Consider the following 61886-nt stretch of genomic DNA (forward strand, 5'->3'; position numbering starts at 1 on the left):
TACACACAGGGAGGAGGGAGTTAACATCTAGAGACACACAGGGAGGAGGGAGTTAACATCTAGATACACACAGGGAGGAGGGAGTTAACATCTAGAGACACACAGGGAGGAGGGAGTTAACATCTAGATACACACAGGGAGGAGGGGGTTAACATCTAGATACACACAGGGAGGAGGGAGTTAACATCTAGATACACAGGGAGGAGGGAGTTAACATCTAGATACACACAGGGAGGAGGAGGAGGAGGGGGTTAACATCTAGATACACAGGGAGGAGGGAGTTAACATCTAGAGACACACAGGGAGGAGGGGGTTAACATCTAGATACACAGGGAGGAGGGAGTTAACATCTAGAGACACACAGGGAGGAGGAGGAGGAGGGGGTTAACATCTAGATACACAGGGAGGAGGGAGTTAACATCTAGAGACACACAGGGAGGAGGGAGTTAACATCTAGATACACACAGGGAGGAGGGAGTTAACATCTAGATACACAGGGAGGAGGGAGTTAACATCTAGATACACACAGGGAGGAGGAGGAGGAGGGGGTTAACATCTAGATACACAGGGAGGAGGGAGTTAACATCTAGAGACACACAGGGAGGAGGAGGAGGAGGGGGTTAACATCTAGATACACAGGGAGGAGGGGGTTAACATCTAGATACACAGGGAGGAGGGGGTTAACATCTAGATACACAGGGAGGAGGGGGTTAACATCTAGATACACACAGGGAGGAGGGGGTTAACATCTAGATACACAGGGAGGAGGGGGTTAACATCTAGATACACACAGGGAGGAGGGGGTTAACATCTAGATACACACAGGGAGGGGGGGGGTTAACATCTAGATACACACAGGGAGGATGGGGTTAACATCTAGAGACACACAGGGAGGAGGGAGTTAACATCTAGATACACACAGGGAGGAGGGAGTTAACATCTAGATACACACAGGGAGGAGGGGGTTAACATCTAGATACACACAGGGAGGAGGGGGTTAACATCTAGATACACACAGGGAGGAGGGGGTTAACATCTAGATACACAGGGAGGAGGGGGTTAACATCTAGATACACACAGGGAGGAGGGGGTTAACATCTAGATACACACAGGGAGGAGGAGGAGGAGGAGGTGGAGGGGGGAGGAGGAGGAGGAGGAGGGAGTTAACATCTAGATACACACAGGGAGGGGGGGGGGGGGGTTAACATCTAGATACACACAGGGAGGAGGGGGTTAACATCTAGATACACACAGGGAGGGGGGGGTTAACATCTAGATACACACAGGGAGGAGGGGGTTAACATCTAGATACACACAGGGAGGAGGGGGTTAACATCTAGATACACACAGGGAGGAGGGGGTTAACATCTAGAGACACACAGGGAGGAGGGAGTTAACATCTAGATACACACAGGGAGGAGGGGGTTAACATCTAGATACACACAGGGAGGAGGGGGTTAACATCTAGATACACACAGGGAGGAGGAGGAGGAGGAGGAGGAGGTGGAGGAGGAGGAAGATACACACATCACCAAGTAAAGAACTCCAGAAATAGCAGCTTCAGGGAGAAAAATGCTACTATTGTATTTACTAACTAGCGAACTAAGTCATTCAATGGAATTGATCAAAACAGGAGAATTCTGGATAAATATCAATAAGGAGGCCATCTTAACCGATAAAAATGTATTCCTCTGTGGCACAGACATTCCCCCCTCAGAGTCACCCTACTTCAATGAAGAGAGTTTCTCCATTCTAGAGGGGGAGATTAGTCACTTTCAGGCCCAAGGCAACGTGCTGGTCTGTGGAGACCTGAATGCTAGAACAGCAGTAGAACTAGACACTATTAACAGTCATGGGGACAAACACCTACCGGGAAGCAACAACCTTTCCCTCCCCACATCCTCCCCTAGAAACAACTATGACAAAGTGAAAAACAAAAATGGAGACCATCTCCTGAACCTCTATTGAACACTGGGTCTGTACATAGTCAATGGTAGCTTAAGAGGGGACTCTTTTGGTAGGTACACCTACAGCTCATCCCTTGGCAGCAGTACTGTAGACTGCTTCATCACCGACCTGAACCCAGAGTCTCTCAGAGCCTTCACAGTCAGCCCACTAACACCTCTCTCTGACCACAGTAAAATCACAGTGTATCTGAGAAGAGCAGAACCCAACCATGAAGCATCATGGCCCAATAAATGACATGATACTAAAACAGGCCTATAGATGGAGTGCAAACAGTACAGAAATCTACCAAAAAACAATTAGTAGCCAAAAAAATCCAATCTCTTTTGGTAAAATAGCCCTTACAAAGCCTGGAGGTGTGTTGGGTCATTGTCCTGTTGAAAAATAAATGATAATCCCACTAAGCCCAAACCAGATGGGACGGCGTATCACTGCAGAATGATGTGGTAGCCATGCTGGTTAAGTGTGCCTTGAATTCTAAATAAATCACAGTCAGTGTCACCAGCAAAGCACCCCCACACCATAACACCTCCTCCTCCATGCTTTACGGTGGGAAATACAGATGCAGAGTTCTTCCGTTCACCCACACCGCGTCTCACAAAGACACGGTTGGAACCACCGGTCCAATGTACATTGCTCGTGTTTCTTGGCCCAAGCAAGTCTCTTCTTCTTATTAGTGTCCTTTAGTAGTGGTTTCTTTGCAGCAATTCAACCATGAAGGCCTGATTCACACAGTCTCCTCTGAATAGTTGATGTTGAGATGTGTCTGTTACTTGAACTCTGTGAAGAATGTATTTGGGCTGCAATTTCTGAAGCTGGTAACTCTAATGAACTTATCCTCTGCAGCAAAGGTAACTCTGGGTCTTCCATTCCTGTGGCGGTCCTCATGAGAGCCAGTTTCATCATAGCGCTTGATGGTTTTTGCGACTGCACTTGAAGAAACTTTCAAAGTTCTTGAAATGTTCCATATTGACTGACCTTCATGTCTTAAAGTAATGATGGACTTGGTCTTTTACCAAATAGGGCTATCTTCTGTATACCACCCCTACCTTGTCACAACACAACTGATTGGCTCAAACGCATTAAGGAAAGAAATTCCACAAATTAACTTTTAAGAAGGCACACCTGTTAATTGAAATGCATTCCAGGTGACTACCTCATGAAGCTGGTTGAGAGAATGCCAAGAGTGTGCAAAGCTGTCATCAAGGCAATGGGTGGCTATTTGAGGAATCTCAAATATATGTCACGCCCTGGCTCTGGGGACAATGTTATGTTGAGCCAGGGTGTGTATTCTATGTTTGATTTTCTATGTTGGGCTGAGTGACTCCCAATCAGAGGCAACGAGTGACAGCTGGTTGTCTCTGATTGGGAGCCATATTTAACTATCGGTCTTTTCACTTTGTGTTGTGGTTTCTTGTTCCGTGTTGGTTTGTTTTTGTAACCAAGGACGTCACGTTTCGTTGTTTTGATCGTGTGATCTTGATAAAATAAATATGTTTGCTTTCAACGCTGCGCCTTGGTCCTCTCCCTCCTTAGACGATCGTGACAGAAGAAACCACCATAACAGGACCAAGCAGCGTGAAGAAGAGAGAGGATGGACTTGGGAGCAGTTGAGTAGGAGTCTCGACTGGGCCAAGCCAAGAGAAGAGGAGAGAGGTTGGACTTTGGAGCAGTGGGGTGAGAGTCTGGCGAGAACGATGGAGGCCTGGCCCACGGGGAGGAGAGACCCCCAGAATTTTTTTAGGGGGGGCTCACGACGTCGGACCAGCAGGAGGCCGCGATAGAGCGGCCCAGCGGGTTGCCAGAGGAGGCCGCCAGGTTACGGGGGCCACTGGTCGAAGAGGGGATGGAGGATGTAGAGGCACGGCGAGAGGTACTGGGGTGTATTACCAGTCCGGTCCGGCCCGTTCCAGATCCCGAGGTAGAGCCAGTGGTGTGTGTCCCCAGTACGGTCCGGCCTGTCCCTGCTCCACGCACCAAGCCTACGGGGTGCGTCGCCAGCCCAGTCCAGCCCATCCAAGCTCCCCGCACCAAGCCAGTGGTGTGCGTCATCAGTCTGGCACGGCCCGTGCCTGCCCCCCGCACCAAGTCTGTGGTGCGTTTCGTCAGCCCTGTCCGGCCCGTTCCTGCTCTCCGCACCAAGCCTACGGTGTGCGTCGCCAGCCCAGCCCGGCCAGTCCCTGCTCCACGCACCAAGCCTACGGGGTGCGTCGCCAGCCCAGTCCGGCCCATCCAAGCTCCCCGCACCAAGCCAGTGGTGTGCGTCATCAGTCCGGCACGGCCCGTGCCTGCTCTCCGCACCAAGTCTGTGGTGCGTTTCGTCAGCCCTGTCCGGCCCGTTCCTGCTCTCCGCACCAAGTCTGTGGTGCGCGTCGCCAGCCCAGTCCGGTCCATTCCTGCTCCACGCACCAAGCCAGGGGTGCGTATCGTCAGTCCGGCTCCGGCCAGTGGGGCCAGACCGGACCAGGGGTACTTTGGGGGGTTGGAGAGGGAGTGGGGATCAGGCCCGGAGCCGGATCCGCCGCCAAGGCGGAGTGCCCACCCGGTCCCTCCCCTGTGGGATTTAGTTGGCGCGGTCGGAGTCCGCGCCTTTAGGGGGGGGTACTGTCACGCCCTGGCTCTGGGGACAATGTTATGTTGAGCCAGGGTGTGTATTCTATGTTTGATTTTCTATGTTGGGCTGAGTGACTCCCAATCAGAGGCAACGAGTGACAGCTGGTTGTCTCTGATTGGGAGCCATATTTAACTATCGGTCTTTTCACTTTGTGTTGTGGTTTCTTGTTCCGTGTTGGTTTGTTTTTGTAACCAAGGACGTCACGTTTCGTTGTTTTGATCGTGTGATCTTGATAAAATAAATATGTTTGCTTTCAACGCTGCACCTTGGTCCTCTCCCTCAGACGATCGTGACAGAATAAAATATATTTTGATTTGTTTAACACTTTTTTGGTTACTACATGATTCCATCTGTGTTATTTCATAGATTTGATGTCTTCACTATTATTCTACAATGTAGAAAATAGTAAAAATAAAGAAAAACCCTTGAATGAGTAGGTGTTCTAAAACTTTTGACCGGTAGTGTATCTAATCAGAAACACAGAGAACCAGACAACAAAAAAATACTCTTTCAAAATGGGGAAACACTGAAGCAATACAAACACACCCTAAGAACAAAAAAGGAACAGCACATTAGAAATCAGCTGGATGTAATTGAGGAATCCATCAACCCACTTCTGGGAGAATTTGAATAAATTAAACAAACCTCATCATGAGGAATTGGATATCCAAAATGGGGATATGTGGAGAAATCACTTTGCAAACCTCTACAGCAATATAACAAAGAGCCCAGAACAACAAGATATACAAGAAAAATTACAAATCCTTGAATCAGCAGTCAAAGACTATCAGAATCTTGTGGATACCCCAATTACAGAACAATAATTATTGGAAAAACGATGCACTCTCCAACCCAAAAAGGCCTGTGGTGCTGATGGTATTTTAAATGAAATGATCAAATATACAGACCACAAATTCGGATATACTCTAACTATTGAACATTATCCTCACTGCAGGTATTTCCCCCGATATTTGGAACCAAGGATTGATCACACCAATCTATAAAAATTTTGAAAAATTTGACCCAAATAATTACAGAGGAATTTGCGTTAACAGCAACTTGGGGTAAATTCTCTGCAGTATTATAAATAGCAGACCACGTCATTTCCTTGATGAACACAACGTCCTGAGCAGAAGCCAGATTGGATTTGTAACAAATGATCGTACACCAGACCACATTTACACCCTCCACACTAACTGACAAACAAGTCAACCACAACAAAGGCTAAATCTACTCATGTTTTGTAGACTTCAAGAAAGCATTTGATTCAATTTGTCACAAAGGTCTTTTTTTAATAAGCTAATAGAAAGTGGTATTGGAGGGATAACATATGATGTTATTAAATCAATGTACACTAAAAACAAATGTGCGGTTAAAATCGGCAACAAGCAAACAGACTTCTTCTATCTGGGACGTGGAGTGAAACAGGGCTGCCCAATAAGTCCAACACTATTTAACATCTACATTAATGAATTGGCAAAAACATTAGCAGAATCTGCAGCACCTGGTCTCACCCTACACAACACTGAAATCAAGTGTCTGCTGTACGCAGATGACCTGGTGCTACTGTCTCCCACTAAGGAGGGGTTACAGCAGCATCTAGATCATCTGCACAGGTTCTGTCAGACCAGGGCTCTGACACTTAACCTAAAAATCCCGAATATAATGATATTCCAAAAAAGATCCAGAAATCAGGATCACAAATATAAATTCTATTTGTACACAGTTCTATTAGAACACACCAAAAACTACACATATCTAGGACTAAATATCAGCAACACAGGTAGCTTTCACATGGCTGTGAATGAGCTGAGACAAAGCAAGAAGAGCATTCTATGCCATTAAAAGGAACATTAAAATTGAAATTCCAATTAGAATCTGGCTTAAGATTTTCCAATCAGTTATAGAACCAATTGCTCTATATGGCAGCGAAGTATGGGGTCCGCTCTCTAATAATGAATTGAGCAAATGGGACAAACATCCAATCGAAACACTGCATGCAGAGTTTTCCAAGACTGTATTGCAAGTGCAAAGAAAAACTCAAAATAACGCATGTAGAGCAGAATTGGGCCAATACCCCCTCCTTATTCAAATAGAAAAAAAAGCCATAACATTTTACAACCATCTAAAAACAAGTGACCCCAAAACATTCCATCACACAGCTCTACTATGTCAAGAGATGAATCAAGAGAAGAGTCCCCTCAGCCAGCTGGTTCTGAGGCTCAGTTCACTAACCAAAACCAACCTCATAGAGCCTCAGGACAGCACTCAGAAAATCTGGCCCAACCAAATCATCACAAAGCAAAAAGAAAAATATATCACCTATTGGAAAGACACCACAAAAAATCAAAGTCAACTTCAATGCTATTTGGCTCTAAACAGACAGTACATGGTGGCAGACTATCTGACCACTGTGACTGATAGAAAACTGAGGAAAACACTGACTAGGTACAGACTCAGTGAGCACAGTCTGGCTATAGAGACCGGTTGTCACAGGCAAACCTGGCTGCCCAGAGAGGACAGGCTGTGCTCACTCTGCCCCCGGGGAGAGGTAGAGACAGAGCTGCATTTCCTATTACACTGTGACAAATACTCAGACCTAAGATAATCTTTCTTTCCCAAAATTATCATTCAGTACAAATAATTATACTTTGACAATGTAAGTTATTGAACTTGCCATGTCAATAAAGTCTAATGAATTTAATTTAATTCAATTGATAGAGAGAGGGAGAGAGAGAGAGCGAGAGAGAGAGAGAGAGATAGAGAGTGAGAGAGTGAGAGAGAGATAGAGAGAGAGAGAGAGAGAGAGAGAGAGAGAATGGGAGAGAGATAGAGAGAGAGAGAGAGAGAGAGAGAGAGATAGAGAGTGAGAGAGAGATAGAGAGGGAGAGAGCGATGGAGCGAGACAGAGAGAGAATGAGAGAGGGAGAGAGCGAGAGTGAGAGATAGAGAGAGGGAGAATGAGAGAGGGAGAGAGCGATGGAGCGAGACAGAGAGTATGCACTGTGGGGGTCTAGGGGAGGGATAATGGTGGTCAGTGGGTGTTGATGTGGAGGCAGACGGACGGAAGGATGGAGAGAGGAGGATGGGTGGAGGGGGAGGGTGACTGAGGGTGTTGCCATGGAGACCCACGGTACTGTACTCAATGTGGTGCTGTTAAAGAGAGAGAGAGAGACCTGGCTCTCAAGAGAAGACAGGCTATGTGCACACTGCCCACAAAATGAGGTGGAAACTGAGCTGCATATCCTAACCTCCTGCCAAATGTATGACCATATTAGAGACACATATTTCCCTCTGATTACACAGACCCACAAAGAATTAGAAAACAAACCCAATTTTGATAAACTCCCTTATCTATTGGGTGAAAAACCACAGTGTGCCATCACAGCAGCAAGATTTGTGACCTGTTGCCACAAGAAAAGGGCAACCAGTGAAGAACAAACACCATTGTAAATACAACCCATATTTATGTTTATTTATTTTCCCTTTTGTACTTTAACTATTTGCACATTGTTACAACACTGTATATAGACATAATATGACATTTGAAATGTCTTTATTCTTTTGGAACTTCTGAGTGTAATGTTTCCTGTTAATATTTATCATCTATTCCACTTACTTTGGCAATGTTAACACACACTACTGTTCAAAAGTTTGGGGTCACTTAGAAATAATTGTTTTCGAAAGAAAAGCAATTTTTTATGTCCATTAAAATAACATCAAATTGATCAGAAATACAGTGTATACATTGTTAATGTTGTAAATGGCTATTGTAGCTGGAAACGGCTGATTTTTAATGGAATATCTTCATAGGCGTACAGAGGCCCATTATCAGCAACCATCAGTCCTGTGTTCCAATGGCACGTTGTGTTTGCTAATCCAAGTTTATCATTTTAAAAGGCTAATTGATCATTAGAAAACCCTTTTGCAATTATGTTAGCACAGCTGAAAACTGTTGTGCTGATTAAAGAAGCAATAAAACTCAAAGCTCAAAATGGCCAGAAACAAATAACTTTCTTCTGAAACTCGTCAGTCTATTCTTGTTCTGAGAAATGAAGGCTATTCCATGCGAGAAATTGCCAAGAAACTGAAGATCTCGTACTCTGTGTACTACTCCCTTCACAGAACAGCGCAAACTGGCTCTAACCAGAATAGAAAGAGGAGTGGGAGGCCCCGGTGCACAACTGAGCAAGAGGACAAATACATTAGAGTGTCTAGTTTGAGAAACAGATGCCTCACAGGTCCTCAACTGGCAGCTTCATTAAATAGTACCCGCAAAACACCAGTCTCAACGTCAACAGTGAAGAGGCGACTCCGGGATGCTGACCTTCTAAGCAGAGTTGCAAAGAAAAAGCCATATCTCAGACTGGCCAATAAAAAGAAAAGATTAAGATAGGCAAAAGAACACTGGACAGAGGAAGATTGGAAAAAAGTGTTATGGACAGACAAATCGAAGTGCTGTTATTGTGAAGTGGAAACGTCTAGGAGCAACAACCGCTCAGCCACGAAATGGTAGGCCACACAAGCTGACAGAACGGGGACCACCGAGTGCTGAAGCGTGTACTGCGTAAAAATCGTCTGTTCTCGGTTGCAACACTCACTACCGAGTTCCAAACTGCCTCTGGAAGCAACGTCAGCATTAGAACTGTTCGTTGGGGGCTTCATGAAATGGATTTCCATGGCCTAAAATCACCATGTGCAATGCCAAGCGTCGGCTGGAGTGGTGTAAAGCTCGCCGCCATTGGACTCTGGAGCAGTGGAAGTTCTCTGGAGTGATGAATCATGCTTCACCATCTGGCAGTCCAAGGGACTAATCTGAGTTTGGCGGATGCCAGGAGAACGCTACCTGCCCCAATGCATAGTGCCAACTGTAATGTTTGGTGGAGGATGAATAATGTTTTTTTATGGTTTGGGCTAGGCCCCTTAGTTCCAGTGAAGGGAAATCTTAATGCTACAGCATACAATGACATTCTAGACGATTCTGTGCTTCCAACTTAGTGGCAACAGTTTGGGGAAGGTCCTTTCCTGTTTCAGCATGACAATGTCCCCATGCACGAAGCGAGGTCCATACAGAAATGGTTTGTCGAGATCGGTGTGGAAGAACTTGACTGGCCTGCACAGAGCCCTGACCTCAACCCCATCGAACACCTTTGGGATGAATTGGAACGCCGACTGCGAGCCAGGCCCAATCACCAAACATCAGTGCCCGACCTCACTAATGCTCTTGAGGCTGAATGGAAGCAAGTCCCCACAGCAATGTTCCAACATCTAGTGGAAAGCCTCCCAGAAGAGTGGAGGCTGTTATAGCAGCAAAGGGGGGACCAACTCCATATTAATGCCCAAGATTTTGGAATGAGATGTTCGAGGAGCAGGTGTCCACATACTTTTGGTCATGTAGTGTGTATATATATATATATATATTTATGGAGAGAGAGAGAGAGAGAGAGAGAGAGAGAGAGAGAGAGAGAGGAGAGAAAGAGAGAGAGAGAGAGAGAGAGAGAGAGAGAGAGAGAGAGAGAGAGAGAGAGAGCGAGAGAGCGAGAGAGAGAGAGAGACAGAAGGAGAGAGAGAGAAGGAGCGAGCGAGCGAGCGAGCGAGAGAGAGAGAGAAGGAGAGAAGGAGAGAGAGAGAGAGAGAAGGAGAGAGAGAGAGGAGAGGCTTGTACTACTCACAGTAGATGTACTGAAGCGGTTAATGTAGGCCGTGATGACTCCACATCTACTGCCGGTAAACAGCTGACAACCATCAGACACCCAGGCACACGCTGTTACCTAGAGAGAGGGAATGATTAACAAAGCTGAATGGGGAGTCTTCTTCATACAGTAGGTGCTGTGGAGTCTCCTATTTCTCCATCTGTCATTAACAGCCTCAAGGTGCTGTGGAGTCTCCTATTTCTCCATCTGTCATTAACAGCCTCAAGGTGCTGTGGAGTCTCCTATTTCTCCATCTGTCATTAACAGCCTCAAGGTGCTGTGGAGTCTCCTATTTCTCCATCTGTCATTAACAGCCTCAAGGTGCTGTGGAGTATCCTATTTCTCCATCTGTCATTAACAGCCTCAAGGTGCTGTGGAGTCTCCTATTTCTCCATCTGTCATTAACAGCCTCAAGGTGCTGTGGAGTCTCCTATTTCTCCATCTGTCATTAACAGCCTCAAGGTGCTGTGGAGTCTCCTATTTCTCCATCTGTCATTAACAGCCTCAAGGTGCTGTGGAGTCTCCTATTTCTCCATCTGTCATTAACAGCCTCAAGGTGCTGTGGAGTCTCCTATTTCTCCATCTGTCATTAACAGCCTCAAGAGAGTGTGTTTGTGTCCTATTCCCTATATAGTGCACTACTTTTGACCAGGGCCCATATGGATCACAGAAACATACTAAACATGTATTGTGATGTACTGTAATTCACCTCAGTTAACCAGCTTGGTGGGAGGGAGCTCGCCTGGGAAATCTCTGGATCCCGGTTCCTGTTGTTAATCTTTGGTCAGCTGTACAAATCTACCTTTAGGGCTTAGCGATATTAAAGGTTTGGTCCGATAGTTTACCTGGTGTAGTGGAGAGCACTGTATGAAGTTGATGGGCGGTTCACTCTGTTTGCTCTTTAGCCTCAGCATGTTGTCAGCATAGCCCCAACTCAAGATGGCAGACCACTGGATATCTGTACTGTGCATACTCCTCACACCTAGAGAGACAGAGGGAGAGAGGGTCAGTACTCCTCACACCTAGAGACACAGAGGGAGAGAGGGTCAGTACTCCTCACACCTAGAGACACAGAGGGAGAGAGGGTCAGTACTCCTCACACCTAGAAACACAGAGGGAGAGAGGGTCAGTACTCCTCACACCTAGAGACACAGAGGGAGAGAGGGTCAGTACTCCTCACACCTAGAGACACAGAGGGAGAGAGGGTCAGTACTCCTCACACCTAGAGACACAGAGGGAGAGAGGGTCAGTACTCCTCACACCTAGAGACACAGAGGGAGAGAGGGTCAGTACTCCTCACACCTAGAGACACAGAGGGAGAGAGGGTCAGTACTCCTCACACCTAGAGACACAGAGGGAGAGAGGGTCAGTACTCCTCACACCTAGAGACACAGAGGGAGAGAGGGTCAGTACTCCTCACACCTAGAGACACAGAGGGAGAGAGGGTCAGTACTCCTCACACCTAGAGACACAGAGGGAGAGAGGGTCAGTACTCCTCACACCTAGAGACACAGAGGGAGAGAGGGTCAGTACTCCTCACACCTAGAGATACAGAGGGAGAGAGGGTCAGTACTCCTCACACCTAGAGATACAGAGGGAGAGAGGGTCAGTACTCCTCACACCTAGAGACACAGAGGGAGAGAGGGTCAGTACTGTGTTTGTCCCAAATAGCACCCTATTCCCTATATAGTGCACTACATTTGACCAGGGCCCCTATGGATCACAGACACATACTAAACATGTATTATAATGTACTGTAAGTGACTTTAGTTAACAGCATGTATTATAATGTACTGTAAGTGACTTTAGTTAACAGCATGTATTATAATGTACTGCAAGTGACTTTAGTTAACAGCATGTATTATAATGTACTGTAAGTGACTTTAGTTAACAGCATGTATTATAATGTACTGTAAGTGACTTTAGTTAACAGCATGTATTATAATGTACTGTAAGTGACTTTAGTTAACAGCATGTATTATAATGTACTGTAAGTGACTTTAGTTAACAGCATGTATTATAATGTACTGTAAGTGACTTTAGTTAACAGCATGTATTATAATGTACTGTAAGTGACTTTAGTTAACAGCATGTATTATAATGTACTGTAAGTGACTTTAGTTAACAGCATGTATTATAATGTACTGTAAGTGACTTTAGTTAACAGCATGTATTATAATGTACTGCAAGTGACTTTAGTTAACAGCATGTATTATAATGTACTGTAAGTGACTTTAGTTAACAGCATGTATTATAATGTACTGTAAGTGACTTTAGTTAACAGCATGTATTATGATGTACTGTAAGTGACTTTAGTTAACAGCATGTATTATAATGTACTGTAAGTGACTTTAGTTAACAGCATGTATTATAATGTACTGTAAGTGACTTTAGTTAACAGCATGTATTATAATGTACTGTAAGTGACTTTAGTTAACAGCATGTATTATAATGTACTGTAAGTGACTTTAGTTAACAGCATGTATTATGATGTACTGTAAGTGACTTTAGTTAACAGCATGTATTATAATGTACTGTAAGTGACTTTAGTTAACAGCATGTATTATAATGTACTGTAAGTGACTTTAGTTAACAGCATGTATTATAATGTACTGTAAGTGACTTTAGTTAACAGCATGTATTATGATGTACTGTAAGTGACTTTAGTTAACAGCATGTATTATAATGTACTGTAAGTGACTTTAGTTAACAGCATGTATTATGATGTACTGTAAGTGACTTTAGTTAACAGCATGTATTGTGATGTACTGTAAGTGACTCTCTTATAAAATGGGTTAAAGTTATATACAGTAATCCTAGCTGTAAAATAGTAAATAATGGCTACTTCTCAGAAAGTTTATATATACATTCCAGTCGTACTTTATCAAAAGCCTTTTCAAAGTCTGTTATGAATAGCAGGCCTGGTTTCCCAGATTTTTCATAGTGTTCTATTGTTTCCAGTACTTGTCTTATATTATCTCCAATGTATCGTCCATGTAAAGAACCTGTCTGATTAGGATGAATAATATCTGACAATACCTTTTTAATACTATGCATTTTGCTAGAATTTTTGCATCACAACACTGAAGTGTAAGGGGTCTCCACTTTTTTATATTTTATATTTACCACCTGGGTCCTGTTTCAGTAATAATGAAATCAGACCTTCTTGTTGAGTGTCTGATAATCTACCATTTTTATAGGAGTGGTTAAAACATGCTAATAAAGGACCTCTGAGTACATAAAACAATATTTGATATACCTCAACTGGTATGCCATCCAGCCCTGGAGTTTGTCCTGACTTGAAGGCTTTAATTGCATCTAGAGGTTCCTTCTCCATAATTAGGCCTTCACATGAGTCTTTCTGTACAGCTGTTCATTTTACATTATTAATAGAGTCCTTACAATTAAATTTGGTTAGTGGAGATGACAAACGAAAACACACACTACCGTTCAAAAGTTTGGGGTCACTTAGAAATGTCCTTGTTTTCGAAAGAAAAGTAATTTTTTTGTCCATTAAAATAACATCAAATTGATCAGAAATACAGTGTAGACATTGTTAATGTTGTAAATGGCTATTGTAGCCGGAAACGGCTGATTTTTAATGGAATATCTACATAGGCGTACAGAGGCCCATTATCAGCAACCGTCAGTCCTGTGTTCCAATGGCACGTTGTGTTTGCTAATCCAAGTTTATCATTTTAAAAGGCTAATTGATCATTAGAAAACCCTTTTGCAATTATGTTAGCACAGCTGAAAACTGTTGTGCTGATTAAAGAAGCAATTAAACTGGCCTTCTTGAGACTAGTTGAGACTTGTAACGCCAAGGTAGTGGGTTCGATCCCTGGGACCACCCATACACAAAAAAAATGATGCACGCATGACTAAGTCGCTTTGGATAAAAGCGTCTGCTAAATGGCATATTATTATTATTATTATTATTATCTGGAGCATCAGCAATTGTGGGTTCGATTACAGGCTCAAAATGGCCAGAAACAAATAACTTTCTTCTGAAACTCATCAGTCTATTCTTGTTCTGAGAAATGAAGGCTATTCCTTGCGAGAAATTGCCAAGAAACTGAAGATCTCGTACAACGCTGTGTACTACTCCCTTCACAGAACAGCGCAAACTGGCTCTAACCAGAATAGAAAGAGGAGTGGGAGGCCCCGGTGCACAACTGAGCAAGAGGACAAATACATTTGAGTGTCTAGTTTGAGAAACAGACGCCTCACAGGTCCTCAACTGGCAGCTTAATTAAAAACACCAGTCTCAACGTCAACAGTGAAGAGGTGACTCCGGGATGCTGACCTTCTAGGCAGAGTTGCAAAGAAAAAGCCATATCTCAGACTGGCCAATAAAAATAAAAGATTAAGATGGGCAGTCTGAGATATGGCTGTTGGAACAAGTTTCAGTAAATTATTTTTGGTAGCATTTCTATGTTGAAGAAAAATAATTTGGTGCATTTTATCCCATATTCCATCCAGTTCGCTTTATTTTTATAATATATTACACTTGATCTTTCTTGAATAAGTTCCTCCATTTCTATTAGTTTTTCCTCTAACTTATTCTGTGCCTCTATGTTACAGTTTGTATTGCTATCTAGCTGTACTGTTAGTCCTTCTATTTCCTTTGTTAATATGAACTCTTTTGACCTAAATTGCTTTTGTTTTACATTTTAGTCATTTAGCAGACGCTCTTATCCAGAGCGACTTACAGTTAGTGAGTGCATACATTTTCATACTGGCCCCCCGTGGGAAACGAACCCACAACCCTGGCGTTGCAAGCGCCATGCTCTACCAACTGAGCTACAGGGGACTCATTTTAGAAATGAGTACTGAATTGCCTCTAAAGGCACATTTAAACGTGTCCATTACAATAAGGGGATCTGCTGTACCTATGTTATGTAGTGAAAAGTAAGTTATAAATTATTCTGTTCTGGTTAAAAAACAAGTTGTCATCCACTAGGTTTGATTATATTTCCAATATCCTCGCCCACGTGGGAATTCTGTAAGACTAATGTATATGCCAATTATTGAATGCTGTTTGTTTGTGTATGTAGGGAAGACAACTGACTAATTGTATTACCAATTTTAGCAATATCAAGCTGGGCATTATTGGGTTACATGAGTTTTAACCCCTCCCCTCTCCTACAGCTTGGCATTATTGGGTTACATGAGTTTTAACCCCTCCCCACTCTCCTACAGCTGGGCATTATTGGGTTACATGAGTTTTAACCCCTCCCCTCTCCTCCAGCTGGGCATTATTGGGTTACATGAGTTTTAACCCCTCCCCTCTCCTACAGCTGGGCATTATTGGGTTACATGAGTTTTAACCCCTCCCCTCTCTCCTACAGCTGGGCATTATTGGGTTACATGAGTTTTAACCCCTCCCCTCTCCTCCAGCTGGGCATTATTGGGTTACATGAGTTTTAACCCCTCCCCTCTCCTCCAGCTGGGCATTATTGGGTTACATGAGTTTTAACCCCCTCCCCACTCTCCTACAGCTGGGCATTATTGGGTTACATGAGTTTTAACCCCTCCCCTCTCTCCTACAGCTGGGCATTATTGGGTTACATGAGTTTTAACCCCTCCCCTCTCTCCTACAGCTGGGCATTATTGGGTTACATGAGTTTTAACCCCTCCCCTCTCCTACAGCTGGGCATTATTGGGTTACATGAGTTTTAACCCCTCCCCTCTCTCCTACAGCTGGGCATTATTCTGCATGTTTTGAGTCAATATATGTCAATTTAACTACTTCTGCAGCAAAACATTTTTACACAACCGTCCAATTCATGAATGGGAGACATTAGTAATGTGAAAAAACATGGCTGTGTTTTGATCTGCCTCGGGTATTTCAAAAAAATTGGAGACCCTGTCACTAGCCTATTAGGAAAATTATCATTTTCTAGTATACTGTAATGTGTCACCTTGTTCCTTGCTGTAGATCATCATGAGACAGAAGTTGCGTGACAGTCCACAGATGGCTCTGGTAGGGAGAGCCAGTAAAGATCCAAACCTCTCCCCATGGGGCTGGCTGAAACACACTGCAGGGTCTGGAGAGCTGGGCGAGCCCACATACTCACCCCACTTCAGACCCTTGATCCAGGACAGGGGACTCTGTGGAGGATGGAGGGGAGAAGGATGAGTATTCAACAGCACTGCATAACCCACCCAGACCCATATCATTTAATTTCACTTCACTTCACTTCATCTTCATGTAGCAAGTAAAGTCCACTTAGCAACAACTGTTTTTCAAGGAGACTACGCTACACTTCCCATAACTCCCCAGTTTGAACTTTGACCTATCGGGTAGACTATTGGAAGGTCTCAATTGCATACTCCTCGCGTCCTCTCTCCTTGTCTCCTTCTCAAAACCCATTGGATGAGAAAGCTAGAGGTCCCTCCCCTCTGACCTTCTCATCCAATGGGTTTTGAAGAGGAGAGAGGACACGAGAAGTCTCTTTGACCTGTTCCCTGGTCTCTCTGAAGGCCAGCTGCACCAGGAGACCGTAACGCCTGACCCTAAATACTAACCCTAACCTTTGACCTTTAACCTACCGGGTAAACTATCTCTTTGACCTGTTCCCTGGTCTCTCTGAAGGCCAGCTGCACCAGGAGACCCATGGCAGCAGGAAGCTCTCCCTCCATAATGAGCCTGGGTCCGGCTCTGCTGATGTGGGATGCAGAGAAAAGCTGTCTGGGCGTCTGTCCGTACGTCTTGATCATGGTCTCCAACGCACGCCGCTGCACCGGGTCCTCCACTGACGACACGTCCATACCGAAGTATGTCTACGGACGAGGGGAGAGGGGAAAAAAATATAATTGACATACTTGTCGAAAACAGTTAAAATACAAGCTAATGTCTCTTCCTGTCCAAGGTTGTGTTCATTAGGGAACACACAAAAACATTTTGCAACGGTAAACCAAAATCCAATGTTTATTTTTTTGTCCAAATCCAGGCAGTCCCTCTCTGTCCCAGTCGGTTTCCTTCCGTCTGGCGGCATTTATATGGCCCAGGTATATAACAGCTACTCACAGCTGGGTGGAATACGTTGATGGCATGAACAGCAGCCTTGCCCTTCTGTTTCAACCCAAACACCAGGTCAATCCACTGACAGAGGGTCTGAGAGACCTGGTCTGACTCCAGGGCCTGGCGGTGGATCAGGATGAAGAGACGAGGGTCGTTACGCGCCCAGGGTGGCAGGTTGACGTGGTTCACACGCTCACTGTTTTGACGCACACCAAAGTCAAAACCTGGAGGGAAAGAGGAAAGGAGGTCTACAGTAAAGCATGTCTTACTGTAATATGGATATCTACAGTAAAGCATTTCTTACTGGTAATACGGATATCTACAGTAAAGCATTTCTTACTGTAATACGGATATCTACAGTAAAGCATTTCTTACTGGTAATACGGATATCTACATTAAAGCATTTCTTACTGTAATACGGATATCTACAGTAAAGCATTTCTTACTGTAATACGGATATCTACAGTAAAGCATTTCTTACTGTAATACGGATATCTACAGTAAAGCATTTCTTACTGTAATACGGATATCTACAGTAAAGCATTTCTTACTGGTAATACGGATATCTACATTAAAGCATTTCTTACTGTAATACGGATATCTACAGTAAAGCATTTCTTACTGTAATACGGATATCTACAGTAAAGCATGTCTTACTGGTAATACGGATATCTACAGTAAAGCATTTCTTACTGTAATACAGATTAGTTTTCTGCCCATCTCGTCATTTCTCTGTTAACCAGGAACTCAGGCAGGTAAAATAACTCCACAGTAGGGTTGATGTATGAGGTATAGAGGAGTTATATAGACAGGTTATAGAGATGTGTGTGTTGACCAGGAACTCAGGGAGGTATAGAGGAGTTATATAGACAGGTTATAGAGATGCGTGTGTTGACCAGGAACTCAGGGAGGTATAGAGGAGTTATATAGACAGGTTATAGAGATGTGTGTGTTGACCAGGAACTCTGGGAGGTATAGAGGAGTTATATAGACAGGTTATAGAGATGTGTGTGTTGACCAGGAACTCAGGGAGGTATAGAGGAGTTATATAGACAGGTTATAGAGGTGTGTGTGTTGACCAGGAACTCAGGGAGGTATAGAGGAGTTATATAGACAGGTTATAGAGATGTGTGTGTTGACCAGGAACTCAGGGAGGTATAGAGGAGTTATATAGACAGGTTATAGAGGTGTGTGTGTTGACCAGGAACTCAGGGAGGTATAGAGGAGTTATATAGACAGGTTATAGAGGTGTGTGTGTTGACCAGGAACTCAGGGAGGTATAGAGGAGTTATATAGACAGGTTATAGAGATGTGTGTGTTGACCAGGAACTCTGGGAGGTATAGAGGAGTTATATAGACAGGTTATAGAGGTGTGTGTGTTGACCAGGAACTCTGGGAGGTATAGAGGAGTTATATAGACAGGTTATAGAGATGTGTGTGTTGACCAGGAACTCTGGGAGGTATAGAGGAGTTATATAGACAGGTTATAGAGATGTGTGTGTTGACCAGGAACTCAGGGAGGTATAGAGGAGTTATATAGACAGGTTATAGAGATGTGTGTGTTGACCAGGAACTCAGGGAGGTATAGAGGAGTTATATAGACAGGTTATAGAGGTGTGTGTGTTGACCAGGAACTCAGGGAGGTATAGAGGAGTTATATAGACAGGTTATAGAGGTGTGTGTGTTGACCAGGAACTCTGGGAGGTATAGAGGAGTTATATAGACAGGTTATAGAGATGTGTGTGTTGACCAGGAACTCAGGGAGGTATAGAGGAGTTATATAGACAGGTTATAGAGGTGTGTGTGTTGACCAGGAACTCAGGGAGGTATAGAGGAGTTATATAGACAGGTTATAGAGGTGTGTGTGTTGACCAGGAACTCTGGGAGGTATAGAGGAGTTATATAGACAGGTTATAGAGATGTGTGTGTTGACCAGGAACTCAGGGAGGTATAGAGGAGTTATATAGACAGGTTATAGAGGTGTGTGTGTTGACCAGGAACTCTGGGAGGTATAGAGGAGTTATATAGACAGGTTATAGAGATGTGTGTGTTGACCAGGAACTCAGGGAGGTATAGAGGAGTTATATAGACAGGTTATAGAGGTGTGTGTGTTGACCAGGAACTCAGGGAGGTATAGAGGAGTTATATAGACAGGTTATAGAGGTGTGTGTGTTGACCAGGAACTCTGGGAGGTATAGAGGAGTTATATAGACAGGTTATAGAGATGTGTGTGTGGTTTTACCCTCTCTGTTGACCAGGAACTCAGGGAGGTAGAAGAACTCCGGTATTAGCTCCTTGACGTCAGTCATGCTCTCGAAGGAGGAGAGACGCCATGTTGTATTCATAGAGTGGAACGTCCGGTCGGGGATATCAAAGCTCTGATCTGTAACACACAGTAATTAAACCTGTGTTCTGATGATACGGGACAAACACACTGTAAAGCTTGATCTTTGTGAATGAGCTTCCTTTCAGGGCCTCGTGTGAACCACCGCTTCTGCATTCAATTACACTCCTATCAACAAAGATGAGAGGCTTCAGACGAAGAGGGTTGGAAAGACAAGAGCAGAGGAAGAGGGTTGGAAAGACAAGAGCAGACGAAGAGAGCAAGCTGGATGAGCGGTAGAGAGTAAGAGACATAGAAGGGGAGAAGAGGGGGAGTCAGAGAGGGGGAGTCGGAGAGAAGTTTGAGGAGAAGAGAAAGCCTTACAGAGAAAGCCTTTGATGCAGGCCAGCCATTGTAATGGATCAGATCAGGATCATGCTAATAACGTAATGCAGATGTCAGTGATCCTTTCTAAGAGCTTTTTTTGCAGCTGAATGAAAAGAGCTATTTTCAAGAAGAGAAGGTTTCCGTCAGCTGCATTAAAGAAGTACACATCTGTGTGGTGACTTACCCTGGTAGGCCAGGAACATCTTGGTGAACGGAGGCATGCGAACCAGGAAGTGTAGCACAGTGCCGGAGTTGGAGTAGTGAGATCCATAATGGTACGGCTGGACAGGAGGCATGGGATCGTCGTCATGCGCTCCCTTCCGATACTCCTCCTCTAGGTACTGAAAGAGTTCAAGCAGAAGCTCCAGTTTATATGACGTGTAATGAATACATGAGGAAAACTGTTTACCGATCACATATTCTGATTAGATTTAGATTGCCTATCCAAGAAGCAGTAATACAGTAAGGCTGTACTAAGCTGTTTACCTTGTAATTGTCCACATAGCGATCCTCCTTCTCTTTAGACTGGACTGCTATGGGCTTGTTCAGGTTCCTGAAAACAGTCCAGAAAACAAGAGATAAAGGGGGAAGAGAAAAAGCTTCCTGTTCTGTTTTCCTTTTGATCCGTAGTGTCAGTTCCTTATAACACTGACCCTTAGCTAACAGTGCTAGTACTATAACTGACCTGTAGATGGCGCTGTCCCCCAGGTCCAGTGTCTCGGAGATGTAGTCCTTCAGTATGAAGGGGAAGACAGGGTACTGCATCAGGTCGTTGAAGCTCCGCCCAGAGTGCTTGTTGAGGTGCGTCAAGTACTCAAAGTTACTGATCTGCCCCGAGCCCCACAGGTGTGTTAACGCCGTGAGGTTGCCGTACTCCAGGAGATTGGGAAGGTCGGAGGTCAGGATGTTGTGGTACACGTCATCACGGAACTACGGGAACAGGAAATGGAAAATCTCGTTTTATTGCATGTGTAATACTAATACTAAGCCTAATTTATAATCAAAGGAAGTATGCAAAGCCAGAACACAATTAGCTATGCAGGATGTTGTGTTACACATTGTCATGGAACAGGAAATAGAACATTTTAATTCATTACAAGCGTTTGACTTAAAGGGATAGTTCACTTTTGTGTTACGTTACGCTAGCTGATACAATCACTTTCCACTAGCATTGCTACATGCTCCAAAATGCTAGCCAGGAAATTCTATACTGAACAAAAATATAAACGCAACATGCAACAATTTCATTGATTTTACTGAGTTAAAGTTCATATGAGGAAATCAGTCAATTGAAATAAATTCATTAGGCCCTAATCTATGGATTTCAAATGACTGGGAATACAGATACTGTTGAAGTCAGAAGTTTACATACACTTAGATTGGAGTCATTAAAACTCGTTTTTCAACCACTCCACAAATTTCTTGTTAACAGACTATAGTTTTGGCAAGTCGGTTAGGACATCTACTTTGTGCATGACACAAGTAATTCTTCCAACAATTGTTTACAGACAGACTATTTCACTTATAATTCACTGTATCACAATTCCAGTCGGTCAGAAGTTTACATACACTAAGTTGACTATGCCTTTAAACAGCTTGGGAAATTCCAGAAAATTATGTCATGGCTTTAGAAGCTTCTGATAGGCTAATTGACATCATTTGAGTCAATTGGAGGTGTACCTGTGGATGTATTTCAAGGCCTACCTTCAAACTCAGTGCCTCTTTGCTTGACATCATGGGAAAATCAAAAGAAATCAGCCAAGACCTCAGAAAAAAAATTGCAGACCTCCACAAGTCTGGTTCATCCTTGGGAGCAATTTCCAAATGGCTGAAGGTACCACGTTCATCTGTACAAACAATAGTACGCAAGTATAAACACCATGGGACAATGCAGCCGTCATACCGCTCAGGAATGAGACGCGTTCTGTCTCCTAGAGATGAACGTACTTTGGTGCGAAAAGTGCATATCAATCCCAGAACAACAGCAAAGGACCTTGTGAAGATGCTGGAGGAAACAGGTACAAAAGTATCTATATCCACAGTAAAATGAGTCCTATATCGACAGAACCTGAAACGCCGCTCAGCAAGGAAGAAGCCACTGCTCCAAAACCGCCATAAAAAAGCCAGACTACGGTTTGCAACTGCACATGGGGACAAAGATCGTACTTTTTGGAGAAATGTCCTCTGGTATGATAAAACAAAAATAGAACTGTTTGGCCATAATGATCATCGTTATGTTTGGAGGAAAAAGGGGGTTGCTTGCAAGCCGAAGAACACCATCACAACCGTGAAGAACGGGGGTGGCAGCATCATGGTGTGGGGGTGCTTTGCTGCAGGAGGGACTGGTGCACTTCACAAAATAGATGGCATCATGAGGAAGGAAAATTATGTGGATATATTGAAGCAACATCTCAAGACATCAGTCAGGAAGTTAAAGCTTGGTCGCAAATGGGTCTTCCAAATGGACAATGACCCCAAGCATACTTCCAAAGTTGTGGCAAAATGGCTTAAGGACATCAAAGTCAAGGTATTGGAGTGACCATCACAAAGCCCTGACCTCAATCCTATAGAACATTTATGGGCAGAACTGAAAAAGCGTGTGCGAGCAAGGAGGCCTACAAACCTGACTCAGTTACACCAGCTCTGTCAGGAGGAATGGGCCAAAATTCACCCAACTTATTGTGGGAATCTTGTGGAAGGCTACCCGAAACGTTTCACCCAAGTTAAACAATTTAAAGGCAATGCTACCAAATACTAATTGAGTGTATGTAAACTTCTGACCCCACTGGGAATGTGATGAAAGAAATAAAAGCTGACATAAATCATTCTCTTTTCTATTATTCTGACATTTCACATTCTTAAAATAAAGTGGTGATCCTAACTGACCTAAGACAGGGAATTTTTACTAGGATTAAATGTCAGGAATTGTGATAAACAGAGTTTAAATGTATTTGGCTAAGGTGTATGTAAACTTCCTACTTCAACTGTATGCATCTGTTAGTCACAGATACATTAAAAAAATGGGCCTCAGGATCTCGTCATGGTATTTTTGTTCATTCAAATTACCAATTGTGTTCGTTGTCTGTAGCTTATGCCTGCCCATACCATAACCCCACCGCCACCATGGGGCACTCTGTTCACAACATTGACATCAGCAAACCGCTTGCCCACACGACTTCAAACACGTGGTCTGCGATTGAGGCCGGTTGGACGTACTGCCAAATTATCTAAAACGACGTTGGAGGCGGCTTATGGTAGAGAAATGAACATTCAATTATCTGGCAACAGCTCTGGTGGACATTCCTACATTCAAGTCAGCATGCCAATTGCACGCTCCCTCAAAACTTGAGACATCTGTGTCATTGTGTTGTGTGACAAAACTGCACATTTTAAAGGGGCCTGAAGGTGTGTTGTGTCATTGTCCTGTTGAAAAACAAATGATTGTCCCACTAAGCGCAAAACCAGATGGGATGGCGTATCGCTGCAGAATACTGTGGTAGCCATGCTGGTTAAATGTGCCTTGAATTCTAAATAAATCACAGACTGTGTCACCAGGAAAGCATCCCCACACCATAACACCTCCTCCTACATGCTTCACGGTGGGAACCACACATTCGGAGATCATCCGTTCACCTACTCTGCGTCTCACAAAGACACAACGTTTGGAACCAAAAATCTCAAATTTGGACTCATCAGACCAAAGGACAGATTTCCACCGGTCTAATGTCCATTGCTCGTTTTTCTTGGCCCAGGCAAGTCTCTTCTTCTTATTGGTGTCCTTTAGAAGTGGTTTCTTTGCAGCAATTCGACCATGAAGGCCTGATTAATGTTGAGATGTGTCTGTGACTTGAACTCCGTTAAGCATTTATTTGGGCTGCAATTTCTGAGGCTGGTAACTCTAATGAACTTATCCTCTGCAGCAGAGGTAACTCTGGTTCTTCCATTCCTGAGGCGGTCCTCATGAGAACCAGTTTCATCATAGCGCTTGATGGTTTTTGCGACTGCACTTGAAGAAACTTTCAAAGTTCTTTACATTTTCCAGATTGACTGACCTTCATGTCTTAAAGTAATGATGGACTGTTGTTTCTCTTTGATTATTTGAGCTGTTCTCTTACCTTGTCACAAAACAACTGATTGGCTCAAACGCATTAAGAAGGAAAGAAATTCCACAAATTAATTTTTAAGAAGGCACACCTGTTAATTGAAATGCATTCCAGGTGACTACCTCATGAAGCTGGTTGAGAGAATGCCAAGAGTGTGCAAAGCTGTCATCAAGGCAATGGGTGGCTACTTTGAAGAATCTCAAATATAAAATATATTTTGATTTGTTTAACACTTTTTTGGTTACTACATGATTCCATATGTGTTATTTCATAGTTTTGATGTCTTCACTGTTATTCTACAATGTAGAACATTTTAAAAATAAAGAAAACGCTTGAAGGAGTAGGTGTGTCCAAACTTTTGACTGGTGCTGTATGTGCACAACACTTGAGAGAAATAAACTTTTTGTGCGTATGGAACATTTCTGTGATCTTTTATTTCAGCTCATGAAACATGGGACCAACACTTTACATGTTGCGTTTATATTTTTGTTCAGTATAAAAGACACATTTGTAAAACAGAGGGAGATGCTGAACTATCAACCCTGGTGTGGAAGGCTAGCAGCAGGGTCTGTGCTCTTTAGTCTACCCTACCTTGGTGGTGTGGAAGGCTAGCAGCAGGGTCCGTCCGTTGGAGAGGAAGATCTCTACAGCGTTGTCTCTGAGCTGCCACCACCTCTTATGGACCTCCTTTATCTCCTCATAGGTCCAAGAGAATGATGCTGCCTCTGTCTCACCCTGGATACTCTGTCACGACACACACAGTGAGAAGCCAGACAACAACACCACTATCATTTTTCTAAATGTGCAAGTGTAGAGAGAGGGTTACCTGGTTGTCATGGGCGTCAGCCGCGTTATCCTCCACAAAGTACATCCCAGACTTCCCTGTGGATGCAGAGGGTCGAAAGGTCACTGTGTGAGTAGAGAGCACACCAGTAACTAGAGCCTCAGACAGCCTCATGGGGACCACGTCCAGAGCACCAAGCTAGATACAGGAGCACCAAGCTAGATACAGGAACACCAAGCTAGATACAGGAACACCAAGCTAGATACAGGAACACCAAGCTAGATACAGGAACACCAAGCTAGATACAGGAGCACCAAGCTAGATACAGGAACACCAAGCTAGATACAGGAACACCAAGCTAGATACAGGAACACCAAGCTAGATACAGGAACACCAAGCTAGATACAGGAACACCAAGCTAGATACAGGAACACCAAGCTAGATACAGGAGCACCAAGCTAGATACAGGAACACCAAGCTAGATACAGGAACACCAAGCTAGATACAGGAACACCAAGCTAGATACAGGAGCACCAAGCTAGATACAGGAGCACCAAGCTAGATACAGGAACACCAAGCTAGATACAGGAACACCAAGCTAGATACAGGAACACCAAGCTAGATACAGGAACACCAAGCTAGATACAGGAACACCAAGCTAGATACAGGAACACCAAGCTAGATACAGGAGCACCAAGCTAGATACAGGAACACCAAGCTAGATACAGGAACACCAAGCTAGATACAGGAGCACCAAGCTAGATACAGGAGCACCAAGCAAGATACAGGAACACCAAGCTAGATACAGGAACACCAAGCTAGATACAGGAACACCAAGCTAGATACAGGAACACCAAGCTAGATACAGGAACACCAAGCTAGATACAGGAGCACCAAGCTAGATACAGGAACACCAAGCTAGATACAGGAACACCAAGCTAGATACAGGAACACCAAGCTAGATACAGGAGCACCAAGCTAGATACAGGAACACCAAGCTAGATACAGGAACACCAAGCTAGATACAGGAACACCAAGCTAGATACAGGAACGTGGCTGTTAGGTGGTTTCTTACCCAGCAGCAGCTCTCCTGGGGTCTCTCTAGACGGAGCAACACTGATGCAGCGTCTGGTGAATCTGATTGGTTCGCTGGTGGCCTTGTCTTTCACCGTGGAGGAGAAGGAGGAGTGGGTCTTATCCTCAAACAGGAAGGACAGTGGAGCCCGCGCTGCAGAGTCTGAAAGGAGAGATAGACAGACAGAGACAGACAGACAGACAGACAGGATCAAACGGTATCAATAAAGCTGGATTCAATCATAGCAGGTTTCCAGATTTCCGAAAATGAAGATACTATCTGGAAAGCTCTTTTTTGCAGCGGTTAGAATGGCGTCCCCTGTGGTGCTGAAGATCAGACTGACTAACAATTGGTGTCTTTACTGTCTGGCTTGTGTCGGTCTTTAAGCAGGTACTTGTTGGGGATGGTGAGGGTTAGGGGTTATGGGTTAGGGTCAGCGTACCGTCTGGCTTGCGTCGGTCTTTGAGCAGGTACTTGTTGGGGATGGTGAGGGTTAGGGGTTATGGGTTAGGGTCAGCGTACCGTCTGGCTTGCGTCGGTCTTTGAGCAGGTACTTGTTGGGGATGGTGAGGGTTAGGGGTTATGGGTTAGGGTCAGCGTACCGTCTGGCTTGCGTCGGTCTTTGAGCAGGTACTTGTTGGGGATGGTGAGGGTTAGGGGTTATGGGTTAGGGTCAGCGTACCGTCTGGCTTGTGTCGGTCTTTAAGCAGGTACTTGTTGGGGATGGTGAGGGTTAGGGGTTATGGGTTAGGGTCAGCGTACCGTCTGGCTTGCGTCGGTCTTTGAGCAGGTACTTGTTGGGGATGGTGAGGGTTAGGGGTTATGGGTTAGGGTCAGCGTACCGTTTGGCTTGCGTCGGTCTTTGAGCAGGTACTTGTTGGGGATGGTGAGGGTTAGGGGTTATGGGTTAGGGTCAGCGTACCGTCTGGCTTGCGTCGGTCTTTGAGCAGGTACTTGTTGGGGATGGTGAGGGTTAGGGGTTATGGGTTAGGGTCAGCGTACCGTCTGGCTTGCGTCGGTCTTTGAGCAGGTACTTGTTGGGGATGGTGAGGGTTAGGGGTTATGGGTTAGGGTCAGCGTACCGTCTGGCTTGCGTCGGTCTTTGAGCAGGTACTTGTTGGGGATGGTGAGGGTTAGGGGTTATGGGTTAGGGTCAGCGTACCGTCTGGCTTGCGTCGGTCTTTGAGCAGGTACTTGTTGGGGATGGTGAGGGTTAGGGGTTATGGGTTAGGGTCAGCGTACCGTCTGGCTTGCGTCGGTCTTTGAGCAGGTACTTGTTGGGGATGGTGAGGGTTAGGGGTTATGGGTTAGGGTCAGCGTACCGTCTGGCTTGCGTCGGTCTTTGAGCAGGTACTTGTTGGGGATGGTGAGGGTTAGGGGTTATGGGTTAGGGTCAGCGTACCGTCTGGCTTGCGTCGGTCTTTGAGCAGGTACTTGTTGGGGATGGTGAGGGTTAGGGGTTATGGGTTAGGGTCAGCGTACCGTCTGGCTTGCGTCGGTCTTTGAGCAGGTACTTGTTGGGGATGGTGAGGGTTAGGGGTTATGGGTTATGGTCAGCGTACCGTCTGGCATGTGTCGGTCTTTGAGCAGGTACTTGTTGGGGATGGTGAGGGTTAGGGGTTATGGGTTAGGGTCAGCGTACCGTCTGGCTTGCGTCGGTCTTTGAGCAGGTACTTGTTGGGGATGGTGAGGGTTAGGGGTTATGGGTTAGGGTCAGCGTACCGTCTGGCTTGCGTCGGTCTTTGAGCAGGTACTTGTTGGGGATGGTGAGGGTTAGGGGTTATGGGTTAGGGTCAGCGTACCGTCTGGCTTGCGTCGGTCTTTGAGCAGGTACTTGTTGGGGATGGTGAGGGTTAGGGGTTATGGGTTAGGGTCAGCGTACCGTCTGGCTTGCGTCGGTCTTTGAGCAGGTACTTGTTGGGGATGGTGAGGGTTAGGGGTTATGGGTTAGGGTCAGCGTACCGTCTGGCTTGCGTCGGTCTTTGAGCAGGTACTTGTTGGGGATGGTGAGGGTTAGGGGTTATGGGTTAGGGTCAGCGTACCGTCTGGCTTGCGTCGGTCTTTGAGCAGGTACTTGTTGGGGATGGTGAGGTAACACCTCTGCAGCCGTCTTCTCTCCCTGTTGGGTCCCTCTGTAGGGTCCAGCTGCCAGGAGGTGGGGTACGACATCTGGTCATACCACACAGCACTGAAATACACATGAAATAGTATTGGCATGGCATATGGCATGGCATGGCATGGCATGGCATGGCATGGCATGGCGTAACGTAACGTAACACATGACAGTACATTTAAGCAATAAGCCCCGAGGGGGTGTGGTATATGACCAATATACCACAGAGAAGGGCTGTTTAGGCACAACGCAACATGGAGCATACCCGTGGTATATTGACCATACACCACAGACCACTGAGGTTCCTTATTGCTATTATAAACTGGTTCCCGACATTATTAGAACAGGAAACAAGTCATTCTATTATAAACTGGTTCCCGACATTATTAGAACAGGAAACAAGTCATTCTATTATAAACTGGTTCCCAACATTATTAGAACAGGAAACAAGTCATTCTATTATAAACTGGTTCCCAACATTATTAGAACAGTAAACAAGTCATTCTATTACATGAGGAAATGGCACCGAAGAAGATGTCAGCCGTTTTACAGCCCTCTAACCAATTGTACTATTATGAGTGTTTTTTCGCGTTATTTGACCAAAAAGAGCTTCTGGATATCAGGACAGCGATTACTCACCTCGTATTGGACGAAGATTTTAACATCAACGAGTCGGACGCGAAGGATATCCTACAGATACCCGACAAGGCCCAAATCCCTGTCATTCGCATGAGAAAGAGACAGAGATATCGTGGACGTAGGTCAGGGTGCCTTGAGGATCCGACGGCGAGTGAGTAAACTGCCTCTTCCATCAATCCTATTAGCCAATCTTCAATCATTGGAAAATAAATTAGACGACCTAAGATTACGCTTATCCTACCAATGGGACATTAAAAACTGTAATATCTTATGATTCGCAGAGTCGTGGCTGAACGACGACATGGATAACATACAGCTGGCGGGATGTACGCTACATCGGCAAGATATAACGGCCTCCGGTAAGACAAGGGGTGGCGGTCTGTGTATATTTGTAAACAACAGCTGGTTCATAAAAAAAAAACTAAGGAAGTCTCGAGGTTTTGCTCGCCTGAGGTAGAGTATCTCATGATAAGTTGTAGACCACACTATCTACCAAGAGAGTTTTCATCTATATTTTTCGTAGCTGTCTATTTACCACCACAAACCAATGCTGGCATTAAGATTGCACTGAATGAGCTGTATACGGCCATAAGTAAACAGGAAAATGCTCATCCAGAGGCGGCGCTCCTAGTGGCCGGGGACTTTAATGCAGGGAAACGTAAATCCGTTTGACCTCATTTCTACCAGCATGTTAAATGTGCAACCAGAGGTAAAAAAAACTCTAGACCACCTTTACTCCACACACAGAGACGCATACAAAGCTTTCCCTCGCCCTCCATTTGGCAAATCTGACCATAACTCTATCCTCCTGATTCCTGCTTATAAGCAAAAACTAAAGCAGGAAGCACCAGTGACTCGGTTAATAACGAAGTGGTCAGATGATGCAGATGCTAAGCTACAGGACTGTTTTGCTAGCACAGACTGGAATATGTTCAGAGATTCTTCCGATAGCATTGAGGAGTACACCACATCAGTCACTGGCTTCATCAATAAGTGCATCGATGATGTTATCCCCACAGTGACCGTACGTACATACCCCAACCAGAAGCCATGGATTACAGGCAACATCCGCACTGAGCTAAAGGGTAGAGCTGCCGCTTTCAAGGAGCGGGACTCAAACCCGGACGCTTACAGTTGAAGTTTACACACACCTTAGCCAAATACATTTAAACTCAGTCTTTCACAATTCCTGACATTTAATCCTAGTAAACATTCCCTGTCTTAGGTCAGTTAGGATCACCACTTTATTTTTAAGAATGTGAAATGTCAGAATAATAGTAGAGAGAATGATTTATTTCAGATTTTCTTTCATCACATTCCCAGTGGGTCAGAAGTTTACATACACTCAATTAGTATTTGGTAGCATTGCCTTTAAATTGTTTAACTTGGGTCAAACGTTTTGGGTAGCCTTCCACAAGCTTCCTCCTGACAGAGCTGGTGTAACTGAGTCAGGTTTGTAGGCCTCCTTGCTCACACAAACTTTATCAGTTCTGCCCACAAATGTTCTATAGGATTGAGGTCAGGGCTTTGTGATGGACACCAATACCTTGACTTTGTTGTCCTTAAGCCATTTTGCCACAACTTTGGAAGTATGCTTGGGGTCATTGTCCATTTGGAAGACCCATTTGCGACCAAGATTTAACTTCCTGACTGATGTCTTGAGATGTTGCTTCAATATATCCACATAAATTTCCTTCCTCATGATGCCATCTATTTTGTGAAGTGCACCAGTCGCTCCTGCAGCAAAGTACCCCCACAGCATGACGCTGCCACCCCCGTGCTTCACGGTTGGGATGGTGTTTTACGGCTTGCAAGCAACCCCCTTTTTCCTCCAAACATATCGATGTTCAGTATTGCCAAACAGTTCTATTTTTGTTTCATCAGACCAGAGGACATTTCTCCAAAAAGTAAGATATTTGTCCCCATGTGCAGTTGCAAACCGTAGTCTGTCTTTTTTATGGCAGTTTTGGAGCAGTGGCTTCTTCCTTGCTGAGGAGCCTTTCAGGTTCTGTCGATATAGGACACGTTTTACTGTGGATATAGATACTTTTGTACCTGTTTCCTCCGGCATCTTCACAACGTCCTTTGCTGTTGTTCTGGGATTGATTTGCACTTTTCGCACCAAAGTACGTTCATCTCTAGGAGACAGAACGCGTCTCCTTCCTGAGCGGTATGACGGCTGCGTGGTCCCATGGTGTTTATACTTGCGTACTATTGTTTGTACAGATGAACGTGGTGCCTTCAGGCGTTTGGAATTGCTCCCAAGGATGAACCAGACTTGTGGAGGTCTACCATTTTTTTTCTGAGGTCTTGGCTGATTTCTTTTGATTTTCCCATGATGTCAAGCAAAGAGGCACTGAGTTTGAAGGTAGGCCTTGAAATACATCCACAGGTACACCTCCAATTGACTCAAATGATGTCAATTAGCCTATCAGAAGCTTCTAAAGCCATGCAAACATTTTCTGGAATTCTCCAAGCTGTTTAAAGGCACAGTCAACTTAGTGTATGTAAACTTCTGACCCACTGGAATTGTGATACAGTGAATTATAAGTGAAATAATCTGTCTGTAAACAATTGTTGGAAAAATTACTTGTGTCATGCACAAAGTAGATGTCCTAACCGACTTGCAAAACTATAGTTTGTTAACAAGATTTGTGGAGTGGTTGAAAAACAAGTTTTAATGACTCCAACCTAAGTGTATGTAAACTTCCGACTTCAACTGTATAAGAAATCCCGCTATGCCCTCCAACGAACCATCAAAGAGGCAAAGAGTCAATACAAGTCAATACAAGAGTCAATACCCCCCCAGTGTAACTCTGTGTGACCCCCCCCCCCACCTCCCCCCCAGTGTAACTCTGTGTGACCCCCCCCCCCCAGTGTAACTCTGTGTGACCCCCCCCCCCACCTCCCTCCCCAGTGTAACTCTGTGTGACCCCCCCCCCCCCCCCAGTGTAACTGTGTGACCCCCCCCCCCCCACCTCCCCCCCCAGTGTAACTCAGTGTGACCCCCCCCCCACCTCCCCCCCAGTGTAACTCTGTGTGACCCCCCCCCCCCCCTCCCCAGTGTAACTCTGTGTGACCCCCCCCCCCCCTCCCCAGTGTAACTCTGTGTGACCCCCCCCCCCCCTCCCCAGTGTAACTCTGTGTGACCCCCCCCCCCTACCTCCCCCCCAGTGTAACTCTGTGTGACCCCCCCCCCCCCCCCCTCCCCAGTCCTCACCGGTCGTGTGTGAGTGTCTGAACCAGTTCCTGCCAGTGTCTTGAGGCACTGAGGTCCATCTTGTAAAGTCCTCTGATGTGTTGGATCACTTTCTTTCTCTCCATACCCTGTCTCAGTGACACATTCTGGGTGATGTCGGCTGCGATCTTAGAGATGTCCTTGGACTTACCGTCCAGACGCTGGATCAGACTGGACAAGGGAGAGAGATGGACAATACATTAGTATAAAACAATGGTCACTCTTTGCCTCTGTCCTTGGTTTCTGAATTCCTCTCAAAGTACATGGGCGCTGAGGATCCATTCCAAGGTCCCTCCCTCTGACCTCCTCCTCCAATGAGCTTTGAGAGGAATTGAGGAAACAAGTACGGGGGAAAGCAAGGTAGTTTGACAGGAAGTAAGACACGGCTCTGGAGTCTAACGAACCAATCATCCTTCACCTTTTCTGTGTGTTGGAAATCTTTTTCTCCCAGGCCAGCTTACTGCTCTTCTCTTCCACCTCGTATTTCAACTGTTCCTGTGAGATGAAACGGGACAAGAGTGAGACCTGCGAGATGAAACGGGACAAGAGTGAGACCTGTGAGATGAAACGGGACAAGAGTGAGACCTGTGAGATGAAATGGGACAAGAGTGAGACCTGTGAGATGAAACGGGACAAGAGTGAGACCTGCGAGATGAAACGGGACAAGAGTGAGACCTGTGAGATGAAACGGGACAAGAGTGAGACCTGCGAGATGAAACGGGACAAGAGTGAGACCTGCGAGATGAAACGGGACAAGAGTGAGACCTGCGAGATGAAACGGGACAAGAGTGAGACCTGTGAGATGAAACGGGACAAGAGTGAGACCTGCGAGATGAAACGGGACAAGAGTGAGACCTGTGAGATGAAACGGGACAAGAGTGAGACCTGCGAGATGAAACGGGACAAGGCTGGGACTTCCAATAATCAGGTAGATAGATCAGCCCTTGGGTTGTTGGAGAAAATAAACCAGGACTCATCAAGACAGTTCTAGCTCCAGAGTTTAACCGTTGGCCAGACTGGCTAGTGATGTTATAGGGTTAGGGTTAAGTAAGAGATGTTATAGGGTTAAGTAAGAGATGTTATAGGGTTAAGTAAGAGATGTTATCGGGTTAGGGTTAAGTAAGAGATGTTATAGGGTTAGGGTTAAGTAAGAGATGTTATAGGGTTAGGGTTAAGTAAGAGATGTTATAGGGTTAGGGTTAAGTAAGAGATGTTATAGGGTTAGGGTTAAGTAAGAGATGTTATAGGGTTAGGGTTAAGTAAGAGATGTTATAGGGTTAAGTAAGAGATGTTATAGGGTTAGGGTTAAGTAAGTGATGTTATAGGGTTAAGTAAGAGATGTTATAGGGTTAGGGTTAAGTAAGTGATGTTATAGGGTTAGGGTTAAGTAAGAGATGTTATAGGGTTAAGTAAGAGATGTTATAGGGTTAGGGTTAAGTAAGAGATGTTATAGGGTTAGGGTTAAGTAAGAGATGTTATAGGGTTAGGGTTAAGTAAGAGATGTTATAGGGTTAGGGTTAAGTAAGAGATGTTATAGGGTTAGGGTTAAGTAAGAGATGTTATAGGGTTAGGGTTAAGTAAGAGATGTTATAGGGTTAGGGTTAAGTAAGAGATGTTATAGGGTTAAGTAAGAGATGTTATAGGGTTAGGGTTAAGTAAGTGATGTTATAGGGTTAAGTAAGAGATGTTATAGGGTTAGGGTTAAGTAAGTGATGTTATAGGGTTAGGGTTAAGTAAGAGATGTTATAGGGTTAAGTAAGAGATGTTATAGGGTTAGGGTTAAGTAAGAGATGTTATAGGGTTAGGGTTAAGTAAGAGATGTTATAGGGTTAGGGTTAAGTAAGAGATGTTATAGGGTTAGGGTTAAGTAAGAGATGTTATAGGGTTAGGGTTAAGTAAGAGATGTTATAGGGTTAAGTAAGAGATGTTATAGGGTTAAGTAAGAGATGTTATAGGGTTAGGGTTAAGTAAGAGATGTTATAGGGTTAGGGTTAAGTAAGAGATGTTATAGGGTTAGGGTTAAGTAAGAGATGTTATAGGGTTAGGGTTAAGTAAGAGATGTTATAGGGTTAGGGTTAAGTAAGAGATGTTATAGGGTTAGGGTTAAGTAAGAGATGTTATAGGGTTAAGTAAGATATGTTATAGGGTTAGGGTTAAGTAAGAGATGTTATAGGGTTAAGTAAGAGATGTTATAGGGTTAGGGTTAAGTAAGAGATGTTATAGGGTTAGGGTTAAGTAAGAGATGTTATAGGGTTAAGTAAGAGATGTTATAGGGTTAAGTAAGAGTGGTTATAGGGTTAGGGTTAAGTAAGAGATGTTATAGGGTTAGGGTTAAGTAAGAGATGTTATAGGGTTAAGTAAGAGATGTTATAGGGTTAAGTAAGAGTGGTTATAGGGTTAGGGTTAAGTAAGATATGTTATAGGGTTAGGGTTAAGTAAGAGATGTTATAGGGTTAAGTAATATATGTTATAGGGTTAAGGTTAAGTAAGAGAGGTTATAGGGTTAGGGTTAAGTAAGATATGTTATAGGGTTAAGTAAGAGATGTTATAGGGTTAGGGTTAAGTAAGTGATGTTATAGGGTTAGGGTTAAGTAAGAGATGTTATAGGGTTAAGTAAGAGATGTTATAGGGTTAGGGTTAAGTAAGAGATGTTATAGGGTTCGGGTTAAGTAAGAGATGTTATAGGGTTAAGTAAGAGATGTTATAGGGTTAGGGTTAAGTAAGAGATGTTATAGGGTTAAGTAAGAGGTGTTATAGGGTTAAGTAAGAGATGTTATAGGGTTAGGGTTAAGTAAGAGATGTTATAGGGTTAGGGTTAAGTAAGTGATGTTATAGGGTTAAGGTTAAGTAAGTGATGTTATCGGGTTAGGGTTAAGTAAGAGATGTTATAGGGTTAAGTAAGAGATGTTATAGGGTTAGGGTTAAGTAAGTGATGTTATAGGGTTAGGGTTAAGTAAGTGATGTTATAGGGTTAAGGTTAAGTAAGTGATGTTATCGGGTTAGGGTTAAGTAAGATATGTTATAGGGTTAAGTAAGAGATGTCATAGGGCTAGGGTTAAGTAAGTGATGTTATAGGGTTAAGTAGGTGATGTTATAGGGTTAAGTAAGATATGTTATAGGGTTAGGGTTTTGTCGGAGCATTCCACAGGGATGTTGGCCCATGTTGACTCCAAAGCTTCCCACAGTTCTGTCAAGTTGGCTGGATGTCCTTGGAGTGGTGGACCATTCTTGATACACACAGGAAACCCTAACCCAAGTCAATATTAGGAAGGCGTTCCAAATGTTTTGTAAACTCAGTGTAGGTCCATTATAACTTCTACGTACTTTTTATCTAATTTTAGACGTTCAAGAGCTGGGGTGTTTTGTTAACCCAAAATAATAATTTACACTGAACCAACAAAAGAAATGCAACATGCAACAACTTCAACAGATTTTACTGAGTTACAGTTCATATGAGGATATCAGTAATTTTACATTGACATTTTAGTCATTTATCAGACGCTCTTATCTAGAGCGACTTACAGGAGCAATTAGGGTTAAGTGCCTTGCTTAAGGGCACATGGACAGATTTTTCACCTAGTCGGCTCGGGGATTAGAACCAGCGACCTTTCGGTTACTGGCACAACGCTCTTAACCACTAAGCTACCTGCCGCCCTCAATTGGAATAAATTAATTAGGCCCTAATCTATGGATTTCACATGACTGGGAATACAGACATGCATCTGTTGGTCACAGATACCTTTAAAAAAAAAGTAGGGGCGTGGATCAGAAAACCAGTCAGTATCTGGTGTGACCACCATTTGCCTCATGCAGCGTGACACATCTCCTTCGCATAGAGTTGATTGTGGCCTGTGGAATGTTGTCCCACTCCTTCTCAGTGGCTGTGTGAAGTTGCTGGATATTGGCGGCAACTGGAACACGCTGTCGTACACTTCGATGGGTGACATGTCTGGTGAGTATGCAGGCCATGGAAGAACTCAGACATTTTCAGCTTCCAGGAATTGTGTACAGATCCTTGCGACATGGGGCCTGTGCATTATCATGCTGAAACATGAGGTGATGGCGGCGGATGAATGGCACGACAATGGGCCTCTCGTCACGGTATCTCTGTGCATTCAGATTGCCATCCATAAAATGCAATTGTGTTCGCTGTCTGTAGCTTATGCCTGCCCACACCATAACATTTCTGGGATCTTTTATTTCAGCTCATGAAACAACACTTTACATGTTTCAGTATATAAATGAAACGTTGAGTCTCAAATAACCGCCTGCCCTTTTAATAGCAGGGTAACGGGACACATTTCAGTTTCAAATAAATGCCTGGTCTAAATGAATTGTTTACGAGGTTACCATGAATTACCATGAATTGTTTACGAGGTTTAATGTTTGATTTGTTACATTAAATAATTCAGTAATGACTCAAATGACGTCAATCATCTATTTTTATCGGCAGTAAGACACACAGCTGAGAACTGCTAGCTAACTGGCTAACAGAGAACTGCTAGCTAACTGGCTAACAGAGAACTGCTAGCTAACTGGCTAACAGAGAACTGCTAGCTAACTGGCTAACAGAGAACTGCTAGCTAACTGGCTAACAGAGAACTGCTAGCTAACTGGCTAACAGAGAACTGCTAGCTAACTGGCTAACAGAGAACTGCTAGCTAACTGGCTAACAGAGAACTGCTAGCTAACTGGCAAGAACAGAAACAGTCTACAGCTTCAGGAGTACAGACCCCCAGGATTTGTCTGATCGCCCTCTAGTGGTGAAAGTAAGAACTGCAGAAAATACAGTAAAAGAAGATAATAATTATTCTGTCAACTAATATTTTGTATATTTTTTAGCCATCCTAAGAAAAGAAACGTGACAGGGTGTAAATGATAACAGGAAATGAAGACATTGATTATGCTGGAAGTGAATGCTGGAAATAAACAATTAACTATGCAAACTATGTTGTTTACATGAAGCTCCACAACGAGACAGGGTGCAGGTCAGCCTGCCAGCTTGGTGGAGTCTGCCACTAGCACAGTCAGTGTAGTCAGCTCAGCTATCCCCGTTGAGACCGTGTCTGTGCCTCGATCTGGGTTGAGCAATACTAAACATGGCGGTGTTTGCCTTCGTTTATTCCAGTGAGATTGCTATCGGCCTATATCGGACAGGAAGACGTGATCTTCCTGTCCGGTTTGTCGCCCTCTCGGGCTCGTGCAGTGGAGGAGATCTTTGTGGGCTATACTCAGCCTTGTCTCAGGGTAGTAGGTTGGTGGTCTGTTGATATCCCTCTGGTGGTGTGGGGGCTGTGCTTTGGCAAAGTGGGTGGGGTTATATCCTGCCTGGTTGGCCCTGTCCGGGGGTATCGTCAGATGGGGCCACGGTGTCTCCCGACCCCCTGTCTCAGCCTCCAGTATCTATGCTGCAATTCTCTATGTGCCGGGGGGCTAGGGTCAGTTTGCTATATCTGGTGTAAATCTCTGTCTTATCTAGTGTCCTGTGTGAATTTAAGTATGCTCTCTCTAATTCTCTCTCTCTCTCTCTCTCTCTCTCTCTCTCTCCCTCCCGGAGGACCTGAGCCCTAGGATCATGCCTCAGGACTACCTGTCCTGATGACTCCTTGCTGTCCCCAGTCCACCTGGTCGTGCTGCTGCTCCAGTTTCCACTCTTCTACCTGCGGCTTTGGAACCCTGACCTGTTCACCGGACGTGCTACCTTGTCCCAGACCTGCTGTTTTCAACTCTCTCTACAGCACCTGCTATTTCAACCTCTAAATGCCCGGCTATGAAAGGCCAAGTGACATTTACTCCTGATGTACTGACCTGTTGCAACCTCTACAACCACTGTGATTATTATTTGACCCTGTTGGTCATCTATGAACGTTTGAACATCTTGGAGACAAATCTGGCCTTAATGGCCATGTACTGTTATAATCTCCACCCCTCAGAGCCTGGTTCTTCTCTAGGTTTCTTTCTAGGTTTCTGCCTTTCTAGGGAGTTTTTCCTAGCCACTGTGCTTCTACATCTGTATTGTTGCTGTTTGGGTCTTTAGGCTGGGTTTCTGTATAGCACTTTGTGACATCTGCTGATGTAAAAAGGGCTTTATAAATCAAATTTGATTGATTGATTGATTAAGGAAATAGATGGCTGGCTCATATAGAAGCCTGTCTCTAAAAAGCGCCTGTTGTGTTCAGTGATTTCAGCAAATAAACACCCAGTCTATGAATTGAAGATCTATGGAATACAATTACCAGTCAAAAGTTTGGACACATCTACTCATTCCAGGGTTTTTCCAAATTTTGACTATTTTCTACATTGTAGAATAATAGTGAAGACATCAAAACTATGAAATAACACATATGGAATCATGTAGCAACCAAAAAAGTGTTAAACAAATCAAAATATATTTTATATTTGAGATTCTTCAAAGTAGCCACCCTTTGCCTTGATGACAGCTTTGCACACTCTTGGCATTCTCTCAACCAGCTTCACCTGGAATGCTTTACAACAGTCTTGAAGGAGTTCCCACATATGCTGAGCACTTGTTGGCTGCTTTTCCTTGACTCTGCCGTCCGACTCATCCCAAACCATCTCAAATTGGGTTGAGGTCGGGGGATTGTGGAGGCCATGTCTTCTGATGCAGCACTCCATCACTATTCTTCTTGGTCAAATAGCCCTTACACAGCCTGGAGGTGTGTTGTGTCATTGTCCTGTTGAAAAACAAATGATAGTCCCACTATGCGCAAACCAGATTGGATGGCTTATCGCTGCAGAATGCTGTGGTAGCCATGCTGGTTAAGTGTGTTTTTAATTCTAAAGAAATCACTGACAGTGTCACCACCAAAGCACCCCCACACCATAACACCTCCTCCTCCATGCTTCACGGTGGGAACCACACATGCAGAGATCATCCGTTCACCTACTCTGCATCTCACAAAGCCACGGCGGTTGGAACCAAAAATCTCCAATTTGGACTCATCAGACCAAAGGACAGATTTCCACCGGTCTAATGTCCATTGCTCGTGTTTCTTGGCCCAAGCAAGTCTCTTCTTCTTATTGGTGTCCTTTAGCAGTGGTTTCTTTAAAGCAATTCGACCATTAAGGCCTGATTCACGCAGTCTCCTCTGAACAGTTGATGTTGAGATGTGTCTGTTACTTGAACTCTGTGAAGCATTTATTTGGGCTGCAATTTCTGAGGCTGGTAACTCTAATGAACTTATCCTCTGCAGCAGAGGTAACTCTGGGTCTGTTTTGGTTACTACATGATTCCATATGTGTTATTTCATAGTTTTGATGTCTTCACTATTCTTCTAACATGTAAAAAATTGTAAAAATAAAGAAAAACCCTGGAATGAGTAGGTGTGTCCAAACTTTTGACTGGTACTGTATATATATATATATCTTTTAACTCCCCCGGGCTGGATCCGGCCCACGGGTGGTAGTTTGTTCACCCCTGTTTTATAAAGTTAGGGGAAAGGTTACCTCTTTGATAGCCTTGAGCAGGTCTGGTTTGTGCGGTGCGCTGGGCGGGATGCAGCGATGACCACACAGCTTCAGTGCTGTCATGAACATGCCCACAGCGGTCTGCTCCTCTTTGGTCAGAGCATCTTTGTGGTCATGGAGCATCTCATACAGATACATGGCCAGCTTGGGACCGTGCTGAGAGAGGAGAGAGGAGAGAGGGAGAGGAGAGAGGGAGAGGAGAGAGGGAGAGGAGAGAGGGAGAGAGGAGAGAGGGAGAGAGGGAGAGGAGAAGGGAGAGGAGAAGGGAGAGAGGAGAGAGGGAGAGGAGAGAGGGAGAGGGGAAGGGAGAGGAGAGAGGAGAAGGGAGAGGAGAGAGGGAGAGGAGAAGGGAGAGGAGAGAGGGAGAGGAGAGAGGAGAGAGGGAGAGGAGAGAGGGAGAGAGGAGAGAGGGATAGGAGAAAGGGAGAGGAGAGAGGGAGAGGAGAGAGGGAGAGGAGAGAGGGAGAGAGGAGAGAGGGAGAGGAGAAGGGAGAGGAGAAGGGAGAGAGGAGAGAGGGAGAGGAGAGAGGGAGAGGGGAAGGGAGAGGAGAGAGGAGAAGGGAGAGGAGAGAGGGAGAGGAGAAGGGAGAGGAGAGAGGGAGAGGAGAGAGGGAGAGAGGAGAGAGGGAGAGGAGAGAGGGAGAGAGGAGAGAGGGAGAGGAGAGAGGAGAGAGGGATAGGAGAAAGGGAGAGGAGAGAGGGAGAGGAGAGAGGGAGAGGCAAGAGGGAGAGAGGAGAGAGGGAGAGGAGAGAGGGAGAGGAGAAGGGAGAGAGGGAGAGGAGAGCGGGAGAGGAGAGAGGGAGAGGAGAAGGGAGAGAGGGAGAGGAGAAGGGAGAGAGGGAGAGGAGAGAGGGAGAGGAGAAGGGAGAGAGGGAGAGGAGAGAGGGAGAGGAGAAGGGAGAGAGGAGAGAGGGAGAGAGGAGAGAGGGAGAGGAGAGGAGAGAGGGAGAGGAGAGAGGGAGAGGAGAAGGGAGAGAGAGAAGGAGAGGAGAAGGGAGAGAGGAGAGAGGGAGAGGAGAAGGGAGAGAGGAGAGAGGGAGAGGAGAGAGGGAGAGGAGAGAGGAGAGGGAGAGGAGAGAGGGAGAGGAGAAGGGAGAGAGGAGAGAGGAGAGAGGAGAGAGGGAGAGGAGAAGGGAGAGAGGGAGAGGAGAAGGGTTCGTGAGTCAATGTGCGTGTTTGAGATTGACTGCAGTCGGACTGTTCGGGATTATTGATCTACAAATGGCCTTAGTCAAACTGACTGACGTCTATCTAAGACTAAGTGGATGATGGGCAGGGGTCCATCCCTCCCTTCCTCTATCACCGACAAGTCTGACCTCCAGTATCCACCCTGGAGGAGGAACAGTCTGACCTCCAGTAACCACCCCCTGGAGGAGGAACAGTCTGACCTCCAGTATCCACCCTGGAGGAGGAACAGTCTGACCTCCAGTAACCACCCCCTGGAGGAGGAACAGTCTGACCTCCAGTAAACCACCCTGGAGGAGGAACAGTCTGACCTCCAGTAACCACCCCCTGGAGGAGGAACAGTCTGACCTCCAGTAACCACCCCCTGGAGGAGGAACAGTCTGACCTCCAGTAACCACCCCCTGGAGGAGGAACAGTCTGACCTACAGTAACCACCCCCTGGAGGAGGAACAGTCTGACCTCCAGTAACCACCCCCTGGAGGAGGAACAGTCTGACCTCCAGTAACCACCCCCTGGAGGAGGAACAGTCTGACCTCCAGTAACCACCCCCTGGAGGAGGAACAGTCTGACCTCCAGTAACCACCCTGGAGGAGGAACAGTCTGACCTCCAGTAACCCACCCTGGAGGAGGAACAGTCTGACCTCCAGTAACCACCCTGGAGAAGGAACAGTCTGACCTACAGTAACCACCCTGGAGGAGGAACAGTCTGACCTCCAGTAACCACCCTGGAGAAGGAACAGTCTGACCTACAGTAACCACCCCCTGGAGGAGGAACAGTCTGACCTCCAGTAACCCACCCTGGAGGAGGAACAGTCTGACCTCCAGTAACCACCCCCTGGAGGAGGAACAGTCTGACCTCCAGTAACCAACCCTGGAGGAGGAACAGTCTGACCTCCAGTAACCACCCTGGAGAAGGAACAGTCTGACCTACAGTAACCACCCCCTGGAGGAGGAACAGTCTGACCTCCAGTAACCCACCCTGGAGAAAGAACAGTCTGACCTACAGTAACCACCCTGGAGGAGGAACAGTCTGACCTCCAGTAACCACCCTGGAGAAGGAACAGTCTGACCTACAGTAACCACCCCCTGGAGGAGGAACAGTCTGACCTCCAGTAACCACCCCCTGGAGGAGGAACAGTCTGACCTCCAGTAACCACCCCCTGGAGGAGGAACAGTCTGACCTCCAGTAACCACCCCCTGGAGGAGGAACAGTCTGACCTCCAGTAACCCACCCTGGAGGAGGAACAGTCTGACCTCCAGTAACCACCCTGGAGAAGGAACAGTCTGACCTACAGTAACCACCCCCTGGAGGAGGAACAGTCTGACCTCCAGTAACCACCCTGGAGGAGGAACAGTCTGACCTCCAGTAACAACCCCCTGGAGAAGGAACAGTCTGACCTACAGTAACCACCCCCTGGAGGAGGAACAGTCTGACCTCCAGTAACCACCCTGGAGGAGGAACAGTCTGACCTCCAGTAACCACCCCCTGGAGGAGGAACAGTCTGACCTCCAGTAACCACCCTGGAGGAGGAACAGTCTGACCTACAGTAACCACCCTGGAGGAGGAACAGTTTGACCTCCAGTAACCACCCCCTGGAGGAGGAACATTCTGACCTCCAGTAACCCACCCTGGAGGAGGAACAGTCTGACCTCCAGTAACCACCCCCTGGAGGAGGAACAGTCTGACCTCCAGTAACCCACCCTGGAGGAGGAACAGTCTGACCTCCAGTAACCACCCTGGAGAAGGAACAGTCTGACCTACAGTAACCACCCCCTGGAGGAGGAACAGTCTGACCTCCAGTAACCACCCTGGAGGAGGAACAGTCTGACCTCCAGTAACCACCCCCTGGAGAAGGAACAGTCTGACCTCCAGTAACCACCCCCTGGAGGAGGAACAGTCTGACCTCCAGTAACCCACCCTGGAGGAGGAACAGTCTGACCTCCAGTAACCACCCCCTGGAGGAGGAACAGTCTGACCTCCAGTAACCACCCCCTGGAGGAGGAACAGTCTGACCTCCAGTAACCACCCCCTGGAGGAGGAACAGTCTGACCTCCAGTAACCCACCCTGGAGGAGGAACAGTCTGACCTCCAGTAACCACCCTGGAGAAGGAACAGTCTGACCTACAGTAACCACCCCCTGGAGGAGGAACAGTCTGACCTCCAGTAACCACCCTGGAGGAGGAACAGTCTGACCTCCAGTAACCACCCCCTGGAGAAGGAACAGTCTGACCTCCAGTAACCACCCCCTGGAGGAGGAACAGTCTGACCTCCAGTAACCACCCCCTGGAGGAGGAACAGTCTGACCTCCAGTAACCCACCCTGGAGGAGGAACAGTCTGACCTACAGTAACCACCCCCTGGAGGAGGAACAGTCTGACCTCCAGTAACCACCCCCTGGAGGAGGAACAGTCTGACCTCCAGTAACCACCCTGGAGGAGGAACAGTAATACAGACCAGGCTGCCATGGTAACTAGGAGTATGAAGATGTGTCTCTGGGTTATTTGAGAGCCAAGGCCTTGGCAGCTGGACCTCTACTGAACGTACATGGGAACATGAGACTGACCTACAGTAACCCCCCCATAAGATGGCAACATGAGAGACTCATTTTCTCTCTTTCGATCTTGCCCTCTCTCTCGATCACTCTCTCTATATCTCATCCTCTCTCTCGACCTCTGACCTGTCACCTTCAACCTGGGGCTCTCCCTGAGAATGTCTGGGGTCAGCACCTAACCCTGACCCTAACAGCGACATCCGACCTCTCACCTTAAACCTGGCGCTGTGGCTCTCCCCGAGGATGTCTGGGGTCAGCCCTAACCCTGACAGCGACCCCCGACCTCTCACCTTAAACCTGGCGCTGTGGCTCTCCCCGAGGATGTCTGGGGTCAGCCCTAACCCTGACAGCGACCCCCGACCTCTCACCTTAAACCTGGCGCTGTGGCTCTCCCCGAGGATGTCTGGGCTCAGCCCTAACCCTGATAGCGACCCCCGACCTCTCACCTTAAACCTGGCGCTGTGGCTCTCCCCGAGGATGTCTGGGGTCAGCCCTAACCCTGATAGCGACCCCCGACCTCTCACCTTAAACCTGGCGCTGTGGCTCTCCCCGAGGATGTCTGGGGTCAGCCCTAACCCTGATAGCGACCCCCGACCTCTCACCTTAAACCTGGCGCTGTGGCTCTCCCTGAGGATGTCTGGGGTCAGCCCTAACCCTGACAGTGACCCCTGACCCCTGACCTCTTACCTCTAACCCGGGGCTGTGGCTCTCCCCGAGGATGTCTGGGCTCAGCCCTAACCCTGACAGTGACCCCTGACCCCTGACCTCTTACCTCTAACCCGGGGCTGTGGCTCTCCCCGAGGATGTCTGGGGTCAGCCCTAACCCTGACAGCGACCCCCGACCTCTTACCTCTAACCCGGGGCTGAGGCTCTCCCTGAGGATTTCAAGGTATGCAGGGTCGAACACAAACTCAAGAACCTCCTTCCTGTCCCTGAGGGGTAATGCAGGGGAGAGGGTGTGCACCAGGAGACGTCCGATCTGAACCCTGAAGGTGTCCCGACACGACCACAGGATCCTCCTCCACTGCTGCCTGGGGGCCCCGCCACGACCCGTACTGCCCTGGAAGAACAACCATAGACCCACATTGAGGAAGTCAGTTTAGTATTTTTTTGTATCATATTATTTTCCTATTTTTTCACACCAGCTACAGACATGCACATTCGAACAACAACTGACAGACACACACAAACAATGACTACATCTCCTCTGCCCAGACCCACATGCCCAGACCTCCATCCCTGCCCAGACCCACATGCCCAGACCTCCATCTCTGCCCAGACCCACTTGCTCAGACCTCCATCTCTGCCCAGACCCACATGCCCAGACCTCCATCTCTGCCCAGACCCACATGCCCAGACCTCCATCCCTGCCCAGACCCACATGCCCAGACCTCCATCCCTGCCCAGACCCACATGCCCAGACCTCCATCCCTGCCCAGACCCACATGCCCAGACCTCCATCTCTGCCCAGACCCACTTGCTCAGACCTCCATCTCTGCCCAGACCCACATGCCCAGACCTCCATCCCTGCCCAGACCCACATGCCCAGACCTCCATCTCTGCCCAGACTCACATGCTCAGACCTCCATCTCTGCCCAGACTCACATGCCCAGACCTCCATCCCTGCCCAGACCCACATGCCCAGACCTCCATCTCTGCCCAGACCCACTTGCTCAGACCTCCATCCCTGCCCAGACCCACATGCTCAGACCTCCATCCCTAGTAGCTGTATTATTGTTTGCCACATGGCCTTAAAATTTTACCAATTTGTTTTTCTCGGTCGTCCGTGCCATTTCAATAATAAATCATTACATTTTTTTCGTTGTGTCAATGATGGTGGAATGATTGATTTCCACGTTTTTATTATACGTTTTTTCAAGATGAGTGATGAGGAGAGAATCGTCCAGCCCATTGGGTATCTCACTACACCCCCATATGCCATGTCTTGAAATATGCAGACAGACGGATTAAAAGTACATTTACATTGTAGTACTTCTGACAGCCAACTTTCTAGCTCCGCCCATAACGTTCCCAGAAAGCTTATTGAGTAATAACACTAGACATGACTCTGTCGTTGTAGAATTTGTAAAATTTTAGCTAACTGTAATTCTATTAGTTATGCTCTCCATATTGTGCCAATATCAGTTATTTAAAGTCTTGGTTCCAATAGCTAATATTTTCTTCTAAGAGGTTGTCAGTTGGATAGGATCTCTGCAAGGTTTTGCATATCTTACCTATCATAGGAACATCCTTTTCTGAAGCAAATAAGATTCCCTCAAGGTTGCTCTGACGTCCGAAAGATTTCAAATCGAAATTTTGTGAAATGCAAATGTGAAAATACAGTGGGGAGAACAAGTATTTGATACACTGCCGATTTTGCAGGTTTTCCTACTTACAAAGCATGTAGAGGTCTGTAATTTTTTATCATAGGGACACTTCAACTGTGAGAGACGGAATCTAAAACAAAAATCCAGAAAATCACATTGTATGATTTTTAAGTAATTCATTTGCATTTTATTGCATGACATAAGTATTTGATACATCAGAAAAGCAGAACTTAATATTTGGTACAGAAACCATTGTTTGCAATTACAGAGATCATACGTTTCCTGTAGGTCTTGACCAGGTTTGCACACACTGCAGCAGGGATTTTGGCCCACTCCTCCATACAGACCTTCTGCAGATCCTTCAGGTTTCGGGGCTGTCGCTGGGCAATACAGACTTTCAGCTCCCTCCAAAGATGTTCTATTGGGTTCAGGTCTGGAGACTGGCTAGGCCACTCCAGGACCTTGAGATGCTTCTTACGGAGCCACTCCTTAGTTGCCCTGGCTGTGTGTTTCGGGTCGTGGTCATGCTGGAAGACCCAGCCACGACCCATCTTCAATACTCTTACTGAGGGAAGGAGGTTGTTGTCCAAGATCTCGCGATACATGGCCCCATCCATCCTCCCCTCAATACGGTGCAGTCGTCCTGTCCCCTTTGCAGAAAAGCATCCCCAAAGAATGATGTTTCCACCTCCATGCTTCACGGTTGGGATGGTGTTCTTGGGGTTGTACTCATCCTTCTTCTTCCTCCAAACACGGCGAGTGGAGTTTAGACCAAAAAGCTATATTTTTGTCTCATCAGACCACATGGCCTTCTCCCATTCCTCTTCTGGATCATCCAGATGGTCATTGGCAAACTTCAGACGGGCCTGGAGATGCGCTGGCTTGAGCAGGGGGACCTTGCGTGCGCTGCAGGATTTTAATCCATGATGGCGTAGTGTGTTACTAATGGTTTTCTTTGAGACTGTGGTCCCAGCTCTCTTCAGGTCATTGACCAGGTCCAGCCGTGTAGTTCTGGGCTGATCCCTCACCTTCCTCATGATCATTGATGCCCCACGAGGTGAGATCTTGCATGGAGCCCCAGACCGAGGGTGATTGACCGTCATCTTGAACTTCTTCCATTGTCTAATAATTGCGCCAACAGTTGTTGCCTTCTCACCAGCTGCTTGCCTATTGTCCTGTAGCCCATCCCAGCCTTGTGCAGGTCTACAATTTTATCCCTGATGTCCTTACACAGCTCTCTTGTCTTGGCCATTGTGGAGAGGTTGGAGTCTGTTTGATTGAGTGTGTGGACAGGTGTCTTTTATACAGGTAACGAGTTCAAACAGGTGCAGTTAATACAGGTCATGAGTGGAGAACAGGAGGGCTACCTAAAGAAAAACGAACAGGTCTGTGAGAGCCGGAATTCTTACTGGTTGGTAGGTGATCAAATACTTAAGTCATGCAATAAAATGCTAATTAATTACTTTAAAATCATACAATGTGATTTTCTGGATTTTTGTTTTAGATTCCGTCTCTCACAGTTGAAGTGTACCTATGATAAAAAATTACAGACCTCTACATGCTTTGTAAGTAGGAAAACCTGCAAAATCGGCAGTGTATCAAATACTTGTTCTCCCCACTGTATCTGCATTGATCAGTCCAAAATTGCTTTTTAATTCTGTCATGGAAATACATTTATTTCCTGTTACCAAGTCATTTACGGATTCTATGCCTTTAAGTTTTTCATGTGGACCAATTTATCTGTGAATTTTGAAAAGCTATCCAATGATTGTTCCATAGGGTTATGTTTTTATGGAGCGATATTGGTTCTTGTAGAATACTTTTAGTTTTCTTCCATGTTGTTATAGTGTTCTTAACTATGAAGTTGTTAATGTTCTTAGATTTATCCTTTGAAAATAGACAAGTAAAAAGATTCTGGGGATGAGCATGAACATCCTCAATATGGACCCATTGTTTCCTCTTTAGCGCATTTAACTATATGTCTCTAGTAAAAACCTTGGGTGGCGAGTTGATACAATTCCAAGTCTGGAAGGTTATAACCACCCTCGGACTCAGGAAGATGTAAAAATCATTTTTATTCTATGAATTGTATTTCCCCATATAAAGTCTTATGACCGAGAATACTTTTTTAAAGAATGTCTTCGGTTGGGTAATTGGTATTATCAAAAAATAAATTCAAAAACTTTAGGAGCCATGCTATCCTGAATTCTACCTGTAACCTTTAATGGGAAGATGGTTCCATTTAATTAGATCTGCTTTCATATTGTTGAGTAATGGAAAACAGTTATCTAATAACGTTATCTTTATATATCTGTTGTTTGTTGTCACTTATTAAGCATCCTAAGTATTTGATATTTGTTGTGGTCCACTTAAAGGATTTCTGTAAATCGTGACTTATTCTTGCCATTTTTCTTTTTTTTCAAGTACATTTTATATCCTGAGATTTTAGAGTATTCTGAAAATATTTATAGCAAGGGGGGCATTGAGTTTTCAATATTGGTCAGGTATATCAGTCGTGAAGAGGGCACGACAAAGCCTATTCCCCCTCAGGAGACTGAAAAGATTTGGCATGGGTCCTCAGATCCTCAAAAGGTTATACAGCTGCACCATCGAGAGCATCCTGACTGGTTGCATCACCGCCTGGTATAGCAACTGCTCGGCCACCGACCGCAAGGCACTACAGAGGGTAGTGTGTAAGGCCCAGTACATCACTGGGGCCAAGCTTCCTGCCATCCAGGACCTCTATACCAGGCGGTGTCAGAGGAAGGCCCTAAAAATTGTCAAAGACTCCAACCACCCTAGTCATAGACTGTTCTCTGCTACCGCACGGCAAGCGGTACCGGAGCTCCAAGTCTAGGTCCAAAAGGCTTCTCAACAGCTTCTACCCCCAAGCCATAAGACTGCTGAACAGCTAATCATGGCTACCCAGACTATTCGCAAAAAATATTATCTTTGTCCCCATGTGCAGTTGCAAACATTTTACATTTTAGTCATTTAGCAGACGCTCTTATCCAGAGCGACTTACAGTTAGTGAGTGCATACATTATTTTATTTTATTTTATTAATTTTTTCATACTGGCCCCCCGTGGGAATCGAACCCACAACCCTGGCGTTGCAAACGCCATGCTCTACCAACTGAGCTACATCCCTGCCGGCCATTCCCTCCCCTACCCTGGACCGCTCACCCTCTCCACGTTGCTTGGGGATATACTGTTCTATCCATTTTAAACTATGTTGTCTGGCTTCTACATTTAATCCCAGTTTTGTGGGTAGAAAGCGGAGCTCCTCACTCCCCATGAGCCTCCCTCTATTGGTCCCATTAATATTCAGAGGTAGTTCTAACACACTGTAACTTCACAATTCAAGAAGCAAACTGAAAATCCAATTCATCATTTTAGTTTACTTTCCAAATTGACTGAATGGAAATGGAGTTCGCCCCCCCCAACTGTGATTATAACCAACACTAACCAACACTAACCAACACTAACCAACACTAACCAAACTGATCTTGATCCCATCCATCATCAGTCTGAGGATGTCTTTCTGGAAACTCTTCATGTTGGCGGGGGGGAGGGGGAAGGGGAGGGGGGAGGGAGGGCCAGGGGTGTGGCCTGATGAGCCAGGGATGGAGCCGTTCTCCTCGGGGGCGTGGTCGACGGGGTCGACAGGGTCGACAGGGTCAGGGGTCAGGTGGTGGTCCGGGGAGTCTGGGAAGTTCAGCAGGTCGTAGAAGTCTTGGCTCACGTCTGTAGAGGAGAGAGGGAACAGAGGAGGAGGAGGAGAGAGGGAACAGAGGAGGAGGAGGAGGAGGAGGAGGAGAGCGGGAACAGAGGAGGAGGAGGAGAGAGGGAACAGAGGAGGAGGAGGAGGAGGAGAGCGGGAACAGAGGAGGAGAAGGAGGAGAAAGAATGCTTTATTAGTCAGAATGGGAAGACAGCACAACATCCTGAAACACTGCAGAGTACACAGGCACAGGCTCTGTTTCCATAGCCACACTTGAATGAAGCTATTTACTATCTGGTGTGCCGAGTACTCAGATAAAATGAGTATCGTAAGAGATACAGAGAATCTTCCAGAATATGATTATGACACAAGTATTTTTTATTTTATTATCCGTGATCGGAGGTCATTTTCAGGCTAGTTCTTCTGTCTGTAAAGAAAGGGGCGGGGTATCGGTTGAGCCTGCTGCAACGATTGGATTAGAACAAGCCACTCTCCTCTGCTCTCATTTGCCCAGACAGACACTCACACAGTCACTCGTCTCAGTGCACAAGTCTCTCCTTCTCCAAACGTTATGTATGAATCAGAATCCGTAGCTAGTTATCGTTGTTCAATCTAGTTATTTCCTGCCTACTTGGCTGAGGTAGTTTTAGTCTGCCTACTTGGCTGAGGTTGTTTTAGTCGGTCTACTTGGCTGAGGTTGTGTTAGTCGGTCTACTTGGCGTGGTTTAGTAGGCCTACTATGTCTGTCCGTATAATTATTCCATTGCTGATGACGTCTGTCGTTATGTCCTGATCCCAAGTCCTAGCTTGCTATTATTAACTCTAACCCAGGCGTGTTTAGCGACTGACAGATCATTAGAAAATAAAATGACAAATGTAGATAGTTAATTTTGATTGTACAAATGTTGTGGCAGAAGTGTCAGGAGAGAAGTTTTGCTCCTCTCTAAAGTGAACCCATATATGGGTCCAGTGAATGATCCTACCTTCATCTAAATGTGTCTGGAGTAAATGCAGGCAGTTGCAGCCAGCCATGCATTAGGCTATTTATTAACCTATTTCCTTCAGCATTCAATAGGACTAAGTAAGTAAATCATGTCCATTTACATCTGTCGGGTCGTTTAACAATGTGTGTGAATGAGTGAAGGGCCATAACGATGCCCTCTGAGTGATGGAGCAGTAATGTTAGTGAAGAACCATAACGATGCCCTCTGAGTGATGGAGCAGTAATGTTAGTGAAGGACCATAACGATGTGCTCTGAGTGATGGAGCAGTAATGTTAGTGAAGGACCATAACGATGCCCTCTGAGTGATGGAGCAGTAATGTTAGTGAAGGACCATAACGATGCCCTCTGAGTGATGGAGCAGTAATGTTAGTGAAGGACCATAACGATGCCCTCTGAGTGATGGAGCAGTAATGTTAGTGAAGGACCATAACGATGCCCTCTGAGTGATGGAGCAGTAATGTTAGTGAAGGACCATAACGATGCCCTCTGAGTGATGGAGCAGTAATGTTAGTGAAGGACCATAACGATGCCCTCTGAGTGATGGAGCAGTAATGTTAGTGAAAGACCATAACGGTGTGCTCTGAGTGATGGAGCAGTAATGTTAGTGAAGGACCATAACGATGCCCTCTGAGTGATGGAGCAGTAATGTTAGTGAAGGACCATAACGATGCCCTCTGAGTGATGGAGCAGTAATGTTAGTGAAGGACCATAACGATGCCCTCTGAGTGATGGAGCAGTAATGTTAGTGAAGGACCATAACGATGCCCTCTGAGTGATGGAGCAGTAATGTTAGTGAAGGACCATAACGGTGTGCTCTGAGTGATGGAGCAGTAATGTTAGTGAAGGACCATAACGATGCCCTCTGAGTGATGGAGCAGTAATGTTAGTGAAGGACCATAACGATGCCCTCTGAGTGATGGAGCAGTAATGTTAGTGAAGGACCATAACGATGCCCTCTGAGTGATGGAGCAGTAATGTTAGTGAAGGACCATAACGATGCCCTCTGAGTGATGGAGCAGTAATGTTAGTGAAAGACCATAACGGTGTGCTCTGAGTGATAGAGCAGTAATGTTAGTGAAGGACCATAACGATGCCCTCTGAGTGATGGAGCAGTAATGTTAGTGAAGGACCATAACGATGCCCTCTGAGTGATGGAGCAGTAATGTTAGTGAAGGACCATAACGATGCCCTCTGAGTGATGGAGCAGTAATGTTAGTGAAGGACCATAACGATGCCCTCTGAGTGATGGAGCAGTAATGTTAGTGAAGGACCATAACGATGCCCTCTGAGTGATGGAGCAGTAGTGTGACCTTGAGGTATAGGCTTTACCGGTATTTAAAGCGCACTTCCAGGTCCTCAGAGTACATCGTCTTGTAGCAGATGCGAGCTTCAACTGGAAGCCAGTGGAGTGTGCGGAGGAGCATTTACTACGGTATATGGGTCTGTGTATTTTTTTACCGTATTTACTACGGTATATGAGCCTGTGTATTTATAACCGTATTTACCATGATAGATGAGCCTGTTTTACCGTATTTACCATGATAGATGAGCCTGTTGACAGCCAGCACCACCAGTCTCTGTAGCCTCTGTATGAACTCAGTCTCTGTGTATTACCGTACTTCCCTAGTATTTCCCTGGTGTAGGAGTACGTTGTATAGATGAGCCTGTTTTACCGTATTTACCATGATAGATGAGCCTGTTTTACCATGATAGATGAGCCTGTTTTTTTTTTTTTTTTTTCACCTTTATTTAACCAGGTAAGCCAGTTGAGAACAGGTTCTCATTTACAACTGCGACCTGGCCAAGATAAAGCAAAGTAGTGCAATAAAAACAACACAGAGTTACATATGGGGTAAAAAACATAAAGTCAAAAATACAACAGAAAATATATATACAGTGTGTGCAAATGTAGCAAGTTATGGAGGTAAGGCAATAAATAGGCTATAGTGCAGAATAATTACAATAGTATTAACACTGGAATGCTAGATGTGCAAGAGATTATGTGCAAATAGAGATACTGGGGTGCAAAAGAGCAAAATAAATAACAATATGGGGATGAGGTAGTTGGGTGGGCTAATTTCAGATGGGCTGTGTACAGGTGCAGTGATCGGTAAGGTGCTCTGACAACTGATGCTTAAAGTTATTGAGGGAGATAAGAGTCTCCAGCTTCAGAGATTTTTGCAATTCGTTCCAGTCATTGGCAGCAGAGAACTGGAAGGAATGGCGGCCAAAGGAGGTGTTGGCTTTGGGAATGACCAGTGAGATATACCTGCTGGAGCGCAGACTACGGGTGGGTGCTGCTATGGTGACCAATGAGCTAAGATAAGGCGGGGATTTGCCTAGCAGTGATTTATAGATGGCCTGGAGCCAGTGGGTTTGACGACGAACATGTAGTGAGGACCAGCCAACAAGAGCGTACAGGTCACAGTGGTGGGTAGTGTATGGGGCTTTGGAGACAAAACGGATGGCACTGTGATAGACTACATCCAATTTGCTGAGTAGAGTGTTGGAGGCTATTTTGTAAATGACATCGCCGAAGTCAAGGATCGGTAGGATAGTCCGTTTTACGAGGGCATGTTTGGCAGCATGAGTGAAGGAGGCTTTGTTGCGAAATAGGAAGCCGATTCTAGATTTAACTTTGGATTGGAGATTCTTTATGTGAGTCTGGAAGTTGAGTTTACAGTCTAACCAGACATCTAGGTATTTGTAGTTGTCCACATACTCTAGGTCAGACCCGTCGAGAGTGGTGATTCTAGTCGGGTGGGCGGGTGCCAGCAGCGTTCGATTGAAAAGCATGCATTTAGTTTTACTAGTGTTTAAGAGCAGTTGGAGGCTACTGAAGGATTGTTGTATGGCATTGAAGCTCGTTTGGAGGTTTGTTAACACAGTGTCCAATGAAGGGCCAGATGTATACAAAATGGTGTCGTCTGCGTATAGGTGGATCTGAGAGTCACCAGCAGCAAGAGCGACATCATTGATATACACGGAGAAAAGTGTCGGCCCAAGAATTGAACCCTGTGGCACCCCCATAGAGACTGCCATAGGTCCAGACAACAGGCCCTCCGATTTGACACACTGAACTCTATCTGAGAAGTAGTTGGTGAACCAGGCGAGGCAGTCATTTGAGAAACCAAGGCTATTTAGTCTGCCAATAAGAATGCGGTGGTTGACAGAGTCGAAAGCCTTGGCCAGGTCGATGAAGACGGCTGCACAGTACTGTCTATTATCAATCGCGGTTATAATATCGTTTAGGACCTTGAGCGTGGCTGAAGTGCACCCGTGACCAGCTCGGAAACCGGATTGCATAGCGGAGAAGGTATGGTGGTATTCGAAATGGTCGGTGATCTGTTTGTTAACTTGGCTTTCAAATACTTTCGAAAGGCAGGGCAGGATGGATATAGGTCTGTAGCAGTTTGGATCTAGAGTGTCACCCCCTTTGAAGAGGGGGATGACCGCGGCAGCTTTCCAATCTCTGGGGATCTCAGACGTTATGAAAGAGAGGTTGAACAGACTAGTAATAGGGGTTGCGACAATTTCGGCGGCTAGTTTTAGAAAGAAAGGGTCCAGATTGTCTAGCCCAGCTGATTTGTAGGGGTCCAGATTTTGCAGCGCTTTCAAAACATCAGCTGTCTGAATTTGTGTGAAGGAGAAGCGGGGGGGGCATGGGCAAGTTGCAGCAGAGGGTGCAGAGTTGGTGGCCGGGTTAGTGGTAGCCAGATGGAAAGCATGGCCAGCTGTAGCAAAATGCTTGTTGAAATTCTCGATTATTGTAGATTTATCGGTGGTGATAGTGTTTCCTAGCCTCAGTGCAGTGGGCAGCTGGGAGGAAGTGCTCTTATTCTCCATGGACTTTACAGTGTCCCAAAACTTTTTGGAGTTAGTGCTACAGGATGCAAATTTCTGTTTGAAAAAGTTAGCCTTTGCTTTCCTGACTGCTTGAGTATATTGGTTCCTAACTTCCCTGAAAAGTTGCATATCGCGGGGGCTATTTGATGCTAATGCTGTACGCCACAGGATGTTTTTGTGCTGGTCAAGGGCAGTCAAGTCTGAGGAGAACCAGGGGCTATATCGGTTCTTAGTTCTGTATTTTTTGAATGGGGCATGTTTAATTAAGATTGAGAGGAAATTACTTTTAAGGAACAACCAGGCATCCTCTACTGACGGAATGAGATCTATATCCATCCAGGATACCTGGGCCAGGTCAATTAGGAAGGCCTGCTTGCTAAAGTGTTTTAGGGAGCGTTTGACAGTGATGAGGGGTGGTCGTTTGACCGCGGACCCGTTACGGACGCAGGCAATAAGGCAGTGATCGCTGAGATCCTGGTTGAAGACAGCTGAGGTGTATTTAGAGGGTATGTTAGTCAGGATGATATCTATGAGGGTACCCATGTTTACGGATTTAGGGTTGTACCTGGTAGGTTCGTTGATAATTTGCGTGAGGTTGAGGGCATCTAGCTTGGATTGTAGGATGGCTGGGGTATTAAGCATATCCCAATTTAGGTCACCAAGCAGTACAAACTCTGAGAATAAATGGGGGGCAATCAATTCACATATGGTGTCCAGGGCACAGCTGGGTGCTGAGGGGGGTCTGTAGCAAGCGGCAACAGTGAGAGACTTATTTCTGGAAAGGTGGATTTTTAGAAGTAGAAGCTCAAACTGTTTGGGCACAGACCTGGATAGTATGATAGAGCTCTGCAGGCTACCTCTACAGGAGATTGCAACTCCACCCCCTTTGGCAGTTCTATCTAGACGGAAAATGTTATAGTTGGGGATGGAAATTTCAGAATTTTTGGTGGCCTTCCTGAGCCAGGATTCAGACACTGCTAGAACATCAGGGTTGGCAGAGTGTGCTAACGCAGTGAATAACTCAAACTTAGGAAGTAGACTTCTGATATTTATGTGCAAGAAACCAAGACTTTTGCGATTACAGAAGTCATCAAATGATAGCGCCTGGGGAGTAGGAGTGATACTGAGGGCTGCAGGGCCTGGGTTAGCCTCTACATCACCAGAGGAACAGAGGAGGACTAGAATAAGGATACGGCTAAAGGCTTTAAGAACTGGTCTTCTAGTGCGTTGGGTACATAGAATAAAGGGGGCAGATTTCCGGGTGTTATAGAAAAGATTCAGGGCATTATGTACAGACAAGGATATGGAAGGATATGAGTAAAGTGGAGGTAAACCTAAGCGTTGGGTAACAATGAAAGAGATAGCATCGCTGGAGGCATCAATTGAGTCGGTCTCCGCGTGTATAGGGGGAGGGGCAAAGGAGCTATCTAAGGCAGGTTTAGCTAGGCTGGGGGGTCTACAGTGATATAGTACAATTAGAAATAACCGAAACAACAATAAACTAACCATGTTTGGGCTGAGGCTAAACATAAACAGGATGTAGTACCGTAAAAAGGAACAGTCCAGCAGACATCAGCTGTATAGCTGAGTTATCATAAGGTCCGGTGGTAAAGGACTAGTGAGTAAGAGGCCACGGCTAGCGTGTGCTAGCGGGCCGGGGCTAGCAGATGGATGGAATCTTCGTGGTTAACGTCGTAACCACATCAGACGATTTCGTCGGCAGACCAGTCATGTAGGATCGGCGGGGCTCCGTGTCAACACTAGGTGGTCCCGTCCGGTTGACAGAGAGGTAGATAGCCGGGAGATGGGCCTAGCTCAGGATGATTAGCCAGACCACAGCGTCCGTTTTGTTGTAGCTAGCTGGTAGCGACGAATCCGGAGTTAAAGGTCCAGTGATTCAGTGATTCCGGCAGAAAAACTGATATGTTCTGGGTCGATAACGCGCTGTGCAGACTGGCCGAATATCCGGTGATTAATATCCAGTGATTAAAATTAATCCCGCAGAAAAAAATCCAATGTTCTGGGTGAAATACCGCTAGCTGTGGCTAATAGCAAGTAGCTAGTTAGCTGGCTAGCTAGTTTCAACTGGAGATTCTAGATTCTAGATAAAGGTAAGTCAATAATAGAATCCGTTCCACATTGAGTGAGGCGGGTTGCAGGAAAGTATATTTTGTAGAAGGATGAACAGTCTGATAGGGAAATATGTACGAAAAATAGGGTATTTACAGGCTATTTACAGACATACGATAAAAACACAACTGCACTACTACGCCATCTTGAACATTACCGTATTTACCATGATAGATGAGCCTGTTTTACCGTATTTACCATGATAGATGAGCCTGTTCTACCGTATTTACCATGATAGATGAGCCTGTTTTACCGTATTTACCATGATAGATGAGCCTGTTTTACCGTATTTACCATGATAGATGAGCCTGTTTTACCGTATTTACCATGATAGATGAGCCTGTTTTACCGTATTTACCATGATAGATGAGCCTTTTTTACCGTATTTACCATGATAGATGAGCCTGTTTTACCGTATTTACCATGATAGATGAGCCTGTTTTACCGTATTTACCATGATAGATGAGCCTGTTTTACCGTATTTACCATGATAGATGAGCCTGTTTTACCGTATTTACCATGATAGATGAGCCTGTTTTACCGTATTTACCATGATAGATGAGCCTGTTCTACCATATTTACCATGATAGATGAGCCTGTTTTACCGTATTTACCATGATAGATGAGCCTGTTTTACCGTATTTACCATGATAGATGAGCCTGTTTTACCGTATTTACCATGATAGATGATCCTGTTTTACCGTATTTACCATGATAGATGAGCCTGTTGACAGCCAGCACCACCAGTCTCTGTAGCCTCTGTATGAACTCAGTCTCTGATGCTCTGATCGGGTTCTCCTGACTCATCCTTCTCTGTATCATCTGGTTGAGCTCATCACTGGCTACAGAACGCATCCTGGTCAGAAGACTGTCTGACTGGACCAGGGAGAACCGTCGCCGACCTGGAGACACAGACATCATGTATTAGAGGTGATTCCAACGTGAGGGCAAAGAGAGTGTTAAATCACACACTGTGTGATCCCACAGAGAATTTCAACTTCCAAAAAGATGCTTAGTAACTTCCATTACATGCTGCTAGCATCTCTTCATCACGTCAGGCTTGACATGGATTAGATTCTCTGTGGGAATGTTTTACCAGGAATCTACATGCCATATGTGCGAGCTGAAATCCTCAAACAGGTTAGGGTGAGAACTTTCACGTTTGTAGTCCACACACACACACACACACACACACACACACACACACACACACACACACACACACACACACACACACACTGGCACCAGTCATCTCTGAGTGGACTGGGCGAGTCAAGTCCCTCTGCTCTCTCCATGCAGTAGAGCAGAGACTGGGATTACAGTACAGTAAGGGTGAGTAGTTCACAGCAAAAGGAGGAAACATTTCCCTGAGTTAGGGTTATGGGGGAGGGGGGTAATGTTCTCCTCCACACACAGAGAGGGGGCACTGTGTCCCAGCTCCCAGCATGGCTACCTGAGTCAGATAGGAACATATAGGAGGTGGCGCCGGTGGGGGAGGGGAGGGGGGAGGTCTCAGACAGGAAGCAGAAGGGGGGAGGCAGGGGGATCTGGCCGTAAGAACAGTAGTGCTGCCGTGGAATACGGGGAATGATGCTGTCTCTCATAACCATGGCCATGGAACCTTGGAGGGGAGGAGGATGAAGATACACAGGTGAGTTGCAGGCTGGGTAACAGGTAACACCTGATTAGGAGACTGGTCAGACTGGTCATCATCACTACACTAAACATCTCAGACTGGTCATCATCACTACACTAAACATCTCAGACTGGTCATCATCACTACACTGAACATCTCAGACTGGTCATCATCACTACACTAAACATCTCAGACTGGTCATCATCACTACACTAAACATCTCAGACTGGTCATCATCACTACACTGAACATCTCAGACTGGTCATCATCACTACACTGAACATCTCAGACTGGTCATCATCACTACACTGAACATCTCAGACTGGTCATCATCACTACACTGAACATCTCAGACTGGTCATCATCACTACACTGAACATCTCAGACTGGTCATCATCACTACACTGAACATCTCAGACTGGTCATCATCACTACACTAAACATCTCAGACTGGTCATCATCACTACACTAAACATCTCAGACTGGTCATCATCACTACACTAAACATCTCAGACTGGTCATCATCACTACACTGAACATCTCAGACTGGTCATCATCACTACACTAAACATCTCAGACTGGTCATCATCACTACACTAAACAGCTCAGACTGGTCATCATCACTACACTAAACAGCTCAGACTGGTCATCATCACTACACTGAACAAAAATATAAACACAACATGTAACAATTTCATTGATTTTACTGAGTTAAAGTTCATATGAGGAAATCAGTCAATTGAAATAAATTCATCAGGCCCTAATCTATGGATTTCACATGACTGGGAATACAGATATGCATCTGTTGGTCACAGATACCTTAAAAAAATAATAATAATATGGGTGTGGATAAAAAAAACAGTCAGTAACTGGTGTGACCACCATTTGGAAGAAGCATTCAATTATCTGGCAACAGCACTGTTGGACATTCCTGCAGTCAGCATGCCAATTGCATGCTCCCCCAAAAGCTGAGACATCTGTGGCATTGTGTTGTGTGACAACACTGCACATTTTAGAGGGGCCTTTTATTGTCCCCTGCACAAGGTGCACCTGTGTAATGATCATGCTGTTTAATCAGCTTCTTGATATGCCACACCTGTCAGGTGGATGGATTATCTTGGCAAAGGAGAAATGCTCACTAACAGGGATGTAAACAAATTTGTGCACAACATTTTAGAGAAATATGCTTTTTGTGCGTATGGAACATTTCTGGGATCTTTTATGTCAGCTCATGAAACATGGGACCAACACTTTACATGTTGCATTTATATTTTTGTTCAGTGCATTTCACTAAACATCTCGTTACTACAAAACACTTACACTGACGTCCACATTTGAGACAGTAGTTTGCTTCGTGCAATTAATATGTATATAATCAACTCCATCTGATAGAGCTCTCACCTCTACTTAGATCTGTGATCTGTGAAGTAAACTGACAAAGTATTCTTCATCTTCTAGACCCTGAGCAACAGTCTAACTAACTAACTAACTAACTAACTAACTAACTAACTAATAACAAACTAACCATGGGATATCCTCTCACCCGCAATGCTCTTGGCCCTAAATAACTAACTAACTAATAACAAACTAACCATGGGATATCCTCTCACCTGCGATGCTCTTGGCCCTAAATAACTAACTAACTAATAACAAACTAACCATGGGATATCCTCTCACCTGCGATGCTCTTGGCCCTAACTAACTAACTAACTAATAACAAACTAACCATGGGATATCCTCTCACCTGCGATGCTCTTGGCCCTAACTAACTAACTAATAACAAACTAACCATGGGATATCCTCTCACCTGCGATGCTCTTGGCCCTAAATAACTAACTAACTAATAACAAACTAACCATGGGATATCCTCTCACCTGCGATGCTCTTGGCCCTAAATAACTAACTAACTAATAACAAACTAACCATGGGATATCCTCTCACCCGCGATGCTCTTGGCCCTAACTAACTAACTAACTAATAACAAACTAACCATGGGATATCCCCTCACCTGTGATGCTCTTGGCCCTAAATAACTAACTAATAACAAACTAACCATGGGATATCCTCTCACCTGCGATGCTCTTGGCCCTAACTAACTAACTAACTAACTAACTAATAACAAACTAACCATGGGATATCCTCTCACCTGCGATGCTCTTGGCCCTAAATAACTAACTAACTAATAACAAACTAACCATGGGATATCCTCTCACCTGCGATGCTCTTGGCCCTAACTAACTAACTAATTAACTAAGTAACTAACTAATAACAAACTAACCATGGGATATCCCCTCACCTGCGATGCTCTTGGCCCTAAATAACTAACTAACTAATAACAAACTAACCATGGGATATCCTCTCACCCGCGATGCTCTTGGCCCTAAATAACTAACTAACTAATAACAAACTAACCATGGGATATCCCCTCACCTGTGATGCTCTTGGCCCTAAACAACTAACTAATAACAAACTAACCATGGGATATCCTCTCACCTGCGATGCTCTTGGCCCTAACTAACTAACTAACTAACTAATAACAAACTAACCATGGGATATCCTCTCACCTGCGATGCTCTTGGCCCTAAATAACTAACTAACTAATAACAAACTAACCATGGGATATCCTCTCACCTGCGATGCTCTTGGCCCTAACTAACTAACTAATTAACTAAGTAACTAACTAATAACAAACTAACCATGGGATATCCCCTCACCTGCGATGCTCTTGGCCCTAAATAACTAACTAACTAATAACAAACTAACCATGGGATATCCTCTCACCTGCGATGCTCTTGGCCCTAAATAACTAACTAACTAATAACAAACTAACCATGGGATATCCTCTCACCTGCGATGCTCTTGGCCCTAAATAACTAACTAATAACAAACTAACCATGGGATATCCCCTCACCTGCGATGCTCTTGGCCCTAAATAACTAACTAACTAATAACAAACTAACCATGGGATATCCTCTCACCTGCGATGCTCTTGGCCCTAAATAACTATATAATAACAAACTAACCATGGGATATCCTCTCACCTGCGACGCTCTTGGCCCTAACTAACTAACTAATAACAAACTAACCATGGGATATCCTCTCACCTGCGATGCTCTTGGCCCTAACTAACTAACTAATAACAAACTAACCATGGGATATCCTCTCACCCGCGATGCTCTTGGCCCTAACTAACTAACTAACTAACTAATAACAAACTAACCATGGGATATCCTCTCACCTGCGATGCTCTTGGCCCTAACTAACTAATAACAGACTAACCATGGGATATCCTCTCACCCGCGATGCTCTTGGCCCTAACTAACTAACTAACTAATAACAAACTAACCATGGGATATCCTCTCACCCGCGATGCTCTTGGCCCTAACTAACTAACTAACTAACTAATAACAAACTAACCATGGGATATCCTCTCACCCGCGATGCTCTTGGCCCTAACTAACTAACTAACTAATAACAAACTAACCATGGGATATCCTCTCACCCGCGATGCTCTTGGCCCTAACTAACTAACTAACTAATAACAAACTAACCATGGGATATCCTCTCACCTGCGATGCTCTTGGCCCTAACTAACTAATTAACTAACTAATAACAAACTAACCATGGGATATCCCCTCACCTGCGATGCTCTTGGCCCTAAATAACTAACTAACTAACTAATAACAAACTAACCATGGGATATCCCCTCACCTGCGATGCTCTTGGCCCTAAATAACTAACTAACTAATAACAAACTAACCATGGGATATCCTCTCACCTGCGATGCTCTTGGCCCTAACTAACTAATAACAAACTAACCATGGGATATCCCCTCACCTGCGATGCTCTTGGCCCTAACTAACTAACTAACTAACTAATAACAAACTAACCATGGTATATCCTCTCACCTGCGATGCTCTTGGCCCTAAATAACTAACTAACTAACTAATAACAAACTAACCATGGTATATCCTCTCACCTGCGATGCTCTTGGCCCTAACTAACTAACTAACTAATAACAAACTAACCATGGG

The 61886-nt window shown here is 45.4% G+C and overlaps 1 protein-coding gene across 1 annotated transcript; it reads right to left on the reverse strand.

Moving 5' to 3' along the window:
- Positions 1–31939: 31939 nt before the first annotated feature.
- Positions 31940–57832, reverse strand: LOC311134461 (lysosomal-trafficking regulator-like; the record flags this gene model as incomplete). Its single annotated transcript, XM_084168143.1, has 8 exons — positions 31940–32132; positions 32380–32456; positions 39429–39605; positions 44037–44246; positions 49012–49259; positions 51778–51843; positions 56927–57118; positions 57670–57832. 8 exons carry the CDS (start codon positions 57830–57832, stop codon positions 31940–31942), a joined length of 1326 nt encoding a protein of 441 aa, XP_084024269.1.
- Positions 57833–61886: the final 4054 nt, after the last annotated feature.

Source organism: Coregonus lavaretus (genome assembly GCF_964263955.1).
Source record: "Coregonus lavaretus genome assembly, chromosome: 1".
NCBI lineage: Eukaryota > Metazoa > Chordata > Actinopteri > Salmoniformes > Salmonidae > Coregonus > Coregonus lavaretus.